Here is a 72089-nt window from a genome sequence, read left to right as displayed (position 1 = left end):
ATTATTGTTTTTTGCGTGGTATTACTGCACTGTGGCACTGTTAGATAGGTATTTTGGTTTATTACTACGTCGTTTTCGATGTATTTATATTGCTTTTTTCATGTAGGTACTAGTGAAATCAATTCAAATACATCTATACTGATTATACTATCAAACATGTTTAAAAAATTAACGTGTTTTCAAAATACAATTACTATATAGATAATTATAACTTATAAGTATTACATTGAAATAATATTGCTCTAAAATAACTGTTAATCTTTAATATCGTTTATAAAATAATATAGGACTCTAAAGATCTGTGATCTTGCTCGTTTATTTTTATTTACTAGCCATATTGGTATCATTATAAATCTTAATCAAATTTTAAGTTAGTATAAACAAAATGTGTATAATTTTCACTTGAAGATTTACTAGTATTTTTATTTTATTTTTAATTGTTTTGCCGATTATTGGTTTTCAGTTTATGTTTATGCGCTTATGTTTTAATATTATGATAAAACTCTATTATAAAAATAAAAATAAAACTTACTCAAATTTTAAGTGAATATGTAAATGAACTAATATGGTTATCGTTTACCAAAGTTTCGAATTTTCATTCAAAACAAAAAATTCAGAAACCCGTTCAGATTGACGTGTTATTATAACGTAATATGTAGGTTTTAAACATACTTGCTGTATACATGTCTATATGTATGTATTATAAAAACAACTCATCAGTAATCAATAAATTAAGTTTGGTCATACGTTGCACTGTTTTTACTACCTACGTATTTCACACGACACATATACCTATCTATACAACATACATAATATAAATCGTAACAGAAAATAAATTGTTTCCAAATCATCTAAAAAAAATTGTCTTTCGATAATATAAAATATACTTATATTTTTATACCTTATTAAACAACCTAACACTTTTCTTTCACAAATTTGTCGTTTACTACCTACGTACCTTTATAATAATAATTAGATATTTTGGTGATATTTATATTTTAAATACACATTTTCAATAAATAAGCTTTTTATGTTATATCTAAAAACTATATTAGTTAGCAAAACAATAATTGTTTTAGTTATACAATACACCCTAATAGGTAGTTCAGCGTCATCGTGACTCATATATTATTAATATATTGACGAATATAGATAATCATATAATATACTATTATATATTACTTGTATGGATTGTACGACACCAAGTTGTTTATTTACACCATTTATTGCGAACCTTATCTATATAATTACCCTTTAATATATACAATAATTACCGTGAGTCGGTTGTTGCGGTTAAATAGTCATTTCATCACTAGTAAGTAATTATAATTATCACGGCTGCCACAATTGAGTATCAATCAACATTCATCAGAAATATTGTAATAGCTTGTATCTTGTTAACTTGTACGGTTTAAAGATTTTCAGCAAACAGTTTGTACATTATGTGATAAAATAATTAAAATTGCGCTCGCTCCACACCGTTGACAAAATGACAACTGATGTTGGGTATTAGCATTTTCCGTATTCCTTTTTTTTTTATGTCTCGACATTTTGTAATCCGACCCGGCAAATGGCAAAAAGTGAACAGAGTCATATTCACATCGCCGTCACGTGTGTTACGCCTACGGGCACCCCGTCAAGACGCGCATCTCCTTTTGCGTTCGAATTTTTCCCATGGGTCCAATAACAATAGCGCCCGGGCAGGAAGTCTTTTTAATCCCCCCCTCCTAACGTTTGTCTACGAAAGACTGAAAAAAAACAATAACACCCTCCTCGAATTCGTCCGCTTTCTGTGACAGGTACCAGGTCAGGTCATATATATACGCTGTACATTATTATACGCAGACACACAAAAGCTAAAACGAAGAATCAAACAAGTTTGGTTGTGTATTATGCCGATGTTTCCGACAGGTACAAATTCAGTAAGAACGTAAACAATTAAATGTCTAAGTTTTTTGACGACTAGATGGTAATATGCTTATGTACGTGAACCAGCGTGTAGTGTGTTCGTAATAATATGAAATACGATATCGTTAATTTAAGATGAAATCGCTATTACGGCATTACGCTATGTAAGAATATTGCTATAGGTAGTGTCATATACTCAATAAATATTTAGTGAGTCTTTTGCTCAAAAACGATTCTAGTTTATAATTTAATTGAGGACACTTGGGTATAATAATATTATTGTTTAGTATTGTAGTACCTATGTATATTGTACAAGCTACTCCGAAATCGATTAAATTGTGATCTGGCTTGGATAAGGAGATCTGCATATTTTTGTAGATAACAAGGAACGGATTGTCGAATACATTTTTTAAAATAGTCTTTTTTTAAAACTCTATCATTAATTATTATTTAATAATTTTTAGTAACAACCTAAGCGTAGTGACAAATATTTACAAATAAAGCATTTAATATAAATATTAACACCATCATACGATGAAAATGTACGTGACGTCCATTAATTATATATAAAATATTATAATATATTATTTATTATTTTATAACCAATGATAACATTTGGCATATATTTAAATAGTTGCAAGTTGCTCAAGGGTTCAAGTAAAAAATACTTTTATATTAATTATAAGAATTTAATTTTATAGTAATTTGTGGTGTATAGCAATAACCTATATATTTAGTATAACTTAATTTATTTTATCTTTTTAATTGATTAACGGTTTGTATATTTAGAAATTTTACAAATAGTATGTATATATAGAATTCTGATAGTTGTTCAAAATAATACTGTGTATGAAAATTATTTTATATTCTAATTTCAATATATATAAAGTATTCGGTAACGGTTACTGTATTGTCTGCAACTATTATTTTATTCGTTCACTATAGTCTAAAATGCGTAGAAATATAGAAAATAAGATATACCTGGTATAGGTTATTAATAAATGTGTGAAATTGTATTTGTGCTTTTGAAGCAGTTATTTTAAAGTATATATTAGTAACATTCAATATTGTATAGGTATTATGTATATACCATATTGTATAGTGTAAATATGGTTATAACTTATAAATATATACACATTATAAATATAGTTCACAGAGCTACAATATTACATTAACATAATAAATAATATTATAATATGATCGATTGTAAAATATATGTAAGTAATAAGTCTATATCTACATATTGTAGAGTATCAGTTGTTGTTGTGAATAAAATCAGTATACAATTTTAAATAGTAAAATAACGTCGAAAAACCGTTGATATTGCGTCGGAATTGTGTAACTCGTAGAAGATAATATAATTGTGTTTCAGTAACACGATATTTGGTCACGCCTTGCGAAGTACACGTATATGAAACGACACTACAGGAAGAAGGAGGCGCTCGGACTTTATTCATCCCTCCAGTAAAATAAAGGACTTATGGATATAAAGTGATATCCCATCAAAGGATTTTTTAACGTCTTCCCGATGGGAATACCCGCCAAGACGACGCTGAGATCCGGTTTTATTATTATATTATATTTAAAGAATGGTTTTTTTTTTTATTCAATCTTCGTCACTATTTATATATATAAGAGGCGTTCCTGGCTCGTACATGACACCGTGGAAATCGGTTGCTAACCGTTGCAGAGACTTGACTACGCCTATATTGTATAGTTCTCATATTTTCATCCCGTAAAAATATTGAATGGTTATAAGACATTTATTATTTATTTTTAGTCTAAAAATAATTAAAATCACGATAATTGAATAAATTTAAATTTAACTGATAACTACTTTGTAAATTAATTTATAAATCATTATAATACATTGCGAAAAATATTTAACCACATAATAACAAAAAAAATGACCTTAGTTTAAAATTTCTAAAATATACAAATAGAGATACATACTCGTACTCGTAAGTTGTATTCCGATGTTAAAATATAATATATTAATAAATTAATTATGATACAAATATCTAAAAGAAAATGACGTCAGTATCTTAGTAAAAGTAAATTTTAAAGTTTATTATAAAGTACAGATTATTCAGTTACCTGATAAGATGATATTTAGTAAAAAATATAGATAAATAAATAACAATTAAAAAACGTACAATATTGAAATTTTTCGTTTCTTATAAGTAATAGTAATTAACAACAAATATTTTTGAAAAACATTTTTAACGAACGGGTGTAATTATAGTTATACGATAATAAACTATATATTATAATCGTCTTGAATAAATATTTTTTGATTTTTTTTTTTAGTCGATTATGATAACGACTACACTGAACTATGATTACAAAACGTCAATGGATTAACTCACCTAAGATCGGTCTGCACATAAATAGGGGCTTCCGCTGTTATTCGAGTACTGTTTGTACAATGGGTCGGATCAGCAATACCTCTATGGCTCTATATGAAAAATAATAAAATAAAAAAACACACCCATCGCATCGATTTTTATAAGAGATCCTTTTGAAAAATATTATATATAATATTAATTTAGCAGAGTCAATCATATGGAAAATTGGGTGATGGATACAATGAATAAAAGACTCGAAAAAAAGCCGAATAACATCGTTACTAATCCGTATAGAGAGCTGTGAGAAATCGAAGACGGCCCCGACCGTATAATAATATTTAAGAATTTACTATACCTACCATTGAAATTTGTAGGTAATGTTGCAGGTTATAACTATTATGTTTCCATTGAAATTATTGCAGTGTTTTAAAACATGAATGAAATACAATGGATGTTGACGGTTTAACCCGCGTACATAGAATAATAATAGAAAATAACTGGTACCTAATATAAGTTCTTTATAATTTTAAAACGGCAATAAATCTTGCGTTATTGATTTAGAGTAAAATTTTGGTAATTATTTAATTTTCATTAATAATATTTGTAAATTGTGTTATAATATAGAATAACAATCCTTAAAATTATTGTCATCATGCGTACTCTATCATATTTACTATAGTTTTTAATTACCTATCTCTATAATATGGGATAATTAAATTAAATTAAATAATATTGGTTGAAACTTTAGAATAAATTAACAAATACTTATGTCTATTTTGATGTGAAATTTGAATTAAATTGATACAACATTTATTTAAAAACCAAGTAAGTAATGAAGTAAACAAGTCACGTCTCAGTTTAGTGGCATTGTCATCTCCTATTACTGGTTTCATCAATAAGGAACAATCGTAAATCGTGACCGTAAAACTGCAATTGTTTCGTCTCAATGACATTGACTTTAATGTCACTATTAGTAGTTTATTATCGACATATTGGCCTATATACGTTCTCAGTCGCCTGATTAAGAAATTAAATTCCCGTATATGCCATTTTTACTTATTGTAAAATTTTAAAAATTCCATTATGTTATATAGATTATTGTTAAACGTCAACATTTCCGTGCTCTTAAAAGTTGGCCTTGATCAATTTCTGACTTGATAATATATTTATTTTGATGTAACAGTTATTATATATGTATAGTATACCTAATGTAAGAATATTGTTTGAATAGACGAGTTTACATAACAATAACGTGCGTGTTAAATAAAAAAGAAGTTATAATATTAAAATGGAACCAATGTTTTTTATGTATCTCTTCTTAAAAATGTGTATATCTATATTATCTATCAAAAAATCAATTTTTAATTAATTATTTTTAAGAAAATTGAAAATCCCCTGCCAAAAAAAAAAAAAAATCATAACACTTATGAAATTGGCCATTACGCTTTGATAATAATGTACATATCGATACATCACTATATTTTATTTATTCTATGAGCATTGAGCATATAGTATACTTCATGTAAATAATATGCACTTTATAGAAATAGAGTGTACCAGTATCTCTATATTGAGTTATATCTTATATATACACATATAACGTACCTATTATAATATCGTTTGCGTTCGCCCGGACGCCCTCGGGGCGCGTTTAACTCTTGTCGCGTGTTTATTTTTTGGCTTAAATATCACGGTGTGCCCGCTAAAGGAGGATATTCTACATAGTCGGTATATAATATATATACCTACAGTACAGACTATACATATATGTATATATATAAGTAGATATTTGACGCGTACAAAGGTATATGGTATTTAAACTGCGAAATCGGTATCAGCTATATATACAAACGTTCGCGTCGTCGCCATCCCTCTGCCGTCATATATTTATATAAGTATAATATTGTAACGGACAACATAATATACAAAAAGGGCGATCTATATTATATATATGTATATATAATATACACGGGACTAATTGCCTTCTGGTTATCCTCGGGCCGGATTTATCTAATGTATACATCGCCGCTATAACATTTATTGTGTTTTTATCATCTGCCGGCCCCGGAGTACATTATTTCGTCGGAGATCCCTTTCGGTTCGACGAACACGTCCATCACCGCGGACCGCGGTGTGTGTGTGCGTGTGTGTAGCGCGCTCGTATTTTCTTTTTTTTTTCCCGTCGGCATTATGACTTTTATCACGCGCACAATATACATATATACACTCATATATTATATCATATGTATGTATATTATGCTGTACGTCGTCTCTGTTAAAAAAAAAAAAAAAACAAAATAATAGAGTATAACGCTGCACGAACAACATTTTGGAAACCACCCCCGACGGTGGATCCCTATACTACATTGCGGTCCGCACCACCGGTTGTGGCGACGTTCCGACCAATGGTAGCGCGGGCACGGATCGCGTACGACACGCCCAAATCCACGGGGTGTCTGTGTCGCCGCGGTCACAGGGACGTGTCTGACGACGACGGGATCGAAGAGTTGACATTTTGATCTCGATCGTCACGACCATATATAGTGCGTCCGTCGTCGGCTGTTCGTCGGATTCTTGTTGATTTAAATTATAAAACATTTTTTTTTGTTTTTGGTCATCTAGTTTTTGGTTTTTTTTTTATTTTTAATTCGTTTTACTCAAACAATAATATTTTATATTCACGTTGTGCACATTCATACGGGGATCGCCATGCAAAACTTCACAGAACATTCGTCCAACGCCATTACCAAACCTACAAACAGTAAGTCTAGCAATATTATAATGTTTATGAGTTAATGACAATATTAGGTATTACATATCGAACGAAATCGGTCAATGCCTCGTGCAGTTATGCTACCGTTCAAGTCTTTTACTAAACTTCTACCGTAATTTTTTATGTTTATTTAAATATGTCATATATGTTTAAAATATTATTTCAATAATAGCATAAATGAATTTAATAAATACTCACGGCTATAAAAGTAAAAAAAAAAAAACAGTATATAAATAAATTGGTAGTAAAATATTAATAACTTATTCCAATTCTTGCATAGTATAATTGTCTTGTTCATTTATAACAGACGAATGATAATAATCGAATATAGAACATTTTTTATGGATAGGTGTGTATTAATCATACGTCACTGGAGTATTTTGGTTATTATTTGTTATTAATTATTAAAAATGCCAACAAAGATATTATACTGTTGGGATATATGAAACAAATATATAACCAAAATCATAACTGAATAAATAATATTAATTTATCATACGAAACGATATTTATAAAAAGTTTTTTTACAGATATTTTAAGTACTATAAGGAATTTATAAAATAATTAAGTAACATATCACAATAAACTTAAATTATTTAGTATAATCTTTAACAGAAACAGTTTAAGTTTAAACTGTCAACTCTTAAATTATGTAATACCATAAACTACACAGTATTCAATACTCTTTCACAATAATACTAGAAAACAATAAATTAAAAATGATGCGTAGTTTAGCCATATTATAATAATTGTAATGGCGAAGTACATGCAGATATCTTCGTAACCAACATGTTTAATAAACATTGTTTATATTTCGAACGTTATAATAATATTGTAAGAGTGTAACAGTATTCCGTGATTTAGTGATGAGTGAAGTATTACGGATTTTAAATAAAACAAAACCATCGATTTTAAGCAGCTACTTTTTATTAAATATTTTGGTATATTTTAAATGAACTTTACTATTATGTGAAGTTAAATGTTATTTTAGTAATTATGTATTTTTTACTTTTTAAGAGCAATACATTAGTAAATAAATTATAATGTTGAAATTGCGTTGAAACTGTTATTAATGGTTTTTAAATGTATATGTAATGGAGGGTGAATTCCTCAAGAATTTACGATATATTCATAATTTTAACACCCCTTAAAATATAGGTCGAGTTGTGCATCTAGTATTAAATATAGGTATTATTTATTTAATGTCTTTATTAATTTAAAGTTTGAATCTAATTATTTCTCATGTATCTAAAGTAATTTTAATTTAATTATTTTTATTCCATAATATATTTAAAATATAGATAATACCTTTTTAGACTCTACAAGATGGAGGACAACCGAGACTGTAGCCCTATAGGGTCTATATTTCAATGATTCGAATTTCCCTCCGGCTAAAGCAACCAGATTCTTTATTTTACCTAATTTTTACTTAAATATAATAATTATTTTTGCTTTTGAATACTTTATACCTTAACTTTAAATCTTTTTTTATTATACACATTTTAAAACAAGACGCTAGGTGTTAGTGATAAGAAGGCCGGATTAGTTTAACCCAGGGGCCCTTGATTACCCTCCACGGCCCTGTTCCTTTCTAGTTATAAACAGCAGTCTGTATAATTGTATTATAAAACCAATATTAACACTGTATTTAGACAGTTAGAAAATTATTAATCCGAGACCAAATTAGTATATCCAGACTATTTTATTCGTACACTTGAGAACCACGCATATACTACACATTTTTCATCGTTTTTCGGTGTTCGACCTATGTTTTATCTATTTTTAATTTAATACAGAACATGGAGCGAATAATCAAACTATTCAGTTTTCATTCCATTTCAGTGTACGGTGTATATTTACATTGCAGTGTCAGTTTTTTTAAGATATAATCTATCCACGTGCATTGTTTAAACTATATATCAAACACTGTTAACAGTGTTAAACTGTTCATGTATAAATAAAATCGAAGTGTGTGACTAGCTAAATAGAGAAATGCCTTTTATCTTTATTTGAGTGAATTGTGTACTTGTTTTATCGTTCATTATGAGTTAAAAAGCTGTTTTTGTTTAATTTCTCTCAAATAAAAGTGCATCGGTGTCCGGTATCTTACTGCAAGTTAAGGTATATTTTCAATTATCATAACTCAACATTTACCAAACATAAATTATTTATTCGACTGAAAATTGAAATTTTTTATCGTTATTGTTTTTTGATTATTTAAGGATATTTTCTATTTCCGAAATTAATAAACGGTTTTTAGGAACGTTACAATGATTTACACCGCATTATTTTTACATGATAACGCATGGTCTGTATTTCTAGTACCATAGAAGGTTCAATATAGTGGGCGGAGTTTGTATGTCAAAATTAATTTAACAAAACCTATTCATACTCAGTATGGAACACTAAATAATCATATGGTTATCAAGTGTTCAAATTATAGATACTATTAGCCTATGTACTTTTTAGTTTTTATATAATATACTTAATAAATATACTAATAATATTACTATTATTCAGATTTCTTATTTAAATAGTACCTATTTAGTTAATATTTCAATTAAATACATACAGTATTATATCCGAAATCCATTTGCATTGATTTAATATTTATTATAACTATTATAACTCGTAGAATAAACATTAATAAAAAGGTCTAATAATTATATAAATGAATGTAATTTGTACACAAAGGCATTGTATAATTTATAATGATATCTTTGTTATTTTATTTTTTAAATATATTATATTATTGTAGGATTTGTTAAAATATATATTAGAGATACATGGGTTTTAATCCTGACCGATATATTTTAATAGATAATAAAATAATAGCACTAATAACGAATGATTTACCTACCTATTATGGGTTTTAATGTTTATCATACAATAAATCTAGCATTATTTCTGTAGTACCGGGTGTTTTAAAAAAGAACGCTTTTTTAAATTAGCTAAAAAAACATTTTATTTTTCAAACGAATTAAAAAAAAAAGTATATGCACAGCTTCGGTATAACATCCGGTTTACGTATAAAAAATAATATCATTCGATTGTCGTCCCCTAGCTTGTTGACAGACCGAAGTGTGATCATGAAAATTAACAATAACATATACATCTCAGTTCTCACTGGTCAGTTTCAGGAGGACGCCTTAGCCTATCCGGGGCTTTTGAGATCAACAGTTGAGCCAATTTTTTGAAATTTTTTATTAGCCAATGAATCAATGACATATTAGGAGCAGCGTTCCATCCGAGTAAGATACGAAGTCGTCGCATAGTCCCCACACTACTTTCGTTAGATTAGTAAAAGGTTTTAATAACTAACACACGTGTTTCAATTGACATTCGGTCCATGGTGACGCTTGACAAAAATTGATTACATAATAACAAATCGGAATGATAGTAGATTAAAAAAATGATGAGAACAATGTTGTAAACATAAAAACAAAAAAAAAATGGTAACCGATTTAAAAAAAGCGTTTTTTTTTTGGGAAACTCTGTAAACTACATGAGTTGGGTAAAAAGTTTGTTTTGTCGGAAATCGTTAAAGTTAATTGAAGAGTTTTATGGAATACTATTTCATAATGTGAAGTGGTCATGTATGGGCGTATGCACTTATATGAATATGATATGGACTTTGGCAAAGAAACTTAAATGCTGGTTGTGCAGTCGTGCACTATGTTTTAGAATCTCAAGTTATACATTACGTGTTTGTGCAATGTTCATAACACGTAAATATAATATATATATACATATAATGATTTGATGAATAGGCAAAAATATCTTTAAAATATTTTATGAGTAATATATTAGCGTAAAAAAAATGAATAAATAAACTTTTATATTTGTTCAATTAATAATATTATTATTTATAAAAATAAGATAATTTACTTTTTATACAACGTTTAAAGTAAAAACTTAATTTCAATTATATTATTTTAAACTGAGCAAATTTTATTAATAGGTACTTCATATAATTATTTGTTATCAATTTTTTCATTAATACGATTTCCATTACTAATTCATACAATTATTAAAAACAAAGAATATGTTAATTACAAACTAAATATTTACATATATATATAATAAAATCGGCAAGCATATAGGACTTATATAATACCTATTTTATAATTGTATTTTTAATCAATCGTATTACGGCCACACAATATACGTGCATGGTTAAAGTATGATACCGATTGATTTTATTCAACTATATAGGGGTTGAAATAAAGATTGGATTGCTGACGTAATTTATCATACTAACAAATGATCTGGGAAAAAAACCCAGGAGTAACAATAACGGTGATCCACCGACCGGTGGATATGATATAGATGTATATAACAGCACTTAACGTGCGTATACAATAATATTATAATTATCTTGGTTCGACCATGTGTCCATAAAGCACGTCATCGTCATCACTCCCCCGCGTCAAACACGAATACACAGTTCTCACACGTATAATACCTGTTATTTTTATCGTGATGATGCGCATTCGTAACGATATACAATAATAATGTTATCGTGACCGTATGAAAATTCGTTCCTGTAAACACGGTAAATAGAGCACACTAGTGTAGTGACAGATGACACCGGCGGCGGCGGTGCACTAATTACGCTTGTTTGCCCCATTGTTTGTTGCGTACCTACACATTACTATTATTATTATACATAGAGGGTGTTTTTCAATAACGCACTTGCTTTAGCGATAATTTAACGTGATATATGGGAATGGGGCGGTAGAAAGCGGTGGCGTTAGTCACGTATATATACGTATAGGAGGCGCATATAATGCACGCGAACTTCCGGACCTGTTGTGTTTCCTGCGTCTTTCCCGTACCGGGCGGGCACATGCAAATAGCTGCACCGGAACCATCGGATCAAAACGACCGCACAGCAGACCTCCCTCTAACCTCCCTCCCACAATTACTAGTGTTTAGTCCACGGGGGTGAAAATAACATATCGGAAGTCGTCAGGTGGATCGGGTAGGTATGTGTTGTTTTACGGTCCATCTGTCTCGTGCGGCGAGAGAAATTATTATTGTTCATATAATTAATTTGCAGGTCGTCGTCGTCATCATCATATCATCATTTGTCATCGATAATTGATAGTTCCCATGATGCGTAGTTATTCCCACGATAAAATTTGACGTTTTGTATTTATTTTCAGGTCGGATCCTTTATGATATACCGTGTAAAGTGTGTAAGGACTTTTCGTCCGGCAAACATTACGGCATATATGCATGCGACGGATGTGCAGGCTTTTTTAAAGTGAGTACAATATACCTTGTTTTAACATATCTTGTATGATCATATATCATAATATAATATCATATCACATATATAGTATGATCAAGAATACAATACATTTTATACGTTGACGCCAATAAATATAATATCCCACGTATTTATATATGGTTAATTGTTTTTAACTTGAAAAAAGTTCAAATTGACAGTAGCCCTAAGAATTTTAATAACTGAATTAATCCGATATTTTTAAATTATAGTAAAATATATTATAGTAATAATTATCACCCTAAAAATGTAATTATTATTTGTTTTTTAGAGATCTATTCGGCGTAATAGACAATATATTTGCAAATCAAAATCAGAAGGCGCATGTCCGGTTGATAAAACACATAGAAATCAGTGTCGAGCTTGTAGACTCCGCAAATGTATGCTTTCCGGCATGAATAAAGATGGTAATTAAAAATATAATAATTGATTTTATGTGGTTCTGAAGTAACCATTAATTTTTATTTTGTTATCGTTAAAGCTGTTCAACATGAACGCGGTCCTAGAACATCAACAGTTCGACGACAGCTTCAAGGACTATGTTACTCTAAAGATCGATCTGCAAGTAACTCGCCGCCGCTAGATTTAACGCCCAAGAGGTCTCCGGAATGCTCGACCACTTGTTCGACTTCACCTAGCAGATACATTCCAGATTCGCATTCATATTTATCTGCTTTCCGACCACAAGTAAATTACTTTTCGACTTTTTGGAGTTTTAATCATCACCGATTTTAACACTATAATTACAGCTATAAAATATTTTTGTTTGCGTTTGGTTTTCCAGATGTCAATGATGCCGAGATTTTTAAATACTATGAGACTCACGCAAGCAGTTTATGAGACAGCTGCTTCGATTTTGGTCACAGTTTCCACGATCAAAAGTTTTCCGGCTCTGATGACTCTGCCTTTTGTCGACCAGGTATTAATAGTTTTCGATTAAAATATTTAAAACAAAATATACATTCCGTACGATATTTACATGTGTTTTTTTTTATATGATTATCAAGTTTGAATTGCTCAGAGAGAGTTGGCACGAACTGTTCATATTGACGGCCGCTCAATATTTTTCTGACACCGATATATCTCTACTGCACGAAGAACACCGGTCCAATTTTGGATCGTCGACAGACATCGATGAGCAAATCGCGGTGTTCAAGGATACGTTGGCCGCGGTCAAACACCGACAAGTTGATCCGATCGAACAATATTTGTTGAACGAAATCGTACTGCTCAAATCAGGTAAGATTATAATGTATCGTAGTGACGTAGTATAATTACAATTTACAATTACCGGTGAAAGTGAATATTGACAATAACAATAAAAATAACCACACATAGTACCTATTTACAATATAATCTTCAGTAGTGTTTAGCATTGATAGTTATACATTACGCGCCGTATTTAATAATATTATTTAATCGAAAATATCGTTTGCTGTACAGAATCGGTCAAGGGTCGCGGCTGTAGTAGTTCTGAAGACACGGAGACCATTTTGGGCGGGTTGTCCGTAAAGAGCAAAGAGGCGCTAAGACGGCATGTGCACCACGTGCATTTGGCCCGGCCAGACGCGCGATACGACGAACTGATCGAGATATTGCCCAGCATCCGGGCTGTGCCGAAAACTACGGTGGTCGAGCTGTTCTTCCGTCGCACCATTGGCCAAACTCCCATCGAACCGTTCGTGTGCGGCACATATACTAACTATTTGCAGACGGCGCCGCACTTGCAGACCATCATCAGCAAGGCCAAGATATGTCATTGCCTGCAGTGAAGGACGTGGCGAATACATGATGTTATATGACGACATGTGGTGAACTACTTACCTATTTGTTTTACGCGAGTTTGACTTAAACGCTAATGTATATATATATATATGGGTACGTAATAATATTATTATTAGGGCTGTAATAATTTATTATACTATAATATACGATCCATATATATATATAGTGATATTGTACATAATTATAATATATTTTCTTAAACGCATCAATATTATACACTCGACGCTCCAGGGTTTGATATAAATTAAACAAATTACCAATTATGTTTATATTATATTATTATATTGTTGAAATAAAATAATATGTATAATTATTGTTTTGAGCACATTTAACAATTGTCAAGTATTACTATTATATTAATATTATATTTATACACTTTATTTTATACATAGTATTGTAAACTGTGATTAAAAATTATTTTTCTTGAATAAAATTTATACATCTCACGAGAACGGTTCGTTTTGTTGGAAAAAAAATTCCGGATGTGTGGGAACGGCAGCGGTCTAGTTAAAATACGAGATTTTTTTGTTATTGTTTTTTTGAGTGCCTCTACACTCGAAAAACAGAATGCGGGTGATTAACAATTGCGATGGCTCCACGGGATGTCAAGTATTGTTTAAAACAGGAACGTCCCGAGGTCGCACAGGAAAACAAGTTGAATCGATGTTTATTTAAAAAAAATACAATATACAGTGGTTTTATCGATGATAAAAAGATTTTTACATACTTATTAATAACTTCAATTAAAATGATTAAACCGTTTATATATCAAATATAAGATGCGATGAGTATAACAAAAAAGAAAGAAACATGTAATTACACATTACAAACATGTAATGTGTATAATGAGTATTGACGAATATTTAATAGGTATATAATAAGGATGTAACATCGGTAACGCGGGAAAATAATGAAGGCTGTACGGCGGCCGCAAACTCTGGAGCTCTTCGGGAGGCTATAAAATAATCGAAACACATAGAACAGTAAGAATAACATTTCTGATAAAGCTAAAATTTGGGGGTGGGGTTATTTAAATGTATGGGGAGTATAGCCTAAGCGAAGCTCACATCGCAGATATTCTTTCACCTAACCTACGGACGGACGTCATCGCTTGTAACTCCCAACTCAGATGTGCGGCCTGTACACCCGGTTAAATACACTTTGCGGACCCTAATCCTAGCCTACTGCCGTTTAGCTACTAGCCTCTATAGTAGCGTCGTCACCAACGTTCACCGGTCCATTTTCGGCGAAGCTTTTCAAATGCCGTTGTGGGTCATCTGGCAGCCGGTCTGAAATTCCCAGAGCATACAGTCAAGCAACCGTGGTTATCACGGATCGCACAAATACTTCGATCTTTTTCAATTCTTCCGGCGAAATTCTCGTGGAGCACTGAACCAAGTGTAAAAAAATACAGCAAGTCAACGTCATGATTATCAATAGAAACGACGACAGTTTAAGTGAGTTTATAACTAAATTGTATTAAATTACACCTATAATAATATGTGTATATATATTATCTTAGTCCTCGAGCGTGCCTAACACTTCGGTCGTACTCGTAGCGTACGGTTTATACTATTTCGGATTCAGATAGTAATAAAATTTAATGGCGGACACTTAATACTATTTCAGGTAGAAAACAGTTTATATATATTACATCATTTGTTATTGTTATTACAAAATGTCAAAATACAGTTATAGTTAACAGACATACTATATACAAATAATAGTTATGAATTATGATAATAAAGTCGTGCTATGTACTGGGTTCATGATTTTTTAAAACATTTACTATCAATTATAGTATATAAATTTAAAAATCGGATAAGTATGGACAAATATTTCAAGTAATTGTGTATTAAATGTTATTATTTTATTTCCATACTGTGTACCTACAGGCTTTGTGAATTGTTTTTTGTGTATTTCGGTTTTTTCCCCTATATTTCTGTTTAAATTACTAGCACATTCGTCCGATTTCAAAGATTGCAAAACACTCCAGAAACTTTGATTAGTCTATCCAACCAATTTATTGAATGAACTGTATATTTTGTTTTATGTGAATTGTTAATCGTTTGGTGTCTGACATTTCAAATTTCAAGAGGGAATCTAGGTGTACCATTCTTTCCACTAATCTATATCGAATCAAAAAAAGATATTAATGGAAATAGCTCTCGAGTTAAAGTTAAATACATACTAACTATTTTGTTAAATATTTCTTCAACTAACAAAAAACGGTAAAAATTAAAAAATGTTATAATTTTACATTATTTTGCAGTTTGTTAGCAATCATAATACATTTTGGATAATCCTAAAAATGTTTGGATTTAGTTTAGTAATTTGGTTTTGGTTCATTGATAGTGTATTGGTTATGTTCTGCAGCTGTGTCACCAAACTCATTTCTCATACTAGTTATGAAGTTTTGAGCAATTTTATTTTATTTCATCTTGTAAAATATATTTCCCGGTTAATTAATACCGTACAGTGTCCGCGATCGATTTTTACCAATTCATTTTCACCGTACAAAGTGTCTGCGGTATACTACTCAAACAATAGATCAAAGTGTCCGAGTACGCCTGTAATGTGAACACTATACCCAATCCTATTGGATGAAGTAAAAATATTATTTGTAAAACGTGGATATACTTTCTAAAATTTAGCTTTATTAGGAAGACACAGTGTTCGTATCATAATAAATAGCGACACTTTTCCCGTCGAAATACAATCAACTGTGGAAATAATTAGATAGCAAAAAAAAAAATCACCTGATGGCTTATTAACGCGCGTCGAAGTTTCCCGACGGTAAAGTAAAAACGATTTAGAGTATTTAGACGTTACGTTATTGTTGTACTCGGTAGGTTATTCGAAATGACAACGATTGTTTATGTCTGTCTGCGCGATGGCGGTCCGGACGATTGTGTAATCGGCGTTATCAGTTTCGACCGTTATCGACCGCCGAACACAAAGCCATCATTGTGATTATATCGTTGTGGCTGACTTTTTTTCGTACGCATTCTCACCGCACGAAAACGCAGTGTAATTTGCCCGCATGTATTTATTATATTATAATATACGTCATATACTGTGAACGCGCGCAGGGGGGTGGGGAAAAAAGGGGTGTCCCTCTGACCAAATCCCCCGGGCCGGAGTCGAACGGTTTAGTACGCAATAATAATAATAATAATAATAATAATAATAATAATAATATGAAAGGCAGGCCCATCATATGCGAGTGCCAGTTTTCGGCGGGACACGCATCGCGCGCACACCCGATTTACGCGATCGGTCTGTTTTCGTTGCAGTCGCTCCGCCGCAGTCATATTATACAGCGTATATATTTTCTATGTACGCGTATAGAGCCGGCCGGCAGATAAAAATGGCGTTTCGACTCTCTATTATACACATTATATTGTGTTATGTGCGCGCGACGCGAGAGGATAAAGTTACCCCTAGGGCACGCCGCACCGTGCAGTGATGTGCGCCCATTGTGGAGTGTACCGCACCCATATGTATATGGTTAAGGGTGGAGGGATGAAAAAATAGACTCTGAGAGAAAGAGGCGATGATGTTTATAATGCACTATACACACACACACACACACACACGACGATAAAGCCCTGCTCCCCCTCCCGACGACTAACGATACCATATATATATATATATAGTTTATAAAGAAGACAGCTGGGTGTGTATGCGCGCGCGCGTGTGTGTGAATTCGATAATCTCTCTCTGTACATATATAATATGTGTGCGCGACGGCGGCTTGGACGACGGCGTGGGGAAGAGCATATGTCACTAGCACGCCCTTTGCGTGGATTATAGTATATATAATACTATATATATATATATATATAGTATATACGGAGGACAGACGAAATGTTTGGTTGGTAATTGACGGCGGATTTTCGACCGAGTGGCCGATTCCGCGGGGTCTCACTCTATGCGACGTGTACATAATAACATATATTATGCACATCGTAGGGTGCGATTGGAGTAGAAATAAATACCGTATATAATATAGGTACGTACAATATTATTTGCGATAAGAGTCGCGCGCAAAAATTGTCTTGCCTCGCGACGAACCGGTTGCGCGTACATCATTATACATATCAAGTAAGTATATATCGTGTCGGTGTATAGTCTATATTATCGGTAATTCCAAATTCGAAGAATGGAAACAAAATTTGAGTTCTCAAAAATTTCGAGGTTTCAAAAACGAATCAATAGTATACTTGATATTATAGCGTTTAAAGGAGAATTTTTATCTAGAATTTCAATTTAACAAGAGTCGAGTGTATATATATCACGCACATATTAGTTTGTGGACCCCTGGAAATACAATTTATACTTATATTGGTACACGGAACTTTTGAGTGGATATAGACAGCTGTTGCTGGGAAAATGGATTCTGTGCCGTTGTAGTAGGCACTGTGACCGATATGTCACAAGAAAAAGTAGTTTTTGCCTACAAACTGCGTACGCGTAAAAAACGTATTACAGTCTTGAACTGTGGATTCATTACAAATAATTATTTAATGTATTTAAACTCGAGTACGTATAATTTATAATCAATAATTTGTTCGTGCCCTAGAGGAGTACGTGTATAGTGTGTACAATAAAAACCATGTATAGGTACTTATTAAAAAATAATAACAATTCAAATAATAATGTATATGCGTATATAGGTATACTATACGCGTAATGGCTTGTGACTATATACATATAGCATGAGGTACACGCATAGAGAATTTTTTGTTTTTTGATCTCGACGATCCATGCCTATACATACGCATTATAGCGCATTATAATATATGTGCTGTTCTAGAGCTGTAACAATGAAACGATTTCGGATAAATACACATTATTATATTGTCGCCGATACGTTTTAATTATTATTTACCGATTGGGGCCATGCGCACTCGATATTATAATAAACAGTGGCGGTGACGATGACGACGACGTGTACACATGGGGGTAGTCTGAAGAGCCGTTTTTTAGCCGTTAAAGCGTTCGCGAATGGCGGCGGGGGGTGCTGCAGTGTCGAAAAAAATAATACAAAAATTCGCGCGGCACTCGAGTGTATCCAGGTTGTTCCTGGCGACAACCGGCCCGGCCGCGGACATAAGTGCCCGGAAGCCACTTGATGCTAAAAGTTACAATGCAAACACACCGGTGCGACAATCTACCTACGTGCATATAATATACACACATATGTACATAGAAAGTATTATAATGTTACGTTTTTCCCATGAGAATCGCGAAGAGTTCGCTAGACCGATACCGACTACAATATAATATATATACAATATATTGCGCGGGGCTTTATCGATGTACTTATAGATCTCTATAGCCCATACGCGGCAAACGTAGTACATTCACGGATTCCTGTATATGTGGTGCCAATACGCGCTTGTAGTGTGTACCATGTGTACACTCGTGTTATATATCATATTAATATATATATATACATAAATAAACGAGGTCCGTCCGGTTTGTATATTAAAATTTGTCTTCACTCGCTGCCGCCACCGCACTTGGGTTTTGACCGTTCGCCTATATAACACATATGTATATAATACGCGTATACAATAGAAACGCGGTTCGGTCGACCGTACGCTAATACGGTTTGACGTGGATTTTTTTTCTCTCGTCTTAAAATATTATATACCTACCTGTAAACATAGGCCGTGCATTAAATAGGTACCAATACGTTGTATATACACACACGTACAGACGTATAATATTATTGTATATATGGTACTCTTCTTCTACATATACATACTCATACTCGTATATTATTTTGTTCTCTGTGTCGGCTACCGTGCAGTTCAGTTCCGTCGTAGGTACACATACGGCGGGTCCCGCGTTTAAATCCCTTTTGGTGACTTCTCGGAATTCTTTGAAATCAACCATCTCCGGCTTGTTATAATAATAATAATAATAATAATAAATATTATCGCCGCCGTCGATCTATCGCCACTGCGATGGGCATATATACACGACGAAGACGATGGCAGCCAGGGCCCACCGCACCCGACACAATGCGTGCACAGTGCGTGAGGTTATTCCGAACGAGCTGAACGCGCGTAAAACATTGTCGATCGGACATCATAATAACATTGTCTGCAGCTCATCTTCGGTTACACACGGTGCTCGCGACGTCTGTATACGCTTATAGGTATCTGACGTTAGAACGCATTGCAGGTTTTTGGTAATTGGTGAACAGAAAACCATATATATTATGCGTATTTTTCTACCGAGTGAAAACAAAAGAGTACACGAGAAGAGATGAAATCAGCGTGGGAAAAATGCCGAATGATTTTAACACGCGGTTGGTCTGCAGGAATGTTTTGTACATATTTTATGTTAAAATATAAAGTTTTTCACCTTATATATGACATGGCGATGATTTTATAACATAGAGAAATTAAACTAAAAATGTTTTATGCTATAGATAGGTAGGTAGGTACACTTTAGCATTTTATAATTTATTACAAAACTCATAAGTTGTGATGTATATAGTCATATAGATACTGTTCGATTGTTTCAGTATAGATTATTTATCGATTTTTCCGCATCAGCTGATGCATATTTGCAGAAACTAACATTGACTGCATTAACTGATGACGTTAATACTAATATTAAGGAAAATTTCTGTCTATTAGTATGTTTTTGATTGTCTAAAAATCAATAAAGCCAGAGGTTATCCCTGTAATAATACGAATTTTCTTTTATAATATCTCTTTATTTTTCCATTTACGAGTTTTAATTTGCATACTATCGACTGCAGTCATAAATATTAAGTATGTTCTCAAGTTTTAATTATGCGTGTTATAAAACTAAAATTTACCGAAATGAAAATTAAACCATTTCGGGTAATATTTTAAGTTATTACAATCGCAATAAGAACTAAGAAGTTTCTGGATGTAATTTTTAAATCATTTTTTGTATACCTATTAGAAAAATACTCGCAGTAATATATACAATGTACGTACATTATTCGACGAAACACTATAATATGTCTTAAAATATTATACATTATATATGTTATATTGACAAATTATTAAAATATGGAAAATTATGTAATTAAGTAGGTATACATATACCAAAACAGTAAAATAAAATTTGCATAATTTTAATAAGAATAATTTGGATTATAAATAATTCATATTATTCTTTAAATATTGTATTCTAATTTCTAATACATGAATATATATTGATATTTAAATCCGTCTCTTAATATTAAGCGATTTATTAAGAAAAACAGCTATATTTATAAAATATAACATGTATGAAAAAGAATAAGTACTGGTTTATCATGTAAATATATATTAAATAATTACTACATGTAAAATACCCATTTATATGTATCATATAATACCACTAAATAAGCGATTTACAATATATTATAGTTATTTACTATATTAAAAGGGCGTGCTGTAAGTACATCCTGAGCAAAACACGAAGTTTAAAATATAATCTTCTCTGTTAATAGGGCAGTCGACACATGCCGCATTACTTGATTTAACACAATACAATATATACCTACACTTAATATACAGCACTATAGTGAGTACTACAGTCTTACAAAACTTCGTAACTATACTCTATGTAATTAGTAGGTAGATAGAAAACATATTTATTACTATAAATAATAGTAATGTTATTACATAACTATATAAGTGTTAATAATAAATGGTTGATGTAATTTTTTTTTTATTATTATTTACTTACGTTCTTAGCATTGAATGATAATGTTTAATGACTTTAATTTTATGAAAACGCTTTAAAAATTATAGTAACATTTTAATCATTATTTAAATAGTGCTTTATTTTTCTTTGTATTTCAAGGATATTTAAAAAGATTGCATTTTACATCACTGATCAACTTGATGTCTTGGTGTGATACATTTTGATGATAATTTTGAATTATCATTACGCAACCCTCTGATGGAAACATTTGGTTTTATGCACTCCCTGCTAGTATATTATTAGAAAGTATCATAATTCATAAATCGTTAATGGCAACGGACAATTTTTATTCTTTAAGACACGTATTGATATATTATATTATAATTATAAACTAGATGATGATGATAATGCAATGGTTTTTTTTTTTAAATAATAATAATGAAACCACATTGCGAAAAATACGATTAACATTATTGATAATAGTCAACCTCCCTTGACAATAAGAATAATTCTAATAACATTTATCGATAAATAATATAATACTAAAACGGATGGTTTTTTTTTGTTAAATGCACACTGTAGGTACTTATTGTATTTTATATTATATGAGTTTGATATAAAATGTAGATTAGTAGTATAAACTTATATGAAAATTGTATTGAGTAGTATTGTATTAGAAAATAGTAGTACCTAATACCTTATAACCTTATAAATTAGTTATAATTATACAGTAGTTTATTGCAATATTTGTATTTTACAGTATAAGTATAGTGTATTCGTCTGTACTCTGTGTTTCTGCTGTGACATTTACGAAATTATTATTGGTAGTTATAATATTCGTATACTTACTGTATAAATAAAGAAATAATCAAATAATGGAATACGAATAATCATATAAATCATAATTAATATCAATTGAATAATATTTTTAACTTATTTTACAATAATAAAATTGCACAACCATAAAATCACATACTGTTTTAGTACAGATCAGGATTCACCAATTAACATTTTTGAAGGGCCACATTGGGAATCTGAACATTTTGGCGGGTCATCAAAATTCCAAGTACATATTTACATTATTTAAAAACCAATAATATTTAATAAAAATAATAATTTACAATAATAAGACATAAAATGTTATCGTAATATGTGTTGTTCATTCTTTGTTTGTGAACCGGATAATATGTGCTCGCGGGCCGCCATTTGGTGACCCATGGTATATAGACCATAAAGGGCATAAAGTGTAGAAATATAAAATATAATAGTTTTTGTTTTAAAACTTGAGTTTGAGTTACTATATAACTCTTACAAAATATGCTATTATATATTACATTAATTACTGGAGATAGGATATTGATCATTTTTTTCATTTTTTTTTCCTTTGATTCTATAAAAAGATATCATGGCTAAAAATTTGTTTCATTCTTCCTTAATTCAGAATACAATAATTATTTTATTTTGCATTTTTTTTTTATTTTTAATATCATTTTTTTTTATATTTTGGGGTCACTTTCTATAGTTTTAGGACGTTAAAGCATTTTTTGGGGTAATTTTTGATACTTTTTTAAGTCATAAAAATCTTTTTATCACTATTAATTACAATTATCGAATCATTGATGAAATATTAAAAAAAAAAGTATGATAAAACGTTTAAGTTACTATTTGAAGTTTTGAAGTTTTTTTGTCTAAGTGGATTTTGGAAATTAAAAAAGTACTATTTTCAATTAATAACTACTTATTTAATAATATATCCACGTTTATAGTACTTGGGGTAGTCATATACAACCAACACACATCATCACACGTGTATTAAATATTATTATGGTGCATTTAAAAATATATTAAAATACAATTTTTTCAGCTGAGCAATGATAGATACTGGAACGAAATTTACTATCGGGGATACACTAACACTATATATTTGAATGTATTATATAGTCTGTAATTCTGTACCTATACAAATATATTATATTTTATATCTTATACCGTCAAGTACAATCGTGCAAAAATCTGAATACGCGCAGCTGAACCGATAGTCATCTGGGCCAAAATGTCACCAGGGTTTCAAAGATCGTGAAAAGAGAGAGAGAGAGAGAGAGAGAGAGAGAGAGAGAAAATATAATATGGACAATGACAAAAGTAAATACACCACAGAATAATACACACGTCGGTGTCGCGGAGTCTATTTAAGAAGTATTTTGTCAGTCTTTGTGATTCCTCAACCGCGGTTGGATATATCCTAAATTTCCATATAAAAACTCGGCCGAGTGAATCACGCACAAACCCTCTTCCTATACCTCGGTACCTCACCCCGTGTCCGAGAGAAATAATACCCGAGGAATTTGTATTATTCGCTTTTCTTTCGGCGACTCTATATACCACCTTGTATATACTTTATATATGGGGTATATAATAATGATAATAATAATAATGTTCAAACCAAATATAATATAATAACATGGGTGACAAATTTTCGGTGTACCCGGTGCACAGTTTAACGTCAATTATGACATACCCAGTGTTATCTGTGTAAATATCATTTGCCATCTTCCAAAATAAAATGCGTATTATTATAATATATTATACACTAACGAATAAAAAATAAATAAATATAAACACCATCTGTTTCGTGTATCGTACTCTATAGTGAAGTTTAAGCTTATTTCAACAGTCATCATTACCAACAGTTAGTAAGTGTTTTATTTATTTTCATTTATTTCTTCTTAGAATTTCCGTTAATATATGTATAGGACCTATATTACAGGTATATTTATATATTTAAATTTAAATCAATGTATGATTGTATGAATGAAAACTATTATCGGAGGAAACATATTTAATTATACCGAGGTACTGTTTAAATGTACAAATTTAATTATTTATATACTAATATACTATGTAAGTTAGGTTACTATATGTAACTGACTGAAAAAAATAGTCGACTTAGAATTATTGTTTATTTTTTATTGTAAAGAGGACGGGGATTTGTTTACCGGTTTTTTGGTCTTTACTCAATGCATGACTTAAAAAGGATTTGTCAGACATTAATACCTCGAAACAATGTAACCTACCCTTATTTTCATACACAATGTAGGTACGTGATAAAAAAAATATCCTTATATCGACAAGGAAATTGTAGGTATACCTATTATAGTTATACAAAATATAGTTGTTAGGGGAAACGTTTATTCACCAAATGTGTTTTGTTGTTCAACGACTCGGCATTTGACGGATTCAATAATTATTACAATTACTGGTGGTTAATAATTATTATAAAAATAAACTTAATCATTTATGATCCTTGTGACTTGTGACTAAATTCAAAATTTTCTACTGTGGGTATTGTTACTTAATTCACACTAATATGAAATTGAAGTGTATTTAAATTGTACACAAATATAACGTACAGTACTTGAATCGCTAACTGCAGAAAGGGGACAAGTCCATTTTTATGAAGCACACGTGAATACATCGTTTACTGCAGAAAGGAGACAAATTTGACCGTCCAAACATTTAAAAGTAGCATTCGTAAATAACAGTTTACACCAACAAAATTACATAAATATTTTGTTTTTTGTTTTTCTTGAAAAATTATAAAAAATAAACTTATCTCCTTTCTTCATTTAGCAATTTACTTAGTAGTATATTACTATCGACTTTTTATATATTAATATATTGATTTAGTAGTAATAATAGCATCAATTTAAAAATAAAATATTCTGTGGTCTGGCGAATTCATGTGTTAAAAGGTGTATCACTTGCACAAAAAGTTTAAAATTTATTTTTCATCCTAATGTTCATTTATCTAAACAAATATAAATTGCATCGTTTGATTTAAAAATTTCGAAACCGAAATACAATTCGAAACATTATAATATTATGAATTTAAAAATATTGATTTATAAAATGCTATATTTTTTCCATACAGTAAATAAATAATTTCGATATTAACATTATATTAGCTAGGTTAATGTAAATATTAATAAATTATACTAAATTAAATCCTTATAACATTATAGGCTATAGCAGTAGCTTAAAATTATTATTCTACTATTTTCATTTTTGTTATGTTATTGTGATATTAAAAACGACATATTTTATAGTATTTGGTACAAATTGACAATTTTTAGCCATAATTAGACGATTTTCTATGGTATCTAAATGGTGATTTTTTACTATATTGTATAGTTGACTTAGCAAGGAAAAATATTGAATAATGATGGTGGTGTTCTGCAAATTCTAAAAATAAAAATAAACTCATACACAAGTCAATAGAATATAAATTCAATTGTAGTATATAACTCCGTTTATTGTGATAGTTATAATGTGTTTCGTCTACATACATGTGTGTATAGTGTATGTTGTATATACGCTATTATATATACTTCAATGAATAGTCGGGCGCGGCAGTAAAATTTGACCTTTATCTGACATGAATTGAGGTACAAAATATTATTTCTATTAAGACCCACTGACCGGGAAGGGTAAAGGTAGATAGGTAAAGAAGCCGACCACACCCGCACATGCAGTGTAATACCAGTAGTAGTTTATGATTAGTCCTTAAAGGTATATATATTGTTGTCGACACTAAGGATTTCCTGCCTTATTCGTACGATATACATTTTTATATTATATACCTACAGACCAAATTCTGAAATGCCACTACGACAAACAAAAATATTCGCAGAGGATAGGCTATAAAAGATTATGTATTCATGTGATATACGATATAAAATTAATGGAATCAACTATGGAATAATTTTGAAATGAGTCATACAATATAATATAGCACAATAAATAGTTAAATACATTTAATTACAATATACATATAGTATCCCAAATAAAACGATTTTTTAAATGAGCTAAAAAAAATTTTATTTTTCAAACAAATACAAAAAAAGAAGATATGCACAATTTTTAGTGTTACACTTGCGACACACCCTTAGGGTCTTTTGTTGTATAGTATATTGTTAAACCTCATATCTGTATGCCTTATGAAGACAAATAATAATCAGTAATAATATATTACCATTGCAATCGGGGGTGTATTAAAGAATTTTTTTGAGATTGCGGATCGTGATTTTTAAAAAAAATATAGCAACAAAAAATAATATACTTATACCATATATTTTAAACTCAAAATGTTTTATTTGTTTTAAAATTTATCATTTTATCTTAAATATCTATTTATGAGTTATTTATTTAAAAAAAATACACAATCTATAGCGTTTATAACTTTGCTCTTCGGCAATGTCTGAATGAAAAAGCATACTCATATATCCATCATGTCCGTCATGAACATTATTTTTAATTATAAATTAATAAGTCAGGTAAAAGTAAATATAATTGTAGCGTCAGTTGTGACTATACAAGTACTTACTAATAATAAAACTACAGAAAGGATAAATATAGTAGGTATAGGGTTTCGATTATACCTCCATCATTAATAAGTAGATACGTCATTTTAATGGATAAGTTTTAATTGAATTCAGTGATAATAATCATTGAATAAGTACGAAAAAAGATCCTAAGTAAAGACGGTGTATCAGCATATAATTTCTAAGAATAGTTGAGATTTTATTTATCTAACTATTTATTTTGAAAATTATATTGTTTCAAAAAAATGCTTTTACAATTTCAAGTATGTGCATGGTTATAAGTTTTTTAATTATGACAATAGATATAACAAAATCGATTTTGTTGAGAATTACCGATATTTTTAAGACGTATTCCAATTTGTAAAACTTTTTAGTTTAATCGATAACTTTGATAGTTTTTTATTTTTGACGCGTCGAAGTATGCTATCAAATTTACTACCAAAAACGGCAGAAATCACCCCCAAAGCTGAATATTAAAGCATGTTTACTGTTCTAGGAGGTGATAACGGACCCAAAAATGAAAACATTATTATATTATTATCATTATTATACACATTATTGTAAAACCAACACATTTATTGTTTCACTTAAAATCTTAGAATAAATTACATGGTTTTAATAATTAAAAACGATCATACATTAACATCATCTCATAAGTAATTATTTAAGATAAAATGTTCAACATTTATTAAACATCAAAAATAGTGTAACATAATAATATGCAAATATTATAATATATCATATTATACATAAATATATGCTGTTTTTTTACTATATTATCTAATTGATATTTTTTTATGAAGAATATTTAATAAAATTTAAAAAATAATTGTATTTTAAATCTGTTTTTTTAATGTAAACTTAACTAAAATAAGTATTACAATTTAATCTGTATTTTTTATAATTGTCTATTTATTTTTAGCATTCATACGTGTGTATATTTTCTCATAATATTCTTGTACTTTTTTATTGACATAGCGAGTCTGTTGAAAATAAAACAAAAACCTAAATTAATATTAATATATAATAGTATTATGACGTCATACAAGACGAAAGGAAAAAATGGTTAAATGCAAAACATGAATAGATGAAAATAAATGCCGGCCACAAATCTTATAAAAATGAACATTATTTTTAATATATTATCTATAATATCTTTAACATTATAATTATATACTTTGACGGCGCTTTTTAATGAAATCATTTAAATTTTTTTATTTTTAAATGGCAACATATCATTTTGAATCTATCTAATTTAAAATTTAAAAAAATATATATCCTTTGTATCATCATAAGACTCTCTTTAATGAAAATAGTCAACAATTTAAATTATGGTATTTGATATTTAAAAATTTAAAAAACTAAAATTAAATTAATTAATTATTAGAGGAAAAATAAAATTGAGCATGTTTGGTGATTTACCTTGTATAGTGATTATAATAATATTAATTATTTTGTATAATATGTTTAACCATCTATTAATTATTATTGATGTAAAATAAGCCAATATTGACGTACACGTAAACAATAAGACGCATGAATAGGTTCGCCGGAAAATGTATTAAGACTAATCTAAATATTTTGACAAATATTTTAAATTCAAATATTCTCATATAAATAATAGTATTTGGTGAAAAATTCATTTCTTTACAAGCATTAATCTTTATTTTACGATAAAAAAAAAATAGTTGATAAAAATTGGGTTTACGTAATACAACCTAACCTCTTTTAAGCAACGGCTAGATCCAATATTTACTATCAGAAACCACCCTCGAAGTTGAAGATAGAAACATTTTCTACTTTAGAAAATGTAAGCTATAGTTTATAAAAGCACAATACCTATTTTATAGTTCAAACTGTGCAATTTAAAACTACATTTTTATTTTTTAAATTGATATTACCTTTGAGTCTACAACATCTGCTTTACGTGCTATAAGAAGATGTTTTATAGTTTCTTCGTTATTACCTTGTTGGGAATACGCTCTAGCTAATAAATAATGAAATTCTCCAGGAAATGAACCAATTTCCTTTATATGATGTTCAAATGGTTTTAATTCTGCAACACAATCTAGACCTTTTTTTGCACTACCCCCATATAATTTTAATGTTGTTTTTAATATTATATTTTTATTTTCTTGAATTAATTTTATCTGAAAAAAATAGAAAACTTAAAACATGATATGTAATATAATATAATATTTAATATAATTTAATTTATTTCTATAAAATGTATATTATATATCATCAATTGTTTAATATAATATATTACAGTATAATCTAGTATAATAATTTATAATATTTTTTTATTATTATCAAAAATGAACGATAAAGGTATAAGGTTGGATTAATGAAAATAACTAAATCAATTTAAGTAAAGTTAAATAAATACAACTACATTAGATCTTAAATACAAAATTAATTTTAATAACGTAAAATAAAAAAATATATTATTGGAACTCAGTTTAAAAAAGGTATCTAACTTATTAAATTATTACATGGATCATATGAAGAATATTTTGTGCCTATATATTTATGACATAATTATATTATCAAGAAGACAAGAAACATAATAGAAGTATGCAATAAATTATAGTAAGTATTAATAGTTATTACTGTTATTATAGTATTAGATTATTTTAATTTAAAATCATACACACAGCAACATTACAAATTTTTAAAATTAGAAAAATTCCCGGGTCCACAATATTGTTTACCTGAAGCAAATATGTAAACTCTCTCAAGTGGCTTTAAAATTTAAATAAACAGAGATGATACTAGCGAAATTGAAAAATGACTGCGTTATATTTTTAGATTAATTTTAATAGATACAGATGAAGTTTATGTATTCACATATCACATTAAATGCAATAATGCTTCCACTAAATGAAATGTTGGAAACTTTTGCTTTATACTTAGTTCACAAGTATACTGATGAATATGCAACATAATATATGAATATAACATACAATGTAAACTTTAGGATTATCGTCAAGTTAATAAAAAATAACCAACGCTTGTAAATCGTTCAATTTACATAACAATTAATATTTATTACTCATTCATCTTTATTTATATTTATTAGTGCCCCTTAAAGGTATTCAAACCGAAAGTGTTCATATAAATTCAAAGTTAAGTAAGTAAAAATGCTTATAATGAAAATAATGAAAATATTGTAAAATTCGGACAAAATGATTGGCATTAAGTTTTTTAAATCATTTGGTTCATATTTCATATAGCATTATAAAAATCAAATTTTTTATATTATTAACATTATTTTTCAATTAATATAAATGACTTTTTTTTAATTAAATTAAAACGTATATTAAATTAAAATATTGTACACTCATATTTTCATAATTATTAAATTACAACGATACAATTATGATATTTAATTTAAGTTATTATAGACTTGAATACTAGAAGAGTTTACATGTGACCGTCAGGCAATGCTAAAGTAGACCCAGCAGAGTTTACAATCGCCCATATTTTTTTAACTGAAAAAAAGATAAACAAGTGAGTATCGCTTTCATTATTCTTCTACTGCAATGCATACATACGTCTGAGATTATTATTATTAAATGAGTTGTGTCCCACTAAAAAAGTTCGTAAAAGGTCATAGCCTATTTGCGTCCAATAGCCAATATCTTTTTTCTTTTTAGACAACCTAGTTGTGTATTTATAGCATAAATTACGAAAATTATACTACAGATTATTACATCATAAAACAGATTAATTATATGATTCAATTAAATAGGGTGATTCTTTTATCAATAAATGAAAATGATATTTTTGAAAAGTTGAAAATCGAAGCATTTGTTCGACAACTGATTGTGTACTCATAAATGTATATAAACATATAAAATATCTTTGTAAAAAAAAATTTCATTCATCATCATGTTCAGAATCTAAAAGATAAGTTATTCTAAAATTAATTAAATTAATTAAGTTTAGTAGTACTCAGTAGTACCATCTGGCAAATTAAATTAGTAAATATCTAGATCAGGTTCATTTGAGACCTCTTGGGGTTCTCCGTGATTAGAAAGGAGGATGGTCGATTAATAAGTAATATATATGGGAGTATAGTTTGGTTAAATGAGTAAGCGTTAGAATTTCTAAATTGTATACATTATTTTTTATATAAGGTTAACTAGGTTCAATATAGCGTATTAATACATATATAGTCAAAAATAATTATGATTCGTAATTTTATATAATTAGGTTATTATTTACTTCACATGCTATTCTCGTATCAATGAATTGTAATGTTTTATCTTCTCCTAAGTATATTTCTGCTTCTTTAATAGTTTTTTTTATCCAATATTTCATTATTCGATTTTGCTCAACTTTATGACTAAAGGCAAAGGATTCGAGCAATTGAGTTTTCTTCTTTAGACATTCGCCCGGGTTCTCTTTTAATAACTTTTGACATTTATGTGCATAATAAAGTCCTAAAATTGGTTAAAACATTTTAGATATCTATTTAAATATTAAAAAATTAATTAAACAATGTTTTTTTAATTAAGTTTTTCAACAAGAAAAGTCCCTCAACTTTTCGCATAGTACTAATGGTACTATAGTAGAGATAAACCTCAAAGTATCAATAGATCTTCAAATAAATAACAATTTAAATAAAATAAAAAAATACAATTTTTAAATTCAAAAGTTAAAATGTATGAACTTACCTTGAGCAAATGTAAATTTTACCTTTGGACAATTGTATTTAATACCATAATATTTTATCAGTTCTATGGTGGCTTGAAGTTGTGCAAGAATAATCAGTTTTTTATTTTCAAGTAATTTAACACGCTAAACAGATAAACAAAATTTATAGTTTTATTTTTATCCTTTATACACTGTTATCCATAAGTATGTTTTTATCTTAAAATATTAGGTATTATAAAATCAAATCTGATGAAATGTTTAAAAAGCCAGCGTATCATTCAGTGTTAATTTCAATAAAGAAAAAAATGTATACCCAACCGAAAATGTATGACATTTACCGATGTTAAAATAAAAAGACATTAATAGCCTATCAATTTTATCTTCACCTACGAAACCAATCGATAATCAATATTCATAAACTATTAAAAACTTATTCTTATCAAAAAAAAACCACAACCACTTTTTGATAAAATCGATTTTTTTATTTTGCTGTAACTCAAAAACAAATCATTGTAAATACTTGAAATTTTCACAAAATGTTTGTATTTGCGTTATCTATTTATGATTAAACTTTCAAATTATTTAGAATTTTTTTTCATCATCTATGTTTATAATCGTTTTTCGTATACAATGATACCTGTCATTGCATCCAAATTTAACATACTCTCTAGTTACTAACTCTACAATACGGCAAAGCGATACCCACTTGACCACCTTTTTTATATTATGTTCTTCATTTAAAAATTATTGAAAAACTACAACACGCTTGTGTAGGTTATCACTCTAAGGCTGTAGCTTAAAACTTTTTTTTTACTTCTATACCCCCCCCCCCCCTCTTCTGAAATATAAAGGTCTAAGATAAACACTGGTGTCATTCTGCTATACGTATTAACTGTTCATTGAATATAATATATTGCCGTCAAAATTTTAACTTTTAAAGTTTTCTCTTACTCAACAATAAAAATTGTATCATACATATCATATATAAATCGAAAATGCCTACAAATAGTATAAAAACATCCAAAATGTTTTAAAAATGTTAAAACTTATGTGTATTAAATACTAATATAAATACTAGATAAAAAAAATTAGAGAATCTGAGTATTTTGTATTGAATATTCAGTTAATCATTTTTTCGAAAAATGGAATAGCAATTCACTTAATTTTTTTTTTTTGTGTGCTTAGTTACTCGATTATATTGAAAAATACTAATGTAATTTTACTTTATTTACCCTACTGATAATTTACAACTTTTACAATTTTCAGAAATTTTCCTCAAAATTTATGAACCAAACATTTTTTCTTCTATAAAATACTTCTTCAGAAACAAATTTATATGTCGTACCCAATATTGAAATTAATTTAATAAAAACCAATATTAAAATGAATTCTAAGAAAGTATGAATATCAATAATTGTCAACAATTATTGAAAATATTATAATATTGAATATAAATTTTTTCAGTTGTATGTTTTGGTAATCGTTAATCTATAATATATTTTTAGAATCAATGAAAAAAATTGTAATCAACTTACTTTAGACAGCTTGTTAAGTTTATTAAATGCTCCAATTTTAATCAAATCAGCGTCATTTGATATCAAATACAATAGTTTAGAAACATCATCTAGAATTTATACAGCTTATAAACTACTAACATTAAGTTATTTTATTTGAATTATAGATTTTATGAAATAATAAATAATAATAGTTTTAATACAGGTATACATTTTAATTATAAGTAAATTGAAATATAGACGTACTTTCATTAACAGCAGGTACAAATCCAACAGCTGAAAATAAATGTTTAATGAAAACGAGGTTAATATATATTATAATTTAAACATTTAAAATAGCATAATTTTTAATTTTTAATGTATACGCATAGGCGTAAATGGGTGAGGTTTGGGGCCCTCTGGGGGGCTTATCCATCCTAGAATTGCTATAGCCTCGCCGAAAACTAATGATTTAACTACATAATACATTCGAAATCCAGCATAGAACTGAGTTACACCCCCCTCCCTCCACACAAACACAAATTTCAAAAACTTTTTGCGCCTATGCGTATAAGTATAAGTATAGTATAATATATATTTATAGTATAAATCATATTATACTATATAATATAATATATAGTACAAATATACCATGTGTTCACGGAGACAGGTAGGTAACGTTGTTTAACTCAGCACTTACGGACATAATTTTTAATTCGTTGTATGGATCATAAATCTAATCAGTAGTTACTTTAGACTAGTAGGATACTCAATTTATTTTACTTACAATGTTCTTTAAAACGTGTATTCTGCAAATACGTACCTCAACTTAATTTGTTTTTCAATAAAAACTCTTATTTTAAATTCCGAGTGGATCGGTGGTTTATTGGTATTTGACCTTACAACGATTTTCCGATTTTATTCCTATTTGGTAGAAACTGTTGCTTTAGGAAGACAGCCAGACAGGTAGGCGCTATTTATACTGACATCCATTAAGTATTTGATAAGTTGACCATTTTTTTTGGATGAATTATACAAATAAGAATCTGCAAGAGATCCATAATTTTCGTAGTTTTCTTTTCTTCATATTAAGAGAATTGAGAACGCTCTTAATTAGTGAAAATGAATAAATCTACCTCCAATATTACAAAATATGTTACGTCAGAAGTTCAACAAGGTGATCATTTATCCCCATTGCTCTTTCTGTTATTTATTAATGATCTGATTAAATATTTCAAAACTTATAAATGTCTACTATTTGTGAATGGCATGAAAATATTCATTCTTATCTGTTCTACTAATCATGCTATCTCCCTAAAACATGATTTAAATCAATTTGTAATATGGTACCTACTTATTAAATGGTATGTCTTTGAATACTTCTAAATATCTTCATAGTTTACACTTCATTCAACCGCTCCAAATCCTATAATAATTCTCATTATTATATAGAATCTATATTATAGATGATGTCTCCCTCCAATCAAGTATAAGATTCAGGTAGGTATTATCCTAATAACCGATTTATCCTTTAATGTACATATAAATAAAATATATTAGAGAAATCATCGTGGTTTAGGGTTTATTAAACGTAAATGCTCCGTTTTTAATCGCAGTTAATGAGTTGTGTCCCAACGAAATTTTTCGTACACGAATTGTCCCAACTTCCCAACTGTCTTATGAAGTTTTACACATGTTTTGTGATAATAAATACAATTCGATACTTTACACAAGAATAAAATATGTATAAAACGTATAAAATCGGTATCATTTAAATTTTGCTTAATATGTAATATACTATAATATTATTAAAATTATTTATGTAGTTATTTTTACTTTTTATTCATATTAATTAGATTAAACAAAATTGATTATTGTTAGATTAGGTCAATATTTTTACTAAAATAATATGACGATTTTTTTTACGAACTTCTCAATTTTCCTTTAAAATATAATACAAGTATATAACATATCTTTAATATTGTACTAAACAAATTTCTCAAACTGAATTTACAAAAACTTGTTTTATTTACATTTTTGCCTGACATGTATTATTATTAAAATTATTTGGGTAGTTATTTTTAATTTTATATTTATATTAATTAGATCAAACTTATGTGTATCCCCAAATAGAACTGATGGACACAATTCGTACAACTCAAAAAAAACTGAGGAACACAATTCATGTAATCTGAAAAAATCATCTCTTGAATTCGGTACAGTACTATGGAATCCTAATTAAATATATTAATTCATAAGCTAGAAAACATCCACAGAAGTTTCTTACATTCTTATGCATATAAAACCAAACTATGAACAAAAACAAGGATGTGATTGTAAACTTTTGGGGTTTAAAGTCACTAAAAATCAGACGGTTAGTTTTTTATGCTATACTTTTGTCCACAAAATCTTGAATAGAGATATCGATTACCTTGAATTATTATAAAAAATTGGTCTTAATCTTTCAATTCTATACATAATTCTCATTTTGCTATACCACAATCACAATCATAAAAATGATTTTATTAATGAGTAGTTTGGTATGTTGCCTACCAAAGTTATGCTATTAAATAAATCATTTCGGTTTTTTTTTATTTTTGTAACACGTTAAAAACATTTATTTATGATTTAAATAATTAATATTTATTTTTATTTGATAATTAGTACTCCTCACTTACTATTTACTGTACTCTAATCCCTTGAGGTGTTTGTTATTTATTGATTTATTTATAAATAAACTATTATTATTCTGAATATATAAATTCTGAATGGATCAATGGGTTATTAGTATTTGACTTAACAACGATGTGTTTTTTTATAGTTATTGTTTTATGTGTATGTATCTCATACAATTTTTACAGTGATATAAATATATGGTAAGTTCATGGAGAGTTTTCTTTGACTGTTTTTTAAATATTATTTTGCAAAGAAATTTTTATTCATAGGTGGTATTTTGATAATGCAGAATAAACATATGAGTCATTATTAGTTGCTGATATTTTGTTGGCAAATGTCAAATAACAATATTAATTGATGCTCAAATGCCCAATGTTGATTTAAAATATATTTCAAATGAAGTTAAATATGTGCATAAAAAACTAAGTTATACAGTGTTCCTGTTTTCGTTCACATATGGTGTAACGGTGTGCATATTTAATATTCATAATTTCATACAGTTTCATACAGTGTATAATATATTATATGTTTTTACCTTTTTGAAAGTTTCTTGCAAATGAACCTGAGAAAGAAAAATAACTATAATATAATCCATAAAAAATTATTTATTGTGATTCGTGGACAATTATTCATATTGGACGATTGTTAAGAATTCAAGTAATAATACAATTGTATTAGCATTTAATTGTTATTAAATTTTTTTAATATGGATATAGCTATTACGAAACAATGTGATAATTTATACTAAAATCATGCCTATAAGTGATTGTATAATGTATATACTATAATATATAGACATTATTCATAACTAATTACTAATACTAATAACTTATTAGGTGACTATTTAAAATTAATAATCGACTTATTAATGATTAATTCCAGTTAGTTAAGTAGATACGTACAATTATTTTTTAAATTACAAATAAATTTTAGGCCTATTTTTATTCTCATTTTTCTTTCAATTAATAATTTTTATTAATTAAATTACTTGTATTCCAGTTCTTAAAACTGTCTCCACTTATAGTATTAAGTAGACTTGAGATTCTATTTTTTGAACTCGTTGAATCACCTTGAAATATAAATATTAGATATCATTAATATATTTTAGCACCTAATTAGTATAATCTATTAGCACTAAGAATATTAATGTTTAAGTACCCAAACAAAATACATTTTAATTATTGTGTTACTACTTATAGCGATATAAATAGTAATACAATACAAACTTAAATTTATTCCCTTTTCTTAGACTTGAATTTAAAAAATAATCTATTTAGGTTTGAGGTACCTTTTTTATCAACACAGTCAACAGTCATCAAAATTGTTGAAATTATTAATAAAATAGTAGTAGTAAAGTGCCGTTTGACTTTCATGGTTTATTTTATCGTAAGGGTAATATTTATTTAAAATTAATATATTTAGAATCACTAGTCGTTCGATGGCACTAAAAATGCAAACATTACATTTATTACTTGTAAAATAAGCACTTAGCACACTATGTTCCTAAATGGTATCATGATTATTGTATTTAAAGAAAAACAACTAAAAATATGAAAAAAAAAATAAAATATAAAATAGGTATATAACATCATTAACATCTGTATAGATAACACATTAAAATAATGGTATAGTTTAAAAACCATAGTTATTTTCTATAAAAACTATATGTATAGAAAACTAGATGTTTCCTTTGTTAAATACAATAATAAACGAACACAATATAAAAATACACATCAGTCATCGGTCTATAATATCGCTCGTTATACCAATTTAACAGTTTAACATAACAAATTGTTTATAGTCACAATTACGAAAAACATAACACTTGTGTCAAATTGTTTTTTAAAATGTTTTTTTTAAACAAAAATATTATAAAAGATTTTGATCCTACAAAAAATAAATTGTTATTGTAATACAAACATTTTCAATACAAAACCCATTAATATTTATATTATATATTATTATCATTATTGTACTATGATAATATAAAAATATCAATGAATAACTAAAATAAAAGTTTAGTCATCTACAGCAAACTCTAATTTTTACCTTTATAACAAAATTATATTGCAAAATAATAAAATAAATATTATTACTATACTATACGTCTATACTTACAATAAAGTTTATAATTAGATATCTAAAACGTATCAATATAAGCTAAAATATAATGTAATATGTAAAAAAAATATTAATGCATAAATATTAAATATTAATATAATATAGTCTTTAACAATAATTAAAAAATAAAATGGGTATGAAGGTAAACACTTTTATTCACTCATCAACGCCCAGACCGGACCGCTGGGTCTAGAGACTTGACATTTTGTACAGAGGTTCTTTAAGCAATGTAGAGGCGCACTAAGCAACGATTTTTCAAAATTCGACCTCTAAGGAGGTAAAAGGGGGTTTTTTTTATATAGCTATAGATATATGTATTTTTTTAAATTATTTAATAATGGTTTGTTATTTCTTCTAAGCAGTTACTAGGATACTAAAAATATTAAAAAAAAAACATCTTAAGTAATTAAACATATATTTATGTTCGGTCTGGGCGTTGATGAGTGAATTACTAAATAGATAAAAAAAAAAATAAATTAATAGATAACTAAAAAATAAAAAGTAAATAGTTTATTTTAGAGTCCAGGGATGGCAAAACGTTTTGATAAAGTTATACTGAGAAATGGGAATAAATTTTTCCTTTGTGGAGTTATAAAAATATATGCAACTATTGGATAGGATCGACTTGAATTTTTTATTAAACTAATAAATATATAATAGTACATTCTAAATAATAACGCCGCTGCCGTCTAACGTATTTAACTTCCATTGCATCTTGTGACTGTTAAACACGAATTTATTCGAATACACTTTGAAATCGTTTGATCGACGTGAACTTCACACATTAACGCATGTAACACAAGGAGAACGCCGTGACGGAACACCTAGTAAATCATACGACAATCGATTCCAATCAATGAATAGGTATGTCAGATAAGTATGTTAGCCTATATAATTAAAACAAACTAAGTATTTATTTAATCATTTAATATTTTTTTTTATACTGCTATTAAAGTTATTTATTTTACTGTTCATTTATTTAAATTTCCGAAAAAATTGCACTTTTTGGTAGTTTCTAATAGAAAATTTGAATTATTTAATACTGGGGTGTTCAAAAGTAAAATATTTTTAGGTCTTAGCATTTTCTAATCAACCAAGAAAAAACAAAAAAAAATCAAAGAAAAACGGGAATATTCATCTAAAACTAGTATTAATTGACAAAATCATTTTTTTTATTATTATTATTTAAAAACAAATAAGAGCAGATAGTTGAAATTCTCACTTAATATAGTTTATATTGCCTTTTTTTATTCATAATAAAAATTTTCAAAATATTTTTAATATTTTTAAGCTATACATAGATATTTAAAATTTAAAAATTTAAAAATGTTTGAAAATGTTTTTGAAAACATAAATTAAGTTACTAATTACAAGTTGTTCATTTACAAATTATAAAAAATACATAACCAGAATATTTTTTTATAAACGGTTTAAATTAGAATTTTGACATTTGTCAAAATCGCGATAATTTACAAATTATTTTATAGTAAGAAATCCATAAGCTATTGTGAGAATGGTGATATTATCTGTATTCTGCTCTAGTTTATATACGGGCAGCACCTCTATTTTTTAAATATTATTCACACGGCGTATTGATTAGGCAATTTAAGTACATCTCAGTCCAAGGTTAGGGTACCAATATAATATTGTCTCAAAAGTACCTTTTTTTATACTAATTCTTCCCTAACTACCTAGAAAAATGCACAAGTTGCCCTCAAATATTATTAAATACATAAAAATAATACCAATCCATAAAATAGGGGAAGCAATCACTTAGATATGTAAATAATAATAATATTTATAATCAGAGGATAAATACAATTATTATAAGCGGCATAAAATGTAGTTTTTTAATAAGGTAAATAGTATAAATTTATTTAAAAAAATTGATATTTGCAGTTATATATGAAAAGGTTTTATAAATTATATAATGTAGGTATTATAATTTGTAACATAAAAAATGCAAATAATATAAAAAATAGTATACAATTATAGGTAAAATTTATAAAAATAATATGAATAGGTACAATAAAAGAATAAATACAATAATTATAATTATGCTTAGACGCGTCTAAAATTAGGCATTCTGGTAAAATATTCTCTTTGTACCAAGTGAGCTATTATTATTAATACAATTTTTATTATTTACATATTTATCTTCTCTACTTTATGGATTGGCATTATAACCATGTATATCAGGGGTCACCAAATGGCGGCCCGATGATAAATTTTAACCGACCCGCAGACAAGGAGAGAAGAAGCCGATAAAGTATTAATCGGTGACCCCTGATGTATATAATAATATGTGACTATATGAGAGTAACTGGTACATTAATTTGAAGGAAACTGATACATTTGATTGAGAGCAATTGGTACATTTTTAAAATACCAAAAACAGCCGTTGAGGGCCACTGATCAACAACCAAAGGTTTGGTTAGGTTAGTATTAAGTACTATTAAGGTTACTATTAAGTATTGTAAATACTTTCTAATAAAAATTCCTGTCAGTCAAAACAATAACGTCATAGTCAACGTGTGTTCGTATCAGTATAAATCAGTATTTGCGAACTATTACAAAATTGTTGAACGGATTAGTTAAAACTTTAGCTTTAAATTGTATCTAAATTGCCAGTAGTGTAATAATGTTTTGTCGGTCACTGAATTATTGTGCTGCGGTTAATATTCGTCCGACGTTGCTAACTTTCGGATGGCTAACGACCGTCGTCTACCTGCTTTTATAACAACGAAGTCATATCCCACAAACAAAAACACATGTTTCAAAAAAAAATATTTTCATTACTCCTAAATCTTCAAAAAAAAAATAACTGAAAATTGATTCAACTGCACAAATTAAATAATGCTATAAATACACAATTTAAATATCTAAGTACTATTATAATATTTATGATAAAAATATTTTTCGTTTATTTGAAGTGAGTGGGTATTTTTTAAAAATAATGTCTAAACAGTTTCATGAGATAAAAGAAAAACTAAAACATAAGTCTAATTTAACTTTTCCTTAATCCTCACAATATTATAATTTAATAATATATCAAAATATATTCATCATCGTGTGTTAAACAAATCCAATTCTGTACTGCGTCTAAAAAACAAAACAATTAACAATTTGATTAATTTTAAAATTTGTAAAATTTGTAAATTAATTAATTTTTTTAACCGAATTTCTTTTCTTAGTTCAGCTGTACTTAACGCCAGTTTTCGACCCATTTGGATTTCTAAATCTTTCTTCTGTTTAATTCTTTTTATTTTATTTTCTTCTTCTTCAATTTCTTTTTTAATATTACATAGTCGTTCTCTTTCAGCTTCTTTCACTCTGAAAATATTTTACTTATAACTAAATATAATATCTTATGATGCTTTCAAAAAATTGACAAGACATGATTTTAAAACACGAAAGATTTTTGTAACTTATAAAAAAATGTATTAATATAATAAATCCTATGAATCAGAATTGAATTAAAATTTGTAGTAAATAAAGTAATAATCAGTTGAATATTCTGACTTATATTTTTATTTTAGCTGACTGTGTAATCGCATTTTTAAAATGTTATCGTTTATTTAAAAATATCATATATAGCATAAGTTAATAAACATATTTTTATTATATTTGAATTAATGAACCTAGCTCTTTCAAATCGAAATGAGTAATGTAAAGCGGTATTTAGTCTATGAAATCAATATGCATGTTTACTTGCTAAATGTATTCTATACAAAGAAATAAGTAGGAGATACTTATTTTTAAAAGAAAATTTTTGGAATAAATATACAGACTCATTAGAAATGAATTTAAAAAAACAAGAAATATAGATTTTTAAATAAGTGTTGTAAAAGTAACTTGCAATATTAATTGTTTGTTAAACTCAAAGTATTAAAAATCTTAAAGCGGAATTGTATTGATTAACTAACAAACTGGTGGTAAGCCAAGTAAACGTTCTTAGAAAAAATGATAAAGTTAACAAGAAAAGCATAAAATTAAATTAAACAATTAGACAGAACATCGAAACTTGATGACAATGATAACGCAATAAAATTCAATAAATCATGGTAAACGAAGGGGCTTAGTGGAAGTTATAATGATGAAAGGTGTATAAAACTGTTAGTAATGAAAAAATAAATAACAGTTAAAATTTAAGTAAAAAAAAAAAAGGTGGGCAAGTGTGCAGGGTATGGCTCTGCTGTATTGTAGAGATGGTGACTAGAGAGTAGGTCACTATAATAGATGTGTTAAATTTGAATGCAATGACAGGTATCATTGTATACGAAAAACGATTCTGAACGGAGATGATTAGTCAGTCTAAGATAATTATTAGGATGTATTATAATATTACCTATGTTTAAATTTTAAAATATCGTAATTTTAAGCAATATCGTAAAAAATTAAATTTCATACGCTCATAAAATTATTTCTTTATTGAAGCTAGAAATTGTTTTCATGTTACTTGAAGGAAAACTAATGAAGAACCTAGTATTGGGTTTTTTAATCTTAGATATAAATCAAAAATATTTTATGAATTTTCAACTTCAAAATTCCTTGCAAATTTTCGCAATTTTAACATATTTTGTAAATTTTAAATGCTTATCAACAAAAATTGAGACTAACGATTTTTGATTTCTTTTTTACTACGATAAGTATAACTTACAATAAACCTTGAATTAAAATTTGAAGATTTTTTAATAAGCCAAATTTTTTTTATAGGCATTTCAAAAAATAAAACTTAGAAAACTCGAAATTTTAAATTGTCTATAAATAGCTTAAAAAAATTCTAAATAATTTAATCGTAAATATATAATGCTAATATAAACATTTGGTAAATATTTCAAGTATTTACAATGATTCGTTTTTGAGTTATAACAAAATAAAATAATTGATTTTGTCAAAAACTGATTATGCTTAAAAATTCCCATTTTTCCGTCACTTTTTTATGGATTATCTTAACGCAATTGAAAACTACTGGAAATTTTTGATTCCCCAAAGTACCAACTAGATTATTTTCCTTTTCGAAGAGGGGCTAAAGTAAAAAATCAAAGTATTATTTCTACTTCTACTCCAAATCGTGATGACAGAAACAAAAAAAACAAACATACATCATTGTAAAATCAATACATTCCTTATTTCGTTCAGAATCTAAGATCTTACTTGCATATTATACATTATTATACCTATACGTTTTACTTTATTTATATTCACATATTTATTATTTTAATAATCAACTATATAGATAATAATTATTATTCATATTTTAGAAAAATTCACCTTTGTATTTTAGCAGAATGTTCTATGATCCTACGTTTATTTTCTATCTCAGCTCTGAGTTTTTTATTGTCAGTGTACAGGGCTGCATTTTCTTTTGCTCTTCTTAATTGCTCATATTGCATTAACATTATACGATCTTGCCATCTTTGCATTCCATCCTCAAGTTCTCTAGCTACTCTATGGACTTGACCCATGTGTTGTTCCCGCTGTAAACTAATTAAATTATATATTATAATTTATAATATAAACATTAACACTTTTTTGATTTTAAACTTGTTATACATAGTTTTCAAATAAATATAATTAATAGTTATTACCTATATTGTATAATATATTTAAGCAAATATACAGCTAACCTTAATAATATGTATAACATTCTTTAAAATAAGGATATTTTGTTATTAATTAATAAAAAATAATAATTTTTGTAAATAAGTATTTTAATTATAAGCGATTTCGTGAAATGTATGGTTATCATTATAATAATACAGTGTTTCAAAAGTCTTCATCCGATTATAAATTTATGTAGCTCGACAATCGTTAGCCGCAGATAATATAAAGTATAAACGACTTATATTATGCTAATGGAAAAATAAGATAACCAAGTTTTGATTACTGTAAGAATATATTTTACTTTATCTAAATTAAAATATTTTCGGTAAGGTTCCGGTTCCTAATATTTAAAGGGTTGCGGTTTCAAAACCGGTACTTTTCAATACGGTTCCAGTCCCTGCTTACCATGCTCCCGCAGCGAGAAGTTAGCGGGATATTGTTATATTCGTGGATAATTTTTTGTAGGATGGAGCACTAATTTTTATATTTGTATATTCTGAAAGCACTAATTTAGCACTATAACTTAGCAGTATAGTGGAGCTTTTCATACTCCCGCTAACTTTACGGACCTATAAGTTAACCAAGCAATTTTTTTTCACAATCTTTTTAAAATCATCTTTTTTGTGACAAATTCCAATAATAAGGTAAATGCATATTCTTTCTAGTAGAATATTGTTCATATTAATTATGATCAAATTATCGCTCACCTTTTATTAGCTAATTCTCTCATGCGCATGGACATTTTGTCTAAATGATTTTGAAAAGCCTTGCGTTCTTTTGCTTGGCACGCATCGAATTTGCGACGGATTGTATCATCATGCCGTGCTTGAATTCGCTCTAATTGTATAGCATGTCGCAATTCTTCCAAACGATTTGACGACATAATTCTCTATAAATTTAAGAACAATAGCAATGTATTCACTATATTCATCATAAAAGGACATCATACAATATGTTGTTTCCGTTTTACAGATTAAAAAATATCAAGTTTTCGTTTATTAAAACCATTTTTGTGTTAAAGCTTAAATATTAGAGTTAATTGACGCATTATCAAATTTAAAATTAAGAAAAATATATCTGTATTTTTATAATATTTTAATTTTTAAAGAAGTTATTATTTTTTTTTTAATTATAATATTACGCATAATATAGGTACACTTATTATTCGTTTAAAAATTGTAAAAATCATTAAGAGGACACCAAACCACCAATAATTTATTAATGAAAATGGTAGGTATTTAAAATTACGGAGACAATACTTACAGGCATCTTACTAAATTGTATACCTTATAGGTTTATGTTCAACACAATACAGAGAAGAACTTTATCTATGTCGTAGTTTTTAAAATTATTTTTTTTAATTTAAATTTGTAAATTATATTAAGAATTAATATCAATAAAAAAGAAATGTTCAATAATAAATTAATTTACTCAAATATTTAATCTAAACATTATATAGTATTTAATAACACAAAATTGGTTCTATTGAACGCAAATTTGTTATCTGTATAGTATGTTGTACGTTTGTAAGACGGATATAAACTACAAACCATCAGCAGGTAAAAACATGTGACGTCTTCTAAGTTATAATAAAATATGATTATAATGGATGAAAACTAATAAGTTTTTCAAATTCACAAACCTTTTTATACTAAAAATATATTATATAATTACTAAAAATAACTAAAAAGTAAAAACATAACTACCAAATAACATATCGAGTTATTTATAATTATTGTTTCGAATTTTATGATAGTTGATATTTATGATGATAATTTTAAATGTATATAATAATTATAAAATATCATCTCTTGACTCATATAGATTGACGATTTCGTTTGATTTTTAAAATATAATCCCATCAAGTGTTAAGATTTAATAGATTGTATTGTAAAACAGTATAGTTATCAGTGCTAATGTTAGGAATATATTAAAATCTTAAAAAAAATTAAAATATTAAAATATTTAATATAGTAATAAACTAATAAAGTTTATCGATATTCTTGCAAACAGCTCTTGAATGAACAAAAATTACTTCTTGACTTATTTGGAGTGATTTGTTTCTTATTTCATCCGCTTTTTTCTGTTTCAAAAGATTTATGTCATGCAATCTTTTTTTGTGTTGTAAAGCGTTCATTTGTTCATAAAAATTATTGTCACTCGCGATTTTATGCTTCCTGAACTCTGTGTCTTGCTTTAATGCGTTTTCAAACAACTATGAAATATACACAAGTATAAATGTATAAAAATACTTAATTAACTAATTATATCGAAATATTCGAAATATCATCTCAAAAATGTTAGTTTATACTTATTTTTTTAAATAAAGTGAGTTAAAAGTTTACAGCGTTTATGCATATTTAATAATTTTACATGGATAGATAAATAAGGCGCTGAGTAGATAGAATATTATTCAAAAATAACCTCAATATAATATATAATTAGCATTATACTGTACGGTAGATCATTAAATATAATAACTTTGAAATAACTTATTGAATGATACATTTTAAGTTTTAAAATATACTAAATATATTAAAAAATAATTTAATTAATTAAATACCTATTCAAAATTTAAACGAACGGAACGGTGTAACTCTGCATCCCTACCTGCGAAAAATATTGGTCTACTATTCCACTCGTCAAAACTTTAAATATTTATAAATTTATTCAATTTTTTAAAAGAAATTTTCAAAAAGGTCAGATGTTATTTGAAATAACGATCGTTACGTTAAATAGATCCTCATTATCTATTATCTACATATAAATATAATTAACAGTTAACACCATTTTATTTAAATCCCATCATTTCGGTTTATTACTAAAATGTTTATTTAATATTTTTAATTTCACAACAAGACAATGATGATTACCATTAAAAATTACGCTTAAAAATAAATTCATAATACAAATATGATATACATGAATTTATATAACTACGTATTACTGTATTAGTGCAGTGTTCCCCAACCCTTTTAAACTCAACGCCCCATTTAGATTTTAAAAATCTCATACCCCCCCCCCAAATCAATTTTATCAAATTATTGAATAAAAAAATATAAATTAAAAAAAATATATATAATATTAATTTGAATTATAAATTATTTAGAATTTGCTAATATAAAATAATAACACAAAAAATACTTATGTGACTAATGACTGCCCCGAGGTTGATGATATTTAAGTGTCCATAAATATTATATCTACATAATATTATGTACATTATTACATTTGGTATTTTAAATTAATAATACCTATAGGTACCTAAGAAAGATGAATATGAATTAACACTAGAATATAGCTGACCAAATAGATACATGTACTCGTATATTGTAAATAGAACAGGGATAAAATTATATTACAGCATAATTGGCTATTATTATGTTTGATAATATTAATATATGATTATGTAATTTATTATACCTTACGGTCTTCGATTTGTTTCTTAAGTTCATTAACTTTTTTGTCTTTTTGTATAATCTGTTCTTCCAACTGTCTTTGGTTATTCTCGAATGTCACACGAAGTTCATCCAAACGCATATGTTTAACTCCATTTTCTACATTTCGTTTTGCCATTATAAAATCTTGCCATTTTTGCTTTTGTTCTTTGGTTAGTCGTTTTTCCTCTTCACGCATTTGTTCCCAGAATATATTTACTCTATGCGCTAGATCCTCTCCATATTGTCTTTCTTCACGTTTTCGCCTCATACTGTCCAAAATTTTTCGGTCTTGGTCTGGTAAATGAATACCACTGATATCCATTAAGCTTCTGAAAACACAATAATTATAACTTGTACATTTTAAATAGATTAATAAATGTTATCTTCAGAATAGTTCATGTAAGTTGTAATTTTGTGTGTGTGTGTGTGTGTGTGTACTTGTCACAGGTGCATAGCATAAGCGGTCATCTGGGAGGGGGGACTTGGGGGGGGCTTATGAGTTATCACCCCAAGTATTTCAATAGATCTGTCAAAAATCGAAGGTAATATGTTATATTTGTGTATACAAAAGGAGTGTGGGATCACTTTACATTGAATTATTTAGCCCCCCCTAAAAATTCAACCAAATGTCCGTTTATGGTGCATAATCAAGATTTATCTTTTCAATGTGTTTTAATCATACCTATAATATGTGGTAGGCTTTACACATTAGTAGAAGTTACTGTATGTCCATATATATGTCCCCAAGAGCGTGCGTGCGTGCGTGCGTGCGTGCGTGTGTGTGTGTGTGTGTGTGTGTGTGTGTGTGTGTGTGTGTGTGTGTTATGTCTATATGTGTGTACTATTTAAAAAAATTAATAAAATAAAATACTTAAAATACTACAGTATTTTCTTATAAGAAAAAAATTGTCCAGATCAAAATTATCATTATTTTTAATAATGTATAATATAATTTAATCAAAAGATTAAATAATAAATTATATTTTAATTTACTTTTAAGTCTTTGACAATCATTTATGATTTTTTTATGATTAATATATAGTAATACTCTGTTATAGACACTATTATTCGCATACAGGTCATACTATCATATAGATAACTATTAACAATTATCATAAATCAATATTAATTATAAAAAAATTAATTCAAAATCAATAAATTACATAAAAAAAGCTAAAAAATATTCGCATTTTGCATACTCAATTTTTGCAAAAATAATTTATGAATACGTCTATAATAAAAATAAAATTAAAATACGTACCTCGCATTTCCAGATTGTGAACGCTTTCGTATAAGTTTCCGCTTATTACTCGTCGTGTCTGGTTCACGTCTTTCGAGAACTGCAATCCGATCGACTTCTTTACACAGTTCTTTTAAATCCATCAAGTCATTTATGCTTTTTGATTTTTTACAACGGCGTTTTCGTCTTTTTGTGACATGATGTACGTTTCTATATTATACATAGGAGTTTCTATATATAAATAGGCGGGGGACTTAAATTAGATTTTCGGATGAGCTATAATACCTATAGTCTAACGACTGCGATTAAAAATTTCAATAGTTATCTATTTATCCATTTTTATTAACTTATTAATTATGAAAATAAAGAATAATTAATTTGATGTATTTTTTTTTTTTTAATTTCGAAAGATTTAATGCAACGCAAAAATATTTACCTAACCCAGTGTTTCTTAAAATATTTGATATCCCGGAACACAGAACCATATTTTTTTTATGCGGAACCCCTATGACCATTTTCTTTAAAAAGGAGGGTACACAAAACATGGCGACTGAGTTTCGCGGAATACGGTTTAAGAAACACTGATATAGTCGTTTTAAGTATGATCATATAATTATTGGTTATAATTCATTATATGTACTGTATAATGACTATAATGTCTATTCTGGAACCTGAATTGGTCAAAATATTATCTAGATAATTATTCGAACAAAAATGTAATTAAATAATTTTCAAACATAATGCTAATACAAAATATAAATACATTTGAATTCTTTACTCTCTAGTTTCTTCTTTAGTTCTTTAAATAGTTCTATATTTGTTTCATTCATAGTATTTTTCTATTTATTTAAAATAAAAAATTTACAATCGATAACTTAAAATACAATGCTAACTATTGTATTTTAATACGTAACTAAATGTTTTAATTACTAAAATATCAACCATATGTTAACTAAGATAAAATTATTGAAAATTATTCGAATATACTATGTTTGAAAATTAGTTGAATATTGTTTTTAAATTATTCTAATAAAATATTATCTAAATAAACAATCATTTAAATAAAATTGTATTCGAATGATACCCAACTCTGACTGAAGTCTGAAACTAACTATAAATACTATATTGGGAGAAGAGTTAACTATCTATAGTTCGTCTATGGAGTAAGAATGGGGAGACTGGCGTAACAATATTGGTGCCTTAGATGAAATCCTATGTCTTTGCGCACCTCTTTCTCAATAATTAATTGTATTTTTTTTAGATACAATATTTTTGTAAGATAAAATAAAAATTATAAGATTTCTTATTACAAAAAAATTTTTGGCAAGACCATATAGAGATATTAAATTATTAATGAATAAATAATAATGATTAATAACTGAAAATTATATTTTTAATAAGTAGGTACATGTTATATGAAAAAAGATTTATTTTTCAGTTTTCAATTTAAAATTATTATAGGTACCTATCTATCTATAAATATTTAAATATTGTTGAGGCACTTTCCTATTATAGCTGGTGCCCTAAGCGTAGGCCCTAGTTGCTCACCATTAACTCCGCCCTTAGGAATGGGTATACGAATAATACATGTATATGTTTAAAATAAATATTAAATAGGTACCTAGTCACATATCTATAGCGATATTACTATATATCAGCATCTATCGATTCAACCCAGTCCAGAAACTACGGTACCTATTTATAAAATATAATCTTACAACTCTATAAATATTTATTGGTACTTAACATCCAAGTAACTAAGTAAGCATATTATACTAAGTAATAATATGTTATAATTTATAACGAAAAAATTACTTTTCATCTTCATTTAATTTATTTTGAATGGACTTGGTGCGTCGCATGTTTGAAGCAATATTGTTTCGATAAGACATTTCTTTTCTCAGACATTGTTTTCTTTTTTTTCGTGTTGATGTACTATCAGTTATAGTTTCACAGAACAACAGTTTATTTCTCTCTTGTCTACATGCTTCAAGCTTTTCTACATAATGCATAGACAATCACATTTAATAAACTAATAAATTATACGAATAAGTATAGATTAACAAATAACAATAACATGACGGCTGACGGCCTATACCTAGTTTTATTTAATACACATAAAATCTGAATGAGTAAATAATGTTATAGTCTTATATTGATCAATAAAAAGTTAATTATTTATTAAATATCTATAACACATTATAGGAATGTTAATTAATTAATTTCACTTGGAATATCCAATATTATCGTCGTTTCACATGTTTATTTTACTAGAGCAATTAACTTTTTAAATAGGTAACTATCTTACGTTCTTACATTAATAACAAGTTAGGTATATACTTACTATATTATGTAGACGTTACGGTCCAAGTGGATAAATCAGTCATTGTAACACAATGCCCGGACATTGTATACAATGTCTAAGATGTTTGGACAAAGTAAATAATACATAGGTTTATGTAATTCCCATATAAACTCTCGATAACTCGAAATAAAATTAATCGTTTTTCATTATCTCGAATACACAAATAAAAGTTTTATTACGGTAAAAATAACTAAAAATTAAGTAATACATTCAGTATAGTGATTGTGATTTCATGCGTTTGTAGTCAATACCTACCTATTACTTACTTGTAGTCGTTCATATTATATAATATAATAGTGAAAAGAAAAATAAGCATAAATTAATTATCCTTGAAATTAATTTTTACATTCTTACAAAAACAAAAGTAATATTAAACAAATTTTAATGATAGATTTAAAAATATATATATATATTTATTTATTATTGTAGTTTATTAACATGTATGTAGTATTAGTACTTTATAAGTATTCAAATTATGAATTTTAAGCATTCGAATTATTTATCAATTTTTTAATACTTAATAGAACTCGATATCTTGAAATTTTTCCTGTTCTCCTTGAGATTCGACATAACGAGAATCTACTGTAGGATGTATATTATATAGGTATTGTTTTAGTAATAAGATAATAATACAATTCACACCAATCGACCAATCCATTTAAAATGTCTAATAATTATCTAATGCAATTGCTCTTATTACTTATTAGCAATTAGGTACATACCTAATACTGCAACCAAGCAAACTTATAGGATCTACGTTAACCCCATCCATCGTTATAAGCTTTTATAAAATCTAAATCAATATTAGATCAATTTTAAAAATGCCAAAATTCAATTCTCTTACCTATAAGTACAACTGTTCAGAAAGTTAATTTCAAATTTTCAAACTAATATTTATTCACGTCCAATGTGTAAAAAATAGTCCTTCACGCTCACTTTTTTAAGGAACACATTTTCACATTATGCACGTTCTTAAATACCTAACTAAATACGTGAATACCTTTAATTCACATTTGGTAGATAGTTCGTTATTACTATTTTATAAATATTAAAATCAAAATACTGAGCAAGGTATGAATTAATAAACAACAATAAATTATAAATAATTATTTTTAAATATAATTTGAATACTCTAACAATTGTTTTATATTTTATTCCTTAAAAGTTTAAAATATCATTGATTTATACGTTCTATTTAATATAAGTGAGTGACGTTCGTATGTCGTTTTCAAAACATGAACGAGAACTTCTCAAACACTGGAGTACTAATATAAGTTATACATTTGAATTTCAAGTAGCAGAAAGGGCATAGTGCAGCGTCTGGAATCTTTTTTTAAGAATACAAGAGTCTCTCTATTAATTTGTTACAACTTTAATTGGTAAGGGAGAATAGGTACATGTGCATGAAATTTTTCTTTTGAATATTGCAAACTCTTCAAATTATAAATGATGTTACAAATTTATTATGGATTAATCAATGACGGTTAATAAAGATAAAAATAAAATATTGCTGTTTTGCTGAAAATATACAATTTTCGATTTATTATAAATCGCATAATTTCTTTTTAGCTTTCTTTATCATACTTCTAGTTATTTACTTAATTAATGATGATTGAATAAAATTAATAGGTATCTAATTGTTTATCTACAGAAAATTAAAGAAGTACCAAACAATAAATAGGTTTACATATTATACCAAGTGGTATATGTTTTACTAATTAATTATTGTTATGATATTCTTTTGATGTACATTTTATTTTATACCATTTTGTCAACTAAATATCCTCGAACTTCATAAATTTGATATACCTAGTCATACAATAAGTACACGGATTAGGTTTTAAAATTTATGAATTTAACATTTATTATAATATTTTAATATTGTCGATTGGAATTATTTAATATTTAGTAAATATTAATATGTTAGTAATTACATATTTTTCAACTGCCTATTATATTCATTTCAATAATACTTACCTTGTCTAATTTTTTCATGTTGTTGATAAACTGGATACGCTAACTTAATTGACACATCAAGGTCTTTAGAAATGTCTGCAGCACTCTTGTACAATAACTCATCAGGCTATGAAAATGCTGAAAATCAAATAAAGATACTAATACTAACTATACCACTTGCCTTTATTTTAGCCTTGCGGCATGCTAATAGTGATCGCGGACTAGTCAGTATGAAAGGACTCAAATGTCCACACGTATCAAAATTTGTCAAATCCAACACATCTGAAGAGGTTGATTCCGTAACACTACTCCCCATTGTTAAGATAGAGTTTGAATTTTATACTTATAAAATTAAATAGTGTTAGTAGAACATCTATTCTGTAGGAATATTGGTGCCTGTTAGTACCAGGTATTGTTGAATCAATAACTTTGAGGTTAAAAAAGTTATTAACACAACACCAAAAAAGGCTGTACCTAAACAAGACATTTACATTTAAATATTCTTAAAACATATAAAAAACTATTTTATTTTATAAATAATATAATAAATACAAATATTATACTTAAGTTTTAAATTACATTTTTCTTTTTATAATTTTGTTTTGGGTGGGGGCGGGAGGAGGGCTGGAGGATGAGGGGATGTAAGCATTATTTAAGTATATTAATGAAGTTAAAATGAAATAAAATAACAAACTAAAACCTAAAAAACTATAATAATTGCATATAAAATGTTATAGTTATGGTATATTTCTCAGTAGGAAATTTTTTGTTTATAGATGACTAGAGCTGAATCTGAAACATTTAAGTGATCATACAATTTATAGAAACTTTTCATTTAAGTAGCTATGTTCATGATAAAGTTACCACTTTTTTTTTTTGTCTTAAGTAATTAAATAGGGAATAAAATGATTAGTATTCTGGAACACATGAATATTTACATGAATACCTAAAGTGCATTTGAAATTATTTCAAACAAAACTCAATAAAACAAAAATACAATAAAAGTAGTAAAATTTAAATTGTGCCATTTGGTAACACTCCATTTATGTCATCTATTTTGGTATTTGAATCATCATCTAGTGTTATTTCATCACTTGAAGAACTACGAATGTCGCCATCCATCTGAAATAATTTAAAATTTGTTAATTTGTTATTTTAATTAAATACAAAAATTTAAAACATTTATTAAAAATAATTTAAATAAGTGTTTAATTCAATCCATATTAAAAATATAAGAAAAGAAAGATAACATTATAAACTATTTGGATACCTTTCCAGAATTCCAGGATAGATATGCAATTCTCAAAATTAAGTGAGTCCAATAAAGATGAAGACCAAGTAAAAGAAACAGTAATCCATTGAATATGTAATAAGCAGGGAACATTTGGTTGACCACTTCAGGTGCATCAACTGACGTACTAATATTCAAATATAAACAAAAATTTTGATTAAAATCAAAAACGCAAATATATTATGTACAATTAATATAAGACTAACCTGTACAAAATCCAAAAAGGGAACAGACCAATTCTAGTTACCAACCACACAACAATGAATACTACTGAAATGAAGTCACATAACTTTTGATATTTGGCATATTTGGCCATTTTTGCACACTATAAAAAATATAATAATAAAAGTACTAATTAAAGTTATATATTCCAAGTAAAACAAGGTACAAATTGTTTTTATAATAATTTTATAACTATAATTTATAAGTTCTCCATAACTTAATCCAGTGTTTATCATTATCATATACATGATTTAAATTTTATCATTTGGATCACATAAGCAATAACCATAGTAATAAGTATTAAGTATACAACTTATTTATTTCCTCACCAAATCTTTTAAGATATATACAATCTGATTTTTTAATCATGCTTACCACATTATTATGCTTAAATTATTCATATATTCAAATTCTAATTTGTACAGTTTCAAGTTGTTAAAAAACAACGTTTTTATTAAAAAAATTATATTTTTAAGTTTTTTAATTTTTTGAACAACAACATAGTTTTAATTTCATATTCCAAAACAGAATATTTTTCTGAGTATTTTAATACATAGAAATCAAATTTAGGGCGAGTAGTTTATGAGTTATAGGTATTTAAAGTTTTAATGCACATAGTGGAGTGGTGCAGGGTAACCCCGCAAAATGTTTGTCCACTACACCGCTTGTCTAAACTTTAAATGCTTATAACTCAAACTACTCGCCCTAAATTCAATTTTTATGTATCAAAATACTCAGAAAAATATTCTGCTTTGGAATATGAAATTAAAACTATATAATTTTTTTGAATAAAAACGTTTTTTTAACAAATTGAAACTGTAAAAATCAGAATTTGAATATATGCATAATTTAAGCATAAAAATAGGGTAAGCATGCTTAAAAAATACCAGACTTTGATACTTTTTTTATAGCTAGAACTGGTAATTTTGTTATATTTCCTATACTTCATATAATCAAGTCTTAATAAAACAATAAATTAGCTAAATCATTTATCTCTGAAGTTTTATTTAAAGTATAAATTAGCATGGACTAATTAGTAAAATTTATTATTTTATTTAAATGTATATATTTTTTTTTTATAGTAGATTTTTTAATTATTAAGTTGTTCAGCATTTCCTAACAAAAGGAACACCAGTTCATTATTTTATCAGAATGAGGTCTGATGAGGGCATTTGATGAAAGAGATAGAAAACAAAGAGTTTAGAATGTTTTACTTACTAATCTATTATAAATAAAATCATAAATATTCAATTTTAAAACTATATAGTAAATAATATTAATTATCAATTTTTATGAGGTAATACGCAGAAAAAGAGAGGTTATGAACGTGATGCCCTCCAAAATGTTATTTTATTTGTTTAATAGGTGATTAACCTGTAAATTACTTCCAATAATCTATGAGCTAGATCTATATTATGTTATAAGAGACCAAAACAAAGATAACAGGCCATGTAGGAACATCTCTTAATAATGTGTTATGACAAATATCAATCACAGACACATAATATATAACTCAATATAGACATATAGTAATAAAGAAGGAAGTTGTTTTAATTTTTAAATGATATCATTGTAAATATTAAAATTGGGTAGAAGTTCATTAATATGAAAAATATTGGTACCTATATAAATCAAAAACAAATGTTGAGTATCTAATTGTTTGTAGTTACGTATTCATTTGTAAGAAAAAATATCATTGCTTCTTTAGCCAATGAAGTTGGAAAAGTAATAAAATATTTCAACAATAATTATTTAGTAGAACATCATTGGTATTATTACTTGAAAATATAATCAAGAAAGCTATAAATATAAATTTTACAAGTCAACCCTAAAATACAAATTTATCGGACGATGAATACAGAAATATTTTTTTACATATTTTAACTAAATTGAAAACATATTTTCAATATAATAATTTTAGTCTATATTAATAATATAGCTCTAAAAACATCTAATACAATATGTTAAAAAAAATATATTAAACCTAACAATTTATAAATTACAATAAACTAATGAAATAAATATTATTAGTTTTAATACAAAATGTATAGTATTGTGAATTTTTTTTTACTTTTCATCAAGAATATAATTTTATCAGACACCTGTTTCCTATAAATTAATTAATTATATTTTATAATTTATTATTACAATTGTTAATAACATTCTTTTTTTTATGAAATCTTTACCAGGTTTTATTTTCTATTTGTCTTTTACATGTCTATGGAGGAAACAAATTTTTTTGTATATTAGTCATTCAGTCATTTATGAGGAATTAAAAGTATTTAAGTAGGCAAATAGATAAGCGCTCTGCTAAACTGGAAGTGTTGAGTGAACATTGTCATTGAGAGGATTCTATAATGGATATGTTAAATTTTAATTTTATGATTATTCATTGCATATAAAAAAATATTCTGAGTAGAGATGGTCTATCTATCATCCATTGTTACAAAGCAGATATAATTATATATTTATACACAGTGCTATTATAATAAATTATTTTAGTATTAGTAACATACTAAGCATCAGAAATATAAATATGCTTGAAATTAGTATAAATATTTTTAAAATGCTATTGTGTACAATAAAATGTAATATAGTACACATTTCAAGTGCTCACAAATATTTTTAATTACAACAAAATAACTAAAATCATGATGGGTTTTTTTTTTATTATATTCAATTTTATCAAAATTTTAATTTCAAATATCTATAGAAAAATGCTATTTTATGTTTTATTATCAGTAAGAACTAGCTATAAAGATAAATTATTTTAATCCTTAGCTATAAAAATATAGAACATTTAATACATTTTTACCAACATTAATTTGGGATTTTCGTAATTTTGACAAATTTCGTTATTAAAAAGTCATAAATAATTATTATAGATTTACAATAAATTATTTTTTTTAAATTTCAGTATGAACAACTTATGAGTAACCTTCTATTAAATTTTCAAGCTATTTGATTATTTTATATTTATATCAATGTTTATAGAAAAATATAAACATATTACATAGTACAATGTACAAAAATAGGTCAAAATATTTTGAAAGTTATACCATGTATAGTAAATAGTAATATAAACATTTAGTGAAGAATTCAAGTACTTACAGTTATGACTTTTTAATAACATCAAAATTACAATTTTCGTTACTAATCTTGGATAAAAATTAATATTTTTTTTCAATTTTTATGAAGTATTAAGAAAATAATTAAGCAATTATAACTTTTAAGCTCAATGTACCAACCATATTAATATTTCTATAAGAAAGATATTGAAGTTGAAGATAAAAGTATTTTTACTACTTCAAAAAGTAATGAATAATGGATACAAATAAATAAATAAGAGACACATTGACATTACTATGAAATCAATACATTCATTGCTCTGCTCAAAATTCAAGTTTAATAATTTTATTTTTTATATATATCTAGACGTAAACTTGTATTTTCTGTGAGACAAGTGAGAGGACAAAAATAAACAATATCATCATAGAAAACTTTTATAAATATCAGAAATATCATCGATTATTAATATAGAAGTATTCAAGTATTATTATTTTTAATAATTATAATTCAAAATTCATGCATTTAATATACAATATAATAAGTAAAACATATAAACATAGAACTATAAAAACCATTTTTTAAGTTGACCAACTTTAAATTACTTTTTCTACTTCAACAAAGACGTGCCGAACAAACATTAAAAACCTGCATTTATTTATTATATTCATTGCATTTCTATTTTCTATAAAACTAAAAATTGTAAATTTGATAATAGATTTTTAGATATATAATTATTTTTTAATATTACCCCCAACTAATGCAGTTTGAAGATCCCTAAGAGCTTTTTACTACAGGTAAAATAAAAACCCAGATTCTTATCAGGGTTTGTTGTAAATATTTAAATATACTTCAATTCATGTTAAAATTACCATTGAAATTTAGAACTATTAGTTAGTTTTTCCCAGAATAAATATTAAACTAAATAAAACACGATTGAAAAAATATACACACTAATAACATAATAAAATATAAATAGTAAAAGCTAGTTTTAATTAAATTTTAAAAGTATTATACAACTTGAACTCAAGATACGATAATAAAAAACCGTGTGTCCCAGAAAACAGGGTACACTTTATCACTCATTACCCTTTAAATATTTTTCAATTCTGGGTCGTTAAACTATACAAATGGATCATAAATTTCTATGACTTAAAATTTTTTTAACTCATGTAGTTTGCGCATGCACAACACAACTTAATTTTTTTTTAATAGCAACCCTTATTTTTAATATCATTTTAAAATTAATTAATATTTTTTGAGCAATTTTGATCTATCAACATATATTCTAAACCCAAAATTGGTGAAGTTAGAGCTAGGTATAACTTTTAAAAAAATGCATTAAATTAAATTTTTTTTTTAGTTAACGTATTTTTTCGTTCTAAATATCATTTGATACTTTATACATTTGTTATTAGTAATCAATTATTAACAATTTATAAATTATTTAACAAAAGACTACGTCAACTAAAAAAAAAAATTTAATTCAATGCATTTTTTTAAAAGTTATACCTAGCTGTAACTTCACCAATTTTGGGTTTAGAATACATGTTGATAGATCAAAATTGCTTGAAAAAAATTAATTAATTTGAAAATGATATTAAAAATAAGGATTGCTATTAAAAAAAAATTAAGTTGTGTTGTGCATGCGCAAACTACAGGAGTTAAAAAAATTATAAGTCATGGGAATTTATGATCCAATTGTATACTTTAACGACACGCAAACTGAATTGAAAAATATTTAAAGGGTAATGAGTGATAAAGTGTACCCTGTTTTCTGGGACACACGGTATATATAAATATTGACACTAATTTTTTAGCTCGAATTCTGTATACCTACTTTATTCTTTATAAAAAATATTTGACTATTTATGTTTTGAATTCCGATTAGAGCAAAATTTTTTGTGATATATTTTTTCATTATCGGAATTGCTTTTAAAGAATATTATAAAAATATGTATATTAAACATAAACAAATACTCTTTTTTTTTTTAATGTTTGATATTTTAAAGTAAACCAATTTTTGATTGCTTTCATTTCAAATGTTATCATTATCATTATTTTCAAATATTATTTTAACAAATCTTATTATAAGATCCATCCTAAATTTCCAGTTTGTATACACAAACATTCCACAAAATAATTTGAAACTATTTAAAAAATAATATTTGAATTAAAGTAATTTATTTTACCAGTATAATTGTATATAAAAATAACAATATTTTATTATGAAGGTTAAAATAATGATTGTTTTCTACCATTATTTTTAAAATATAACAATGAATATAATCTACCATCTTTTTAATAGTATATAGAATCTATGTGGAACTATAACCTTCAAAAATTGACATTTGTTAATATGCAACAAATAAAATATAATATATACTAACTTTTTAAATCAGACAAATCCAAATCATATTTTAACATAATATGACCTCTAACATAATTTAATTAAACAAATAATATTTTATATTTTTAATTTAAATGTATAGAAAAGGCTTATCTTTATTGGTTGACCTATGATTCGGAGAGTTTTAAAATTGATTTTTTAAATCTATTTTTTATTATTGTTATTATTATTTAACCAACTTTTATTTTATGTGATAAAACACAATGCATAATATACGCTACAGAAAAACAATATTATTCATTACCTCGAGAAAAATATCACCACAATCATGTGTTAAAAGCACAAGAGTCCCAATTCTGTGGAAATTACATATCCATGAAAAAGATAATAAGCATATTGTACATATATGATGCACAAACATTTGCCAAAAATCTTTTCGTTTGACATCAAAAAATTGAGAGACAGCTAAGGCCCAATAAAATGATAATGACATCATATAGTACCACCATGTATCTCTTGTGACACCCTGTAAAAAAAGTTTAAAAAAAGTATTAATAAAAATTTAACTAATTAAACTGAATTTTCAAAGAGTAAATATTCTTATTAGTATATTTTATAACCAATGAAATAAAGAATAATATTTACCTGGTGTGGATATCCAATCCAACAATAATCTATATTCCATAACCATGGTTTATTCCATAAAAACGCTAGACCATAGTGGAATGAAAATGTATAATAGAAACATCGCCAACTGAAAATAATACATTCAAAATATTTTTTAAAGCATAAATAATGAAAATTATTCAGTATAAATTGTATCTCTAAAGCTTATTTAATGGAAGTTTGTTAAAAATTAAAATATTATTATTTTTAATGTTGTACCTAATATTATAAAGATATTTGTTAATGAGTGAATAAATGAGTAAAAACATTTTTAAAAGCATTATATAATTTATACACTAGACAGTGTACCTAGTGAAATGTACATAAATATTGAATCACTTTATTTTTAACTCATAATAATACACAAAAAAGAACTACTACTTTTATAATACGGATTTTAGAGAAAATATTTTTCGGGAACACAACACATCCACTATTTAAGGGGTTTTGTATAGGCAATTTTGAAAAGAATTAAAAATGTATTCTTTAATAAATTAAAATAAAAAAATGGCTTCTTCTTAATGTAATTTAACAATTTTACAATTAAAACAATTATTTTTTATATTGTTATACTCTATAGATATTTATTTAACTCAATATCAATTAGTAGGTATGCTAGGCAATTTAAAATAAAACTATTGACATAGTAACTTCTATAATCAGAATATAATACATTGATATTAAATGTTGTAGTTATCACTAATCACTAATTAGGCATTTAGAATTTAAATTAAATTAATCAAAAGTATTTACACTTAATTAAATATTAACAATTATTGGTATGTTGATAATGATTAATGTTTAACCATTTTTCATTAATACCAACCAACTACCATAAAAAAAACCTAAAAAAAAATGTTAAAATTAATATAAATAAAAATGAATATTCAAAAACTAGATACTTTTAGTAATTTAAGTAAATTACAAAATTTATATATTTTTTTTAATTAAGTTTATGAATATCATAAGCTTAAAATACAATGTCTTACCATTTTTATTCTTGTGAATTAGCTTAGTTCTACACCATAAATAGATATATTTTTTTTAATTAATATTTAAGGTAGAAAAAAAAAAGTAACATTTTTAATCGACTATCTTAATTACTAATTTACTTAATTGGCTAGAAATTTAAAATTAATTTTACTATGTTTGATTTATTTTAATCAAAATTATAAAGAAATAAAATCATTAAATATACAAGGATTTTGATTAAAAAATCTTAACTTCTTTTTAATTAACAGAACCATATTCAAAATTTATTTTGAAGATGATATTTAAAATACAATTAAAAATAAATACATACAAATATATTGCTAGTATACGCCAAGGTGGGCCAAACGACAAAAGAGTAAATTAGAATCACTGATTGGACAGCTTTACTAGTTATAACTCTCAGCCTTTCTTGCTTTACATATAATATTAAAATGTATCTTTTTTTAATCATACAGTAAACAATTCAATATACATGCAACACAATATGTTACATAACCTATTTACACGCTTAATTTTTGTTTGTCTGTCATGCTATACTGCAAAATGTTTGAATAGAAAATATTTAAATGGCTTCACATATTCATTAACATGTTTTATAGGTTTTTTTAACTGACCAAACTTAGATGTAATCTGTATGTAGTAATGTAAAACTTTAATAAATCAATATATGTTAAGATTTAAGGTAAATTTGATATGAATAGTAATAATACCAGAGTATTAAGAAGATTTCAGCGCATTATTTATTTTCTCTGACTTACTTGTGATATAGCTAATTTGCATTCAGCAGAACCAACCTTGTATTATTAACTTGAGTATTTGAATAAATAAACCTACCATAAAACTTTAAGTTTAAAACATTATCTGTATTAAGTTGGTAATTATTAAAGTACTTCAATTTTAAAACAAAATACAAACATTTTTAAATTGTAATATTTTATATACTAATAACTAGCATAAAAATTAAAAATTGAAATATCATAAAAAGGTAACATAAGAACACATATTATAATATTCATTAACTTTTAGTTTGACAATAGATTTATCTAATACTAATGCTAAAAACAGAATGTTGGTTCTATTGAACACAAATTTACTATATTAGACATGGATCAGGGAGAGAAAACAAAAACTAAATAGTGCACTGACATCCAATTTAAAAAAATTGTTTAAGAATAAAAATATTGTAAAATTCACCATTGAGGTTTTATAGAATTTATTCTAGTAGTATTTGATGAAATAATAAATATATTTTCTAAATAATAATTGGGTCGGTAATCATTGTTGTAAAATAATGTACTGAACGTCATAACCATCATCAATAACCAAATAATTATGATTAAAAACAGATAGGTGCAATCCAATAATAAATAAAAATGTTTATTAACTTATCTATTAACTATATAGTCTAAATTGTTATGAGGAAATAATAAAACCAAATAGATAAAAGATACCTATAATACAAGTTAAAATACAATTAGCTGACAACAAAAAACTAATATAATAAAAAACTTAATTAACATATACAGTATAATTGTTTTAACTCAAATCAGTAAATTTTTTAGTATATTTTTGTGTGAGTCCAAAGTTCTTTCTTGTGTATTTAAATATTAGCTCTGAATTTTAAATAGTATTTAGATTAATTTGTTTAAAACAAATTTCAATATGATTTTTGATTATTTGATTGTTTAAGTTTAATTAGATCCATATGTTAAAGCAATCATTCTGTATATTATGTTGGATCATTGTAGTTTTCTTAATTTGTTAGAGATACATTTTGAATTATTATTTTATAACTTCTACACATTCAATACAATTTAAATTACAGAATAATAGATGTATTCTTAATCACAAATTGATTAATGTATAATAATCAATTTGAACCAAGACACTAATGATATGTAAAACATACTAAAAATATTTTTCAATCATTATCTTGTAAGCAATACAGGTGAATTGTTCATCAATATTCACATTATTTTAATGTATTTCTCTATATTCTCCAACATTGTTATTTAATAGATGTATAGAATTTATAATATGTTTTAATATTTAAGATTCCATAATCAGTCTTTATTTAAATTAATAAATCAAAAAATCAACTTACTTACATAGAATAGAAATAAAAAATATATTCAAAGTATGTGCATAGTTATCAAAATTCTTTATAACAACTTGAATTTTTGGAAAATATACTACAAGAGCTTATAAAATCTCATAATAACTAATGTATTAAAAATAGGTGAAAAAATAACTATGAACATGGTACTGTACTAAGGTTAACAAGAACATCATTAGTAATTATCTCACAATATTTCTGGTTCATGCCAAATGAATACACTTGATTAATTAAATTGAATTAAAAGTTACTACGCCACACAATTACATATAAATGCAACACTAATAAGTTCACAAGAGGTGGGTTTTTGTTTGTATATATTAATCAATAGAAAATTTTACCTGCTCTCACAGAATTTTATGAGAGTTGAAGGCTTGCCCTGTGCTCTCCTTAATCTCAACCATCGTTCTACTTGTCGCTCGGTCCAATCGAGCCTCTTAGCCAGGCCCACCACCTCCTTGTGACTCCACTTGCTGTTCTGAACAAACATCTCTTCCAGCAAGTCGTTATTCGGAACCCGTTTTGGTTTGGTGCTCTTGATGCCCAACGACACACCAAAAGGCGAAAAACAGTGTCTGAAAGAGAGAACCGTCGGGTAAGAAAACCAATAAGCTCATAAACCGCCAATCGTAGATCAAAAGTAGTACACTCCTGCTCATCTACCCTAAAGTTGGACTCACTTTTCGAGCAGGTATCTTATGAGCAATACGACGACAGCCATGGGCAACGGGTAAAACAGGTGCCGGTGGTCGGTGTACTGGACCCGTTCGTTGGGTTCCAGGTCAGACCATTGGGTATTCGGCGGTAGCCAGATGTCCGGCGACCAGAAGGCATCGATCACTTGCCGGAACGCTGACATTGTTCAACTGATGGATAATGGGTACCGACGGCCGGTGTGCCGGTCGACTTCCCTACAAGTTGTAGGATAGCGGATAAAACTAACTGGAAACGACTACGACGATGGTCATCATAATAAAATCTATAATTGCACTAACCGCCAGAGACAATACGCGCGAACCAACTGCGCGCGACGCCGGACGTTCGGGCCTATTTATACAACAACGCACGAGGACAGCAACGGCGGCGGCGGCGGCTGCGGCAGCGCGCACGATTGTCGTTGTTGGTGTCGTCGTCGTCGTCGTTATTCGTCATGGAACGGATCGAAATCGCGCCAGTACCGAATCGATCGACGATCGATGCCGGGGTGGCCGACGGACGTTGTCGAGTATGGGCGGTTAAATTGCCGCTCCAACTCAACGACCGATGCGATTCGATGCGGTACGGTGCGGCGCGGTGCAACAAACCCAAGGGCCCAGTGGTGCGACTCGTGTGCACTACGGTCTACGACGATAATGTTAGGTAATTGGTAGGTGGGTGGCGGGTCGGTGAAATGCGCGTGTGCGTGAGGTTTTTGCCGTGTGCGTAAAAAAATATAATACGTAAAAAGATGTAATGAAATGATAAATGAATAACTGTCATTGGCGCACGATACGAGTACGGGTGGAGTCGGAACAACTGACGATAGGCTGCAGAAGTGCGGGGAACCGGCCGGCCTTTAGCTGGTTGGTTTAGCCAGTAGATAACCGACCAGGATGGATGATCTCACCGATAAACAATGCCATTAAATAATTTTATTGAATGTCGATAAAACGGAAATTTACGCTGTAATTCAACGGATAAAATTCATCTTCTCTATGGTAAAATATTGTACGTGTATTTTGAGACCATATGAATGTATTTTGCAATAAACGAATTTCTGTTCGTAAAAATTGTGTCACGTTATATAATATAAATATATAATAATATTAATAATAATTACTAAATGTGAAAATTATTATATTAATGACGTGTAAGATGATATATCTCAGTACCAGTCTGTAATCCAAATGACCACGTTACACGATTTAAAATAAAAATACTTTAAACCAAGTTCATTAGAGTGATCATTGATCAATAATGATATCACCACATAATAGATAATAATAATATATGATATGCTCATATCATAGCCGGACGAAAGATAGATTGTCTCAATCATAGATAACATACATTTACTGATTTTAATTGATAATATCAAGTATCGACCTCAAATTTCTGCAACTTAAAAAGTATTATAATATTGTAAAAATATGACAAGTTTGGAATAATTTAATTTGCGTGCAGTTTACAAAATATAATCATAACTCTGATCCCCATTAAGATAATTGACAATTATTATGAGCAAATTCAGAGTAACGTCGGATTTTGTAGTCAACGCGTTGTGCGCAGTGACTATTGGTGCGGGTGTTGTCGAATATTCTTCCAATATAATTTTAAATGATTTATATGTCAAATATTTTAAAGAAGCAAACAAGTATGTTAATAAAAAATATAGTTATATTCATATTTTTATTTATCAATTTTTAGTGTTCTTGTATCACTTATTAAATGAAACAGGCTTAAAAAAAAATTGTTTAATTGTCACATTTAGTTATAGTCTTGAATTTAAAATCAAAACCAAAACAAGTACAATGTAAATATGTAATAGTAGTGGGCATATCCAGATTTCAACAATCCTAATTATTCAGATTAGTCAAATTCGGAATTATCAAATTATTCAATTTAATTTTGCTGTCCATTGATTATATTATAATTAATTTAATTCTACATCATATTTTTTAAATATATGTATATCATATTCCCAACACATTTTAATTTCCAGTGTTTTACATTTAGCAATAAAAACTATTACCTAATTATTTAAATGGTTTTATTAAAATTGATTAGCACATCTTTTATTTCTAAAAAATAATACTTATACAAGCGATAGCGTACTGTGCGCACAGTTTTACTTAAGCATATACAGCATACACAACAGTGGTGGTGCCAGGGACGGACAAGGTAGGGCCATGGCCCTATTTAAAAATATTTTACCCTATCACTGAGACATTATAATATACTCATTTTTAATTTTTTGTGGCCCTACCTTATAACTGTTGGCTTCCCATTGGCCCAATTGATTTACAAATATTCGGATTTCATACCCACTACTAATATGTAACTATTGGTCCACATTTTAAATACAAAACAAAAAGTTAAGACTATTAATAACCTTAACACAATTATTTAACTACATATTCTTAACATTTTCATTTCCATTGCTATTTAAACAAGTTGTTAGATTATCATTATTATTTTTTTTTTCAGAAATAATAAACCAGTTGTATTAAGTGAATCTCTTCGAAAACAATATGATAATGTGATTCATGATTTAAAGTTGACAGATTTTAAAAAAGCTTTTATAATACCATTTACAGCTAAAGGCATCAATTCAATAAATGTTGGTTGTTTGAATACCCGCATGGGTAGTTATATAGGAATTCCAAGTATTTATGATCTTAATTCGACAGAAGATGTTTCAATTCTAAATGCTGCAGATTTAAATTTAGAAGTATTATCGATTACTTTAATATACACTTTGAGAATTTGTGTGTTACTATTTTTTTTTCTTTGTAGGAACAATATACAAAACTTATTAATGACAAGTCTGAGTTTGGTCAACAATTTGTGAAGTCGTTAATCCTCAGTGAACCTGCTAAAAAATATAGTATTGCTCGAGAATTGATGCTTACAGACAATCACCGAATACTTATTAAATCTATTTTACCTTCTGTAGTATTAATGCCAATGTACGCTTTAGGGCATTTCATGTATTATAGATTACCTCCAAACCCAGTAAGAGTTAGATCGTTAGCACTTGTCTTAGTAAGTAATATAGGAGTATTATTATGGTTTTTAATAAGATCTGCTACTGAAAATTTTTATCAAAAAAAAGCTGATGAGAAATTATGTAATTTTGGTGAAGAATACATTAAGGGCGGAATAGAGTATTATGAAATATTAATTCAAAGAAACCTAGCTTTAAGAAACATTTTACCTAATGGTGAAAATGTGTATTCAAAAGAAGGAAATCAAATTGAATTTATTTCAGAATTATCTGAATTACCTTTAACATACAGAAAAAGGTATCTTGAAAATAGATTAAAAAATTATTTAACTGAAAATAAAGAAACATTAACATAATTTGATTAAATATTTCAATACTTTTTTTTATTATTATATTAGTTAAAATTAATTAATACTTATGTAGAATATTATAGTTTGTAGCCATTTTATTATGTTCTTTGTTTTCAAACTAAATTAACATTTTTACCTAGAAATTATTAAATTTTAAACTGTAAATAGAAAGACTTATTTTTATTTTCTATTTTCTACTATTCTCTACATGGTTCAATGTGTGATTAACTGCTGTATCAATTTATCAAATCAAGGTAATGATTTCCATGGCAAAAATGGACAAAGTAAAATAATCAACAGAAAACGAATATAACCAAAAATAAATTTTAAATAGTATTAAAATAACAATTAAATACATTATATTGCATAAAGTATAACCATAATACATCATTTTAATAAAAGTTAATATAAATACATAACAATTTAGTTAAAACAAGCATTAAAAAATATATTAAAAAAGTTATTACATATTTTTAAATTTTAAAAGTTTTTTACATTTAGTTAACTTAAGCCATAAAAATATAATACTAAATAAATTATGAATTACTAAAAAATCAGCTTTGATAATAGACAACTTTCACCTTATATCTTTACAGTGTATACTGTAGATAATTTAGAACTAGAATAAGCCATAAGTCAATTATATCAAACGCACAATATTAAATTTACTATTGAGCTCATTCAGAATTATTTTATTACCCTATAATACATTTATGTTAGTTATATGAGTAACACATTTGTATGTGGCAGACAACTTAATTGAGAAAAGGAAAAAAAAGAAATTAGGATGGAGTTGATAGAGGTAACAAACATTATGTGTCAAAAAATATAGCTAACATTTTATTTAATTTTGTGCAACAATTCAATTTTTTATATTCACTGATATAAATCGTAAATGCTAAAGTAATCTATCACTTTGTGAAATTGTGGAGCTTGTGTGGATTTGATATTATAGCATATCAATAATTAATGGACAAGCAGAACATAAAACACTTAGTTGACCAACATAATTTTTGTTATGACATAATAGACTACAGCTGTATATTATCTATAAATTGCACATTAAACTAGCATCCAAGTACTTATTACAAAACCAATTTATAATACCCAAAAATATCATTCATACAAAATGTGGGATATGTGGATGCCAAAATAATTTATTTAAAACTAGTTGTCAATATTTACATAATTTAAAAAATAGTTATGTTCTAAATTAAGCTTAATGCTTAATTAATAAAAAAAAAAACTAGATATTCCGAAATTTAAAATGTTTTAAGTTTACTTAGGATGACAAACACTCATTTTAAAATATTAAATTATAATGTGTAGAATAAACAAAGATAGTTAATACTAAATTCTAATATAGCATTTCAGTAGGTAATGTGTTTTAGCAATTGCAGATTTAAAGGTAATTTTTAATCATCGTTGGCAATTGCCTATGATACTTTTATATATATAAAGATTAATTTTGGAATTTTTTTGCTTTAGTATTCATGAATTTTATTTCAAAGACTAAAGTTACATTACTACCTACACAATTTTGTTTTTAGTATTGTATATTATTACCTTCTAGACTATGCAATGCGGATTACAAATAAATAGGTACTCAACATTTTATCCTTGTCCATAAATTCTAAAAGTAATTTTAAAAAATCAAAACAAAAGTAGAGTAGGTACTTCAAAACTTAAATTTGAAATCATATTTAAACACAAACGTCAAACAGGTATAGTATATATGTATAAAAATAATAACTTATTACAGTAATTATTTTTCTTTTAAAATTAAATATATTTATTAATATATAAGTAGAGCACAGATTTGTATGTACCTACTAAAAAGTATTAAAATATGCCATTTAATAATATGCAGTCAAAATTGTGAAAATATGCAACAAATATGATAGAACATTTTTTTTTTGAAAATAAATTATGATTTAAAATACACAATTTTCAAATTTCACAACTTATAATAATTAATAAGGTACTTATATAGTTAATGGATGAATTAATATATTTTTTTTTTAATTGTATTTATTATTAAAATAAATAACCATATACATTTCTAGTTTTTCTCTAGTGAAGTTGTGAACTGTGATATTTATCTGTTGACTGTTAACATATTTTTAAAGACTTAAAACGATTGTTTACCGTCAATTGAAGTTGGACATATTTGAAGAATTAAGTACCTATTGTAGAATGTAAAGTCTTGTTGTCTTGATAAATGTAATTTATATATATATAATTAATCTAGTTTACGTTCTGCAAATAGAATTGAAAAATATTTATAGGGTAATAATAATGAGTGATAAAATATTGGTGGGAAGTAGGTATACCTACTAAACCTACTATGTTCTGCGAACACAAAATATAGGTAAATAGATTATATGACATAAAAATTTAAATGGGTACTTGTACAAAAAACTCAAAAATAAACATTTTATGGCTAACCAGTAACCTCATAAAAGATAATATTTTTGATTCTAAGCAAAGTAATGAATGTATTGGTTTTATAATTTGTTTTTCTAATGTACCTATACTCTGTTCACTGAGAGAATACTGGATAGTACTGCGCAGTGGACGTATACTCGTCGTTTTTCCTCACTACAACATGAAAGTGGCTAAGCCCACTTACTTATCAACAATTGTCCTTAAATGAAGACAAATAACTTCTAATTTCCATCAGTCCTATGCACGGAAATACGGAATTGTACAATTCTCTCAGTGAAGAGTGAACAGACTTAACAGAGACACAGAGTATATACATACCTACGTGAAAAGTAGGTAGTTTAAATTAGGCTTCAATTTTCAACTTCGAATAAGGTTTTCGTTAGAAAATTTAATCTATTTTATACCTTCAACAAATCAAAATAAAAAAAATAAAAAATTAAGAAAAAACGGAGATTTTTAATTCAAAAATAAATTTTGAAAAATACCTTTATTATTCCGTGATATTGTTATACTAGTAGCCGCTAGTCGGGGACACAAAAAATGAGCGCTGATCGAAATGCGCCTGCAAGCATCAAATTTTCCACAATATTTGTCAAAATCATAAAATAAATAGGGCGTGGTTAATTGGATTCGTTGGTTAATCCATTTATTGGTTAGCTACTGAGAACCTATTTTTACTATGGTGAGTATGAACAACAGGCCATTGGGGCCAGCGTTCATTTTTCGTGTCCCCGACTATAGTAGATACTAAATAATAAGTAAATATAGGTACTTAAAATTTCTATATTTTTATATGATCATTTCCACACATAGTATAATTTTCTGAATATTTTGGCTTGTTTTTCAGCTATTTATAATGTTTATTATACAGTCGACTCTCGATAATTAAAATAAAAACAATTCATTTATAAATTAATTAAGTACACTCACCACCAATGGCGCAACTAGGGGTGGGCTTAGCCCTCTCTGACTACGATTTAGCCCCCCGAAAATATCCTTTATTAATTTTAAATAATACACGTAAAATTGCATTTTGTCAATAGGTAAAAAAGAAATGAATATAGTCAAAACATGGTTAAGGTCAAGAGGTCAACTATGATACAAGAACATTTTTCAAATTTATCAACCATTATCCATACTGAGAGAGACATATCAAACAATATTGACAGAGAAGAAATTTTAAACAATTTTACAAGTGCTAACGATACAGTAGTGTAAGTATAAAAATTCGGCCCCAATGCGAAAAAGTTAAAGCGTCCCTTTCTTATATTCGGTTTAAATATAAAAGAATAAAACTAGGTAGGTATATCGTATATGCAATATATCTCCTTAATAATATATTTTATTAATCTTTTTTATAATTTATTAATAAACAACAGTTATATATTTTGAACAATAAAAATTTAACTTTACGAGCTTTTAAACTCACAAAGTTATCAATAAGTTACTAAACGTTCGTGAGTTCTGCTTCTTTGGCTTCTATGTTTAACTCAAATGATAATAAAATACGGTATTATAAATTATTTTTTTTTTAATTTTCAACACAAATATTTTGCTTATGATAAAAAAAAATAAAATTCTGGAAAGGCAGAAAGGCCTCCTAGGCTTAGACTAGGTTATTTAATATTTGTACTGAATAGGACCAAACAATTTGAATTATATTTGCAGGACATTCAAAACTTTAAGACAAAGAAATTTAACAATGAGGTAATATTTTATGCATGTGTATTATTAATATTGTACAATACGTATTGTAAATAATTTCGTCACGGATGTCTGAACTGAATACTTTTACGAAAATTTTTCCTGGTGCAATCGAGCTAAAATTAACGCTAACGAAAAAGATTATCACACAATGGTATAACTTACAAAATAATTTGATAAACATAAAATTAAATTAAGGTATATCATGTCTGTATGTCTGTATACTTATCTATAGACATAAGACTGCTGCAGCAGTACTGCACAGTCGTACAAATAAGCACTAAATTGAAATTTTCGTTCACAAAATTATAAAAATGTTGTCATTTATTTTATTTATTTTTTGTTTTTTTAAATACATATGAAAAATACTGATATTTTCGTTCATATTAAAGTTTATTTTTAAATAGTCCAGCGTATTGGCCTATCGAACAGTAATTAATTAT

At 27.1% G+C, this 72089-nt stretch overlaps 5 protein-coding genes across 9 annotated transcripts; 2 read left to right on the top strand and 3 right to left on the bottom strand.

Annotated features, from left to right (window-relative positions):
* Nucleotides 1–6965: 6965 nt before the first annotated feature.
* Nucleotides 6966–14303, top strand: LOC113548776 (nuclear receptor subfamily 2 group E member 1-like). Its single transcript, XM_026949836.1, has 7 exons — nt 6966–7017; nt 12198–12298; nt 12594–12729; nt 12804–13009; nt 13107–13241; nt 13330–13561; nt 13766–14303. The coding sequence occupies exons 1-7, from the start codon at nt 6966–6968 to the stop codon at nt 14092–14094; spliced, it is 1191 nt and encodes a 396-aa protein (XP_026805637.1). The 3' UTR covers nt 14095–14303.
* A 13779-nt stretch (nt 14304–28082) lies between these two features.
* LOC113548122 lies at nt 28083–37495 on the bottom strand. Its single transcript, XM_026948811.1, has 9 exons — nt 37294–37495; nt 36994–37074; nt 36541–36567; nt 33597–33626; nt 33372–33460; nt 31857–31980; nt 31405–31622; nt 29076–29324; nt 28083–28157 (listed from the first exon to the last, which is right to left on the bottom strand). The coding sequence occupies exons 1-9, from the start codon at nt 37376–37378 to the stop codon at nt 28083–28085; spliced, it is 978 nt and encodes a 325-aa protein (XP_026804612.1). The 5' UTR covers nt 37379–37495.
* A 1157-nt stretch (nt 37496–38652) lies between these two features.
* LOC113551957 (golgin subfamily A member 6-like protein 6) lies at nt 38653–53113 on the bottom strand. 4 transcript variants are annotated; one of them, XM_026954576.1, is made up of 11 exons: nt 52916–53113; nt 52756–52861; nt 50229–50412; nt 48435–48623; nt 47157–47502; nt 45769–45948; nt 44441–44622; nt 43401–43613; nt 41304–41459; nt 41156–41228; nt 38653–38950 (listed from the first exon to the last, which is right to left on the bottom strand). In XM_026954576.1, the coding sequence occupies exons 1-10, from the start codon at nt 53048–53050 to the stop codon at nt 41192–41194; spliced, it is 1728 nt and encodes a 575-aa protein (XP_026810377.1). In that variant the 5' UTR covers nt 53051–53113; the 3' UTR covers nt 38653–38950; nt 41156–41191. The 4 variants fall into 4 exon arrangements, with proteins under 4 accessions (XP_026810377.1, XP_026810385.1, XP_026810368.1 ...); XM_026954567.1 differs by lacking the exon at nt 38653–38950 and having other exon boundaries at nt 41089–41228; XM_026954584.1 differs by lacking the exons at nt 41156–41228; nt 41304–41459.
* A 119-nt stretch (nt 53114–53232) lies between these two features.
* On the bottom strand, nt 53233–64870 carry LOC113551978 (ceramide synthase 6). Of its 2 annotated transcripts, XM_026954610.1 has the most exons (8): nt 64434–64870; nt 64119–64349; nt 63780–64013; nt 60309–60417; nt 59968–60189; nt 54232–54350; nt 54005–54152; nt 53233–53856 (listed from the first exon to the last, which is right to left on the bottom strand). In XM_026954610.1, the coding sequence occupies exons 2-8, from the start codon at nt 64295–64297 to the stop codon at nt 53749–53751; spliced, it is 1119 nt and encodes a 372-aa protein (XP_026810411.1). In that variant the 5' UTR covers nt 64298–64349; nt 64434–64870; the 3' UTR covers nt 53233–53748. The 2 variants fall into 2 exon arrangements, with proteins under 2 accessions (XP_026810411.1, XP_026810405.1); XM_026954604.1 differs by having other exon boundaries at nt 64119–64869.
* A 1-nt stretch (nt 64871) lies between these two features.
* On the top strand, nt 64872–67563 carry LOC113551989 (transmembrane protein 177). Its single transcript, XM_026954622.1, has 3 exons — nt 64872–65791; nt 66625–66868; nt 66934–67563. The coding sequence occupies exons 1-3, from the start codon at nt 65655–65657 to the stop codon at nt 67498–67500; spliced, it is 948 nt and encodes a 315-aa protein (XP_026810423.1). The 5' UTR covers nt 64872–65654; the 3' UTR covers nt 67501–67563.
* The last annotated feature ends 4526 nt before the right edge of the window (nt 67564–72089 follow it).

Source organism: Rhopalosiphum maidis, chromosome 1, assembly GCF_003676215.2.
Source record: "Rhopalosiphum maidis isolate BTI-1 chromosome 1, ASM367621v3, whole genome shotgun sequence".
Taxonomy (NCBI): Eukaryota; Metazoa; Arthropoda; class Insecta; order Hemiptera; family Aphididae; genus Rhopalosiphum; species Rhopalosiphum maidis.
The sequence above is the reverse complement of the archived record's forward strand: the minus strand, read 5'-3'. Positions and strand labels throughout refer to the sequence as shown.

Bases quoted from the DNA above. Each gene is read 5' to 3' on its own strand.
- LOC113551989 (XM_026954622.1), top strand. From the start codon at position 65,655: ATGAGCAAATTCAGAGTAACGTCGGATTTTGTAGTCAACGCGTTGTGC. The intron at 65,792-66,624 runs GTATGTTAATAA...TTTTTTTTTCAG, and splicing joins TATTTTAAAGAAGCAAACAA to AAATAATAAACCAGTTGTAT. The intron at 66,869-66,933 runs GTATTATCGATT...TTTTCTTTGTAG, and splicing joins CTGCAGATTTAAATTTAGAA to GAACAATATACAAAACTTAT.
- LOC113548776 (XM_026949836.1), top strand. From the start codon at position 6,966: ATGCAAAACTTCACAGAACATTCGTCCAACGCCATTACCAAACCTACA. The intron at 12,730-12,803 runs GTAATTAAAAAT...TTATCGTTAAAG, and splicing joins TTCCGGCATGAATAAAGATG to CTGTTCAACATGAACGCGGT. The intron at 13,562-13,765 runs GTAAGATTATAA...TTTGCTGTACAG, and splicing joins AATCGTACTGCTCAAATCAG to AATCGGTCAAGGGTCGCGGC.
- LOC113551957 (XM_026954576.1), bottom strand. From the start codon at position 53,050: ATGGGGAGTAGTGTTACGGAATCAACCTCTTCAGATGTGTTGGATTTG. The intron at 50,413-52,755 runs GTAAGTATTATT...TGCATTATGTAG, and splicing joins ACATGAAAAAATTAGACAAG to AAAAGCTTGAAGCATGTAGA. The intron at 44,623-45,768 runs GTAATTTTTGTT...TTAAATTTATAG, and splicing joins CACTCCAAATAAGTCAAGAA to AGAATTATGTCGTCAAATCG.
- LOC113548122 (XM_026948811.1), bottom strand. From the start codon at position 37,378: ATGAAAGTCAAACGGCACTTTACTACTACTATTTTATTAATAATTTCA. The intron at 33,461-33,596 runs GTACGTCTATAT...TATAAATTCTAG, and splicing joins TGTACCTGCTGTTAATGAAA to ATGATGTTTCTAAACTATTG. The intron at 31,623-31,856 runs GTAAGTTCATAC...AACCAATTTTAG, and splicing joins AAAATTTACATTTGCTCAAG to GACTTTATTATGCACATAAA.
- LOC113551978 (XM_026954610.1), bottom strand. From the start codon at position 64,297: ATGTCAGCGTTCCGGCAAGTGATCGATGCCTTCTGGTCGCCGGACATC. The intron at 64,014-64,118 runs GTGAGTCCAACT...TCTCTCTTTCAG, and splicing joins ATAAGATACCTGCTCGAAAA to ACACTGTTTTTCGCCTTTTG. The intron at 54,351-59,967 runs GTAATGAATAAT...TATTTTTTATAG, and splicing joins GTGGTGATATTTTTCTCGAG to TGTGCAAAAATGGCCAAATA.